The sequence below is a fragment of the Cryptomeria japonica genome, chromosome 2, assembly GCF_030272615.1.
Source record: "Cryptomeria japonica chromosome 2, Sugi_1.0, whole genome shotgun sequence".
In the NCBI taxonomy this organism is placed as follows: Eukaryota; Viridiplantae; Streptophyta; class Pinopsida; order Cupressales; family Cupressaceae; genus Cryptomeria; species Cryptomeria japonica.
Window position 1 is genome coordinate 162,104,644 of NC_081406.1, and position 72,089 is coordinate 162,176,732.

Consider the following 72,089-nt stretch of genomic DNA (forward strand, 5'->3'; position numbering starts at 1 on the left):
CATACATTTTTTGGAAAATATAATTATTTAAGCTTTAAGAGGTCCCATTTGAAGTAATTAATTGAAGAGAGTTAGATCAAAGGCTCTTAGATCAAAATTTCTTGGATAGAACCTCTCTACTTCTAAATCATACTTGCAATGGAGTCTCCTTTGCATCTATCAAATGTTGATAAAAAACCAATTTTACATTAGCTTTTGAGGGGTCAAATGAATTCATTTAGAAGTTCTGTTTTCTCGAGGATTTAGTCCTTATTATAAGCTTTCCAAATAGTATAATTTTTAATATATTTAAGTTTATTAATATATTTTTATTTTATTTTTTATGAATGTAGGTTTTTCACCGAACATGAACTTCTTTGTTCAATGCATTGGGAAAAATAACAAACTAATTCAAAAAAATTCTTAAAAATATCTATGCCCTAGGTATTGATGTCTTCTTTCTAACAAAAAAAATAAAACTTAATTTTGATATATATGGAGCAATTTATGTGTTCAAACGTACACCTATATCTAAATTATAATTAGTTGGACTTCAAAACTTAATAAAATAAAAAATATTCAACATATCACTATCAAACCAACTGCATGCCCTGGGTATTGATGTTACAAACCAAAATTTAAAAGAGATAAGTTTTTATCATTTATAGAAAAAAATTGATACGTTTCGGGATGCACATCACTCTTCAAAAATGTTGTTTCCTGTAAAAAACTACTTTTGAAGGAGATGAAAAAATCAATAAAATTTTATTCAAAAAAATTTGAAAAAAATATATTTAGAATCTACAAAAAGGATGTTACAAATCACTAGTTTACATCATCTTCAAATTCTTAACGATTTAAAAGTTATAGGTGTCGGAAAGTGAAGGTTTTTTGCAAAATGTTCATCTAAGTGTCAAAGTTGGTCAAAAAGTGGGAACTAGTATTGTGAGTTCACCCATAAGAAGATACAAGACATACATTTGAAGATTCCATAATCACTCAAACATTTATAGGAATTTCTCATATCAAGAGTTATCACTTCATGAAAAGCCATGGGGAAAGTATCAATGCCAAATTCAATGCAAATCATACATAATATAATGCCCACACACAATTATTATACATGAATGAGAATAATACATAGATACATATACTTAACATCATAATAGCACCTCAAGAGATCATATACACAATGCTCAACAATGCCATTACTCAAGGAGCAACTTGAAAGTCTCCATATCATGAACTCAATCCTAGAATAATCCCAATCTATAAGTACAAATTAAATTCTCAATTAAATCTCATAGAAGAATATTATGAAATAAAATTCATCTCACTCAAGGAAAATTAGACCTAAGAACCAATCTGATTTGGAGAAACAACTCAAACAAGGTTGCAAAGAAGGCTAAAACCCCAAATCAGCTCACTGTCAACCAATTGCATGAAACTAGGAACACATACTTAATACTTTTAGCAATTGCATAATGATTATTTCAATAATTTTTTATAAATTACATGAATTGAAGATGAAATTGTGTAATTCTAGGTGTAGATGTATAATTCAACCCCAGAAAACCAACTAGGGCATCAAGTTCGACAAAAATAAAACATGGGAGGCCAAAATGGAGACCAACCCATTTGAAAAATACCTAATGAAACCCAAAGAATACAAACAAAACACCCTTACATGAATCCAACAAAATATTGCGTAACATTTTCTCTTCAAAGACCCATTTTTATCAAAATTCCAGCAAGCACTTAACTGAAACAACCAAGCAATCACAAGGAGACTAAATCAATGGCATAACATAGTTTCAAATCACTCTACAATATTTTTAAAACTACTAAAAGTGTCCAATTTGGAAACAAAAGAATACTGAAGGCCCCTACCTCAACCTTGGAGTGAAACGTTCAAATCCAAAGCAAAATCCACGCTCACTACCAATGGTCATAAGATTCGAACAATGTGAATTATTCTCCAATCTAAATCTTTCAAGAGCACACCCACAAAATTCTACTCCAATAAACTCAAGATCTCAACAATTCCAAAATGGCCATGCAGGGTTTTGAAAGGTAAGAATATGAAAATAAACTAAGTGTCAAGGATAATGAGTTCCATTACAAAATATATACTCCCTTGTTTTGAGAAGAGATAAATAAAGATTATTTAAAAAGAAAATTAAAATCATAGGAAACTAAAGTCCCAAAATCCCCAAATATACAAAATCAATCAAATATCTTTAATTCAATACATAAACATGACATAATACAGATTTTGATATTCATTTACCTCCATGATATAAAATTACCATTATTAGGGCATGCAATAAATGACAATCTATTCCAATTGACTGACTATGCACAAACAATTATTATAAGACAACTCAACATGATGAATGGGTTTCTGAAAGCTACCAATTGTGATAGTGAGGGCTCAAAATAATAAAATAATTTAAATAGTAAAATCAAGGGAATTGTCCTAATCAAGAGGCAGTGGGTTTAGCTTGGAGTATTTGGCCAATGTGAAATCTCTTGTTAACCATCATCAGGGATATTGGCATGCTTAGACCTATGGATCCAAGTGGAGTCAATGCCCTGTACTTGTAGTCACTAAAACATTCACACGTCAAGTGTCTAGCTCGTGCATATATAAATAGTTAAAATAACTCAAATCATTCATGGGGATTTTAACATTGTATGTGTTCTTGTATATTCAAATGATACAATATCATCCCTTTCACATTTAATTATCAATTAAACTCTATAATAATAATTTTATCTAATTAATTGCATTAAATAGCATCATGAATAATATTTCACTACATCAATGAGCATATAAATATTCCTCGGATGGGGTCAACATCATAGAATCATTAGTAACATAATATCTTATCAAATCAAAATAACATAAAATATTATTCATTAGTTTTAATCTACTAGTCTAGCTAACATCATTTATCTCATTCTAATCATTACTCAAATCAACATTTATATCCAGATCTCTCATATGGCGATTCAGAATCACAACATTGGTATATCTTAATCATCAAGAATTATAGGTCTAAATTATATCATAGAAACAACCCAATGAGTCAAGTACCTCAAATCAATCATGCAACAATTCACACAACTAGGCACAAGAAAAAAGCACACATCTCAATACAACAACATAATCAAATCACCATGAAGCAATCCAACACATCACTAATTTCTAGAATGATCATGAACATTTATTAAAAATGAGTAGAAGATAAACACTCAAGATCACATACACTAAAATAATGAAGATTTAAAAGCAAGATTAAGCACCACAAAAATATCCACATCCAAACTACAAAAAACACAATCCATAGGCACGAAGTCGGGTCTCCATAAAGAAGTATGAAATGAAGAAAAGCAGACAATAGGGGCATTACAGATCTTTGATTTGTAGGTTTTTCCATTTTTGGTTGATGCTTCTTCACTTGCACCAATGGATCTTAGATCACCAGACTCCTATGCTGGAAGATCAGATTTAAATTTACCCTTGTGATCATGGGTATTTTTTTTCTATGGCTCTCTTAACGATCAAGAAGTTGTTCTTGTTGTGGGGGATTGGAAATGGTATTCTCATCCTCTCTCAATTCATTCGTGGATGTTGTCCTTTAATTATTTAAAGGATTCTATTGATTTTTTCCCTATTTGGATAATATTAACTTATCTTCATCTATAGTTCTAGTGTAAATTTATGCTTATGAGATTATTGAAAATGTTTTGAGCTATTTCCTAAAAGTGCACTCGGATACTATCAATTATTCTACTACTTACTTTTCTTCTATTCTTGTAGATATTGAGATGTCAAAGGCTCTATATGGTGAGATTTTCCTTTAGGTGAATGAGTTCCCCTAGTCTCAAATGATTGACTATTAGGGTATTATTTTCATTGTAGGAAATGTTTCACTATCAGGCATTTGGATTCTACTTGTTTTCTTAGATCTTATATAATTTCTTCATCAATTTTATGGACAAATTCTCTCATTAACCATCCCATGATATTCCTTAATGACTCAATTAATAGTTTAGATGATGATTCTATAGACATGGTACCTCCTACTTTAGTAGTTCCCCATGTCTAGGATTTTATATCCTCTTCTTCTATCTCAGTGACTCACCATAGCTTTTATATGGTTCTTCTCTTCTTTTTGTTGTTCCTAATGCTCAGTATTAGGCCAAAGAGGTTTCTCCCTCTTTTCCTTATTCTCATATGGGTGGAGTATCTTTAATTCAGTATAAAGTTGCATCTTCTCTTCCTTCTAAGATTTGAGTTATGAATGATGGTGCTTCCTAAAATTTTATGCAATGTAGGAAGAAATTTCATTCTTTAAAGGTCTCACCTTCTTGGGTGGTTCCTTTGGGAGAAATATTAGGTTTCAACCTAGATTTCAATTGATTTTCTAGGGATGCCTTGTTGTTTCAAGTTTTCTTCCTCTTTGTTTTGTTTTTGTTATTATTTGTGTTGTTCTTATAGGCTAGTTGTCCTAACTATGAGTTGAGGTGCTTGGTTTGATCCTTTATTAGTTCTGCTTTAGTCCTAGTTACTGCTATGGTATCCCTCTTATTTTGTACCATGGTTTGGGCAGGGTATCAAAAACCCATTTTATCTTAATAAATACCTTCCTTCTTTGTGCTCTGCTTGTAAAGGCTTGATTTTGGTATCCTTCCTAGTATGCAAAAGCTATTATTATCTAGGGATCCTTGGTTATCAAAAATATTTTGAAGTTATAAAAATCTATCAAACCTTGTCTTAGATGGATGGGAGATGAATTTTGCAATAGGTTATCCATCAACAAATAATCCATTTGGTGGTCTCTAATCTTGGTTTCCTTGCTTTCGTACTCTTTTGTTTTTTAAACATAAAGCGTAGACTCTTCTCAACCTTGTTCATAGAGCCACTGAGAATATTTTAAAATGGCCAAAGTTTAATTTTAAATTTAACATCACCAATGAAGATGAAGAGACATTTTAATAATTTATTAGTTTTATTTCTTGCCAAATTTGACCCAAAATTGGAGTTCAATCTCTCAAACCCTAGTGAAAATATCAGAAATGGTACATGGACAACCCTTTTCTAAGTTATAAGACTTGAGAAGGTTATTTATAGTTTCTTATATATTCGAATATGGTTGAAAAACTTAACCACCATTAGAAACATTATTCTTCTCATAGAATTTAGCATCATCAATTTTAATGCATTTTATTTACTATGTTGGAACCTAAATTGGCTCATTTTTCCTAGTGCATTCTTTATCAAGGTCTTTTAATGGAAAACTTGCTCATGCACATTGGAAAACCTCTCCCACATTATCCTTTTTGCATAAATTTATAAAGTTTAAAGAATTTTTTTTTCATTTTTCTCTCATATTCTAAAAGTAGGTATGTGCAGGATCATGGTGTGCCAAAACAGGCCCTTAAGTGGCAATGAAATTTCAAAAAATCAGAGTTATGCAACTTGACATGAAAATTTGAATAAGTTGTGAACATTAATTTTAAAATATGTAAGAAGAGAATATATAGAAAATTGAATGTAGTTTCTAAGCTACTAGTTGTTTTTTGAAAAAAAAATCCTATTTGATGAAAATTTCAAATTTCAATGGAGTAGTACTAAAATTTTAGGAAAAAGATAAGAAGTAGATGTATGTCTGACCACCCTAATCACAATCAAATCATAATATATTTTTTATAATATTTATAATATAAGTATTAAACTCATGTCTGGATGTGACACATATTTTTTTATAATTTTTTATAAACTAAATAATTATTTATGAATTTTTTACTACATCTTTTCAGAAATTCAGAAACTCCTACGTCTGACCACCTTAACTTGGTCAAAACCTTATGAAATTTTATTTTTTTTAATTTTTCCCTGTAGTAGACAAATCATAGGATGCGATGCATGTTTCGGATTCAAAAAATGTTTACCGTTTGAAAGTTATGAGTGTTTTTCAATAAGTCTATCAATCAGGACAATTGTCAAAATTCAATTAGAAAATAAATAATAATTATTTATTAAAGTCGAAATAATACAAGCCTTATATTGTTGGAAGGCTGAGAATGTCCTTAAAAAACCCTTTTCATTTTATCAATTTTGGCTACGAAAAAAGTCACCAGCCACTAGTGTAAAGTCTGGAAAATCAAGGAATACTGAAAAACATGTTTTTTCAGTTGACTTTCCAGACTTGTCACTTCCAAGCCAAATCCCAAAGCATCCCCGAGCCAAAATTTGAAATTTGAAAATTGTAAAACAAAAATTGAATATCCGATTTTAATAAGTAAATTCACTAACTAAATTTGCACATAATTAATCTATTGTTTATTAATATATTAATATATAATATTTTAATATATTAATTTATAAATAAATTAGTATATGAATACTAGGGAGAGAGAGAGAGAGAGAGAGAGAGAGAGACCATATAACATTGTGGGTCCTATGGTGTCCATAGGGGTCATATTGTGTCCTACAACCCCTTAGGACACCATATGACCCCTTAAGACACCAAATTGTGTCGTTAGGGGTCATATGGTGTCTTAAGGGTTTGTAGGACACAATATGACCCCTAAGGACAACATACAACCTCTTATGACACCATATTGGGTCGTTATGGGTCTTATGGTGTCCATAGGGGTCATATTATGTCCTACGACCCCTTAGGACATCATATGACCCCCTAAGACACCAAATTGTGTCGTTAGGAGTCATATGGTGTCCTAAGGGGTCGTAGGACACAATATGACCCCTAAGGACAACATACAACCTCTTATGACACCATATTGGGTCGTTATGGGTCCTATGGTGTCCATAGGGGTCATATTGTGTCCTACAATCCCTTAGGACACCATATGACCCCTTAAGACACCAAATTGTGTCATTAGAGGTCATATGGTGTCCTAAGGGGTCATAGGACACAATATGACCCCTAAGGACAACATACAACCTCTTATGACACCATATTGGGTCGTTATGGGTCCTATGGTGTCTTAAGGGGTCATATTATATCCTACGACCCCTTAGGACACTATATGACCCCTAACGACACAATTGGTGTCTTAAGGGGTCATATGGTGTCCTACGAGGTCATATTGTGTCCTACGACCCCTTAGGACACCATATGACTCCTTAAGACACCAAATTGTGTTGTTATGGGTTATATGGTGTCCTAAGTCGTCATGGGACACCATATGACCCCTAAGGACACCATATGACCCCTTATGAGACCATATGGTGTCGTTAGGGGTCATATGATGTCCTAAAGGGTCGTATTATGTCCTACAACCCCTTAGGACACCATATGACCCCTTAAGACACCAAATTGCATCGTTTGGGGTCATATGGGGTCATGTTATACCATATGACCCCTAAGGAGAATATACGACCTCTTATGACACCATATTCAGTCGTTATGGTTCATATGGTGTCCTAAGGGGTCATATGTTGTCCCATGACCCCTTAGGACACTATATGACCCCTAACAACATAATTTGGTGTCATATGGTGTCCTAAGGGGTCATATTGTGTCCTACGACCCCTTTGGACACCATATGACCCCTTAAGACACCAAATTGTGTCGTTATGGGTCAGATGGTGTCCTAAGAGGTCATGGGCTAAGGACAACATACGACCCCTTATGACACCATATGGTGTCTTTAGGGGTCATATGGTGTCCTAAGGGGTCATATTGTATCCTATGACCCCTTAGGACACCATATGACCCCTTAAGACACAAAATTATGTCGTTAGGGGTCATATGATGTCCTAAGGGGTCGTAGGACACCATATGACCCCTAAGGACAACATACAACATCTTATGACACCATATTGGGTCATTATGGGTCCTATGGTGTCCATAGTGGTCATATTGTGTCCTACAACCCCTTAGGACACCATATGACCCCTTAAGACACAAAATTGTGTCGTTAGGGGTCATATGGTCTCCTAAGGGGTCGTAGGACACAATATGACCCCTAAGGACAACATAAGACCCCTTATGACACCATATTGGGTCGTTATGGGTCCTATGGTGTCCTAAGGGGTCATATTATGTCCTACGACCCCTTAGGACACTATATGACCCCTAACGACACAATTTGGTGTCTTAACGGGTCATATGGTGTCTTAAGGGGTCATATTGTGTCCTATGACCCCTTAAGACACTAAAATATGTCGTTATGAGTCATATGGTGTTTTAAGGGGTCATGGGACACCATATGACCCATAAAGATAGCATACGACCCCTTATGACATCATATGGTGTCATTAAGGATCATATGGTGTCCTAAGGGGTCATATTCTATGCTACAACCCCTTAGGACACCATTTGGCCCCTTAAGACACCATATTGGGTCGTTATGGGTCCTATGGTGTCCTAAGGGGTCATATTATGTCGTATGAACCCTTAGGACACCATACGACCCCTTAAGACACCAAATTGTGTCGTTATGGGTCATATGGTGTCCTAAGGGGTCATGGGACACCATATGACCCCTAAGGACAACATGCGACCCCTTATGGTCACTCTCTCTCTCTCTCTCCCCCCTAATCTCTCCATCTCTCTCTCTCTCTCCCCTAATCTCTCCATCTCTCTCTCTCTCTTTCTCTCTCTCTCTCTCTCTCTCTCTCTCTCTCTCTCTCTCTCTCTCTCTCTCTCTCTCTCTCCCCACTCCCCACTCCCCCCTCTCTCCCCTAATCTCTCTCTCTCCCCTCTCCCCTAATCTCTCTCTCTCTCTCTCTCTCTCTCTCTCTCTCTCTCTCTCTCTCTCTCTCTCTCTCTCTCTCTCTCTCTCTCTCTCTCTCCCCCACTCCCCACTCCCCCCCTCTCTCCCCTAATCTCTCTCTCTCCCCTCTCCCCTAATCTCTCTCTCTCTCTCTCTCTCTCTCTCTCTCTCTCTCTCTCTCTCTCTCTCTCTCTCTCTCTCTCTCTCTCTCTCTCTCTCTCTCTCTCTCTCTCTCTCTCTCTCATCTCTCTCTCCCTTTCCTATAATATCTCTCTCTCTCTATAAAATATGAGTAATAAAATAGGATATCAGATTTTATCGGATATCCGATTTCTATCATTGCCATTAATGTGGCAACAGTAAAAAAAAGGCGGCAATGGGAAAAAAATTTGGGACCCACAAATTTATACATTAAAATTGGATATCCGATATAATCTAATATCCGATTTTATCAAATATCCAATTTTTATCAATAAAAAAGAGCCTTGTGGGCCATTTTATGGATTCCAATGGCCCACAATCTTTACATTCTATTTTCTGTCGACGATCACTGGTGAACAAAAAAAAAATGAAATCTGATTTGTATGCATTGTTTATTGACCCAAGAACCAATCAACCTCTACAAGGCTCTTCCAGGAGGCTACCTATCCATTGGTGCCATCACCAAGGGATAAGGGATAATTTTTGGGATAGGTGGTGGATGGTTTTTAACTATCCTCCATATAGTAACAATGAGGTTCCGCAATACTTTTTGAGGAAACTCTATTGTGAATTTAACTATCCTCCATGCAATAACATAGGGTCTGAGGTCCAGGGTAGAGGTGGGGGCTCTGCACAGGATAGAGTAGGGGCACAACATACTCAAAATTTTGTACCAAGACCCCTAGGTAAACCAAAGATTGCACATATCCATATCCCTTTTGTTGTAAATGAGGGTGTTGAGGTAGAGACCTTAGAGTCCATTAGCTCACTGACTCAAATTCTTATATATCACATGAGAAATCTAGCACAAGGTGATGTGGTTGAGTCTTCTGGGAATCGAGTTCGACCTCACTTATGTCAAAATTGTGGGTCTCGTTTTGTTTATGATCATGAAGATGATTCAAATGCACGTGGCCAGGACACATCTACAACAGATCAAATTGTCATGATAGATGATCTATTGAATCAACCATTTGACATTGATAGTCTGGTAAATTTGAACAAGCTCAAATTCAAATTATTAAATTTTATTTTGAAACATAATATTAAGTAAATTACTAGAATGATTTTATTTTGAAATCTAATATTAACTAACATACTAGAGTGATTATAATAAAATTTTAGGGTCAGAGTGTTCACCCTCAGTCTAGTGGCCCTCCGCCTTTTGATTGCACGATGATGTCAAATCCATAGGTTTGTAACTAGTAAAGAAATTATAAATATAATGCATGTGATTAGTTTAACCTTATGTGAGTGGTAATCTTATAACTCACATTAGATGTTGATTAGGTTAATGTTGGGCCTTCAACATCAACACCTACTAGTCAAGGTAATCATCTAACTTTCACTCAAGTAACCTTGTCTATTTTTATTCATTAATGGTTTGTAAAATAAAGTCAGTTAAATTTTGGCAATTGAATAACATTGTTTCATTTTCAAATGTTGACATCAGATGCACCAAATATTCACTCCACAATGGAGCATGGTGTTCTCTAGCAGTAGTATCTTTGATGCCTTTGACAATAGTATGAGTCAGATTCGTAAATTTCACAATCAGAATGTTAAATGATAGACCTCTGTACATTACGAAATTAGCAACATAAGATTGTTCTGAAGGCCTTTAGCCACATTGATCAACAGATGATGCTATCAAAAATAGGAAGACAAATTAATGGCAATCTCAACCTTATAGCCAAAATCTAGATTTAATACACATATCCCTGATGCATGATAAAGACACAAAAAACCATAGTTTAATCCAGATTTGCAAACACAGAAATCATGAGTAGCAACACAGATTGAGAAATTTATGACAGATCTTCAAAAAGTTGTGTGTCATCATTTGATCTCTCTTTGCAAAATTTGAACTTGGTTTTTTCTTTTTTTCCATGAATCTCACTCTACTAAAAAGAATACCACCCCTTCGTTTTCCTTACCAAGAGTCTACCTGGTCTTTTCCCTTCAAGAGATCACCTTTTTCATTATTCCAAAACCAATTGAAAAAATGGTTTTCAAATACTTTGTTTCTTGGCTTTTCACATATGGGTCGACTCTTTGCATTTTTCTCTTTTCATGTTTAGACCGACTCTGTCTCATTCATGCTCAACATGATATTTCATCAAAGAGGACTCACTTTGTCCTACCAACCTATTCCTGTGGAAAATTTAAATGCTTTTTGGGTTATTCAAGCTTGCACTATCCAGGGGATTCTTATGCTTCACCCATGATCATCAAAGAGGAAAGTTCACTTGAGTATGACCGTCTATCAGATCTTGTACAGCCAAGACATGTTTTTGCAGTTGTTGCGCTACAAGAGAATGAAGAGAGAACATAATATTGGTTGGCACGATGTGTACAGGGAAAACAGAAGCTAACACAACTAGTGACAGATGATGACGAGTTCATATATCCGACAGGTTCAGTTGTTGTTATGGGAACTTGGTTGCAAGACACAAAACCATTCTAATGTATTCACACCTTATTATAGCTACAAATGTCAAGTTGTTGAAGCATCAAGAAAAACTGAAGACCAAAGAGCTATGGATAGTGAGTACTGTTGATCATGAAGCAATACTGGATAGTCTTAAGCAAAGAGATGACCCTTCAAGCATACTTGAGTAGTAGGTCTTTAATGGTGCCTTATTTTTTTATCATGCATTTCATTTCAAACAATGATCATTAAACCTTAATGTTCAAGTTTGTTACATGTATATTAAGGATGTGTTCAAAATGTAGGTCTATTGATGATCGTTCGCAGGTGCCACAGATTTCGAGTTAGGGCCCGTCAAAGTTTGACAACTTTTAGCACTTACGGTGCTCAAGGGATGACGTTGGTAGGGTATGACCACAAGTGTTTGATCGAGTTGGGGGGGCAAAATAGGAGCATGTATAAGGTAAAAATACCTAACTGGACATCTCGAAGCTGACAGTTCATTATCACGACGAGCAAAACAAGAAATTGGTCATGCAACAACATTCGATTGATTGAGACTGGCGATTTTTTTGACAATCGAAAAATGTTGCCCTAATAAAACCATAGGGAAACTTGAAAAAATGAGATAGGCTTTTGTAGGGGCCCCTCTCGTGGCCCCGTAGGTTCAAATGGATCATTCACAAGTGCTACAGATTTTGAGTTAAGGCCCATCAAAGTTTGATAATTTTTAGCACTTAGGGTGTTCAAGAGACAATGTTGGTAGGGTAAGACCCTGAGTGTTCAACTGAGTGGGGGAGCAAAATAGGAGGATGCATAGGGTAATAATGAATTGTATCAATTATTATTCATTAAATGAATTGTATTATATTGTTTATTAAATGAATTGTATTATTCATGAATTGTATTGTATTGTTCATTAAATGAATTGTATTGTTCATTATACAAATAACACTTACAATGAAATGAAATGAATTGTATTATGCATTAAATAACCATTATTAACCATTATTAGTTATTGGAATGAAGATTAAAGATTTCCATTATAACACCATGCACAGATGAGCAACAATTTATATGATCAAATATCAACTTTTGTATATATGAAAATGTCAAATGATTACAAGTGTATGTCCATACACAAATATGGCATAAATGCCAAGTCAAACAAAATGTATGTCTATATACGTGAATGTATGTCCATATACAAAATATACATGCCAACTAGACATGTAAGCATCCCAAAACTATCTATAACATCCTAAGATGTTGATGGATCATCAAAATCGATCCTCTTCGCCACACTACTCGGCTCTGAAGGATCCTGCATAAGAAAAAACAAACCACGATTAAGATTAGTTATATTATATAACTCACATTCGAAAAGTTAACATAAAAATGAACTATAATTGAACTATTCTTGTTTACCTCATCTCCATGTTTTCTCTTTGGATTTGCAGGACCCTTGATGTATGTCTTCGGTAGAGGAGGTATGTTTTCAATATTTTCATACACACCCTACATATGTTCACAAAACTTGACATTGATACAAGTTAGCATATAATTGTCACTGATAATAACAAATTATATCTACTAAACATAAAATAAAATAAACACACATGTACTCGAGGCATCTCTTATTCTTCTTCATCTTCAGGTATACTGGGTGTAGTCAACAAGGATGTGAAGCCAAGAATTCTCTATACATATATATAACAAGTATATGAAACTATCAATCTATGTCTAGACATGTATAATCACTATAAGTTATTTAAACTATTCATTCAATCATATTTGCATTCAATTACCTTTCCCTTGTCTCCAACTACACTACCATATCCTAAATCACACCACCCCGCACTCGTGCTACTTATGCCCTACAAGAGTAAAATAAGATATACATGCAAGCTACTACATAATCTAATTAATACCAATATAAATGATGAGCATGTATGCACAACAAAATACAAATGAATAGGTGCAATAATATATGTACCATCAAGCTATCAAGGCCAAATGAATTGGCCATCAAGGTGCCCTCCAAAATCAGTGTCAACTCCTCCTCAGTCATCAACTATTAAATAGACCATGTAAATAAAAATTAGTACTTAATATTATCTAGATTATAAATATTCATTTAAAATATAGCATGAACTATGAAAATACAAATCTTACCACTACATCATCAATGTATGATGATGATGCCTCCTCACCTCTGGCATGCGAGGACTCCCCAGGGTATCCTCCAGTCTGTGTCATAACATTTGGTGCATCATGCACCTCATGCACCTCATAATCTGCACTATCCGCAGGAGGATGAACAGGTTGTCCAACTTGACCCAAGCATACGTGCCCACACATGACACAACTATGAGGCACGCAAATGTGTGGAGCCGAGGATGACGTGTTAGTGCCACTTGATGCACTGCTACCATCAAAAGTAGGCTGAGCTACTGACCCAGCCTAAGAAATCAAAAGGCTACTCAAAGAGTGATTAGCTGATATGGTTTGTGATGTCGCCTCACTAATGATATCTGGATGTTGCACTAGAGGTGGGGGATCAATAGGATGAGGGGGACATATGGGCCCTAGACTACTCTGACTGCCTTGGAGGTCTATTTTGGGGCATACCTCAACCCACACCTTTAAAAGGTTGGATGTCAAAGTAGTTCACATGTTTTCTTAAAACAAACTCAGCATACAATTTTTTTATGAAGTAGAAGGGCACATCAAGATTGTTGTTGGGTGGTTTGTCAAAAACCATCAACCAACAATCCCAAAAGTTTTTCACAATACCATCATTTGTCCACCATTTAATAGAAAGTTTTATTTTTGGGGGGTTCTACGGGTTGACCAGTGCGGGGATTCACAAACAATGAGGCGATAGTGGCTTTGGATATCTCGAGATCCTTGATCTCCTTATAGGACAAGCCATCCACATATTGTTCCCTCATAGAATCTCGCCACAAAAGGGTGGCATTGTGCTCCTCAGTCATTGTTTCCATACTCTTTATGATCGACGTGAGAGGATCAAGCATTGGGTTTAGGCGAGGGATCCTACGATATACATCTGTAATCCCCCTCAATTCGTTCAAATTTTGTGCAATTAAATCCTAAATTGAGGGGGTTTTCGCAAAGGAGGGTTTGGTTGTTGCGGTTTTTGTTGATCAATGTTTTCACTATTATCCCCCATTTTTTACCTAATTGAATGTAAACAATTGAATTTAGTTAACAAATTTAAATAATTTTGTATTTGATTTTTAAAAACCTAGTTTTCATGAAAAAAACCATATTTTCAATGAAAAAACAAATAAACATTTAAAAAAAATACAAAAATTGAATGAAAATGATTGAAAACAATAAAAATCTTACCTTTCAATGTATTTTTTAGCAATTTTTGGGCGAAAAATCGGATATTGGATCCAACCGGATATCGGATTCCCAAAAATCGTGCAGCCCATGGGTCAAAAATAACTCATGGGCTGTCACAGTCCAAATATATTGTCTTAGAAAATCGGATATCCAATTTTTATACTTAAATTAATTTAATATAACATTATATTATATAATATAATAATATATTATATAATACGTATTATATAATATATTATTATATTATATAATTTATTTTTTAATTTAAAATTACAAATAAAAATTGGATATCCAATTTTATCCGATATCCGATTTGCTTACCTATGTTTACCATGCCAAGGCGAACTGACACTCAGGCCATGCAAAAAGTCAACACGCATTTTCGCGTTTTTAGTCGAGTGGAGAAGGCTATTTTTTTCACATCGCCACTTTTTGGCCCCCCATGATCCTGCACTAACCCAAGCCTAAGGTTTAATCTATGGCATTTTCAAGTCATTCTATCCTTCCCTATTATCCTAGTATACGAATTTTCTAGTGGTTTGACCTTGTCTTCCACACAATTACACCCATCTTTAGCATGCTATTCAAGTAGAGATCCTTTTTATATATGAAAAAATTAAAATTTGGCTTTTTTTCAATTGTAATTTAGATGTTCATTTCTCTATTTACACCAAGGCTATGATTTTCTCTAATTTTTTCATGCATATTCAAGTGTGGGCTAGAAAAGTTGCACTTAAGGTTGCCCATCTTTAGGAGTTGCTAAACCACTATGAAAATGCTCCTTGTAGTCTTGACAAGATTCCTTTGGACTCTCCCTCTCTTTCAAGGGTTTGTTGGTGTGGTTATAATTAGTGTACCAAGAGAGCCCATAAATCTCAATCTCATAGGGGCCAACCTCATAATATTCATGGCTCTACTACTCATGGCTAGTCACAATCCACAAAGTAGTATTTTAGGTAGACTTCTACCTCTTTTTTAGGGGCATGAAGAGGCTGGTTGGTCTAGTTTTAATCATTTTCCTCCCTTATAACTTGTCATTTTCTTAGTTTGCACGCAACAACCTATCAAAAACACTCTTGAGGAAGGTGCGCTTATTGGTTGGGAACTCATGGATGACACTAGCCCTAATGTTGTTTGGAACAAAAATCTTGATGCTAAAGATCTATCTAACATATTGACATTATCTCAATTATTTAATTATATTTAAATTATATATATTTTAAACTTGGTCCCATTAGATTATGTATATGTACCCTTTTATCATCCTAATTTTTTTTAATGAATATTAGACTATTTTTATTTTAATACAAAATGAAATATTAATATGCATAGAAAAACATGAACACCCACTTAAATTTTTAAACTTAAAAGTAAAATCCACTTATAAAAATGAGTTAAGTAAAACCTTCACATCTTGTTTTTCTCCAAAACATTGTATACTAGCTTATATATATTTAATAAAATATGTAGAATAGGTTGAAACATATCCTTCTTAAGGTGCCTCTTCTAAATCAATTGATCACTTGGTTTATAATAAAATATTTTTCATATATTTTTTGTATATTAAATTTAAATAAAAAATTAAACACCTCCATATATCGGGGTAATTTATATAGCGTAAAATTCAATATATATATATATATATGTTAGTAGGAACCACAACACAACATAGACAAATTTAAATATCAATATATAATTATATTAATATTAAATCTATTATAAACATGTTATAACGTCATTCTTAATATTAGTATTATATTAATATTGTTAGGTTTGCTATAAACATCAAATTTTATCTATATAAATTGCCTTTTGGTGAAAACATAATTGCCACCTCATCTTTTCAACTATTTTTATGCACATCAAATTTATTGAATAAATGGCTTTAGGAGGATGATAGGAACACTTCTTTTTCCATAATTTTGTCCAGGCTCATCAAAACAAGAGTTATATTAGCTCTTTGGTTAACTCAGAAGGAATTCAGTTGTCCTCTCTGCAAGCTTCGTCTTGAGAGGCTTCACTATACTATTCTAATCTCTTTACAGAGGACTCATTGCCTACTAAAGTTGAGGAGAATATGATCTTGGCTTGTATCCCATCTTTAGTCACCAATGATATGAATGAATCCCCCATACATCTGATCTCTTTGTCTAAATTAGAAGAGGTTGTTCTTGGAATGCATACGGGAAAAGCTCCTAGCCCAGATGGGTTTCCCATAGAATTTTTATAGGAATTCTAGGATGTCATTAATTTGGATTTGTTGGAGGTGGTTTGTGGATCTCATGGTAGAAAACAAATTCTTTGTGCTTTGAATTCTACTTTTCTTGTTCTTGCCCCTAAGAAGGAAGGTGCTAATAAGTTGGATTTCTTCAAGCCTATTTCTCTCTGTAACATTATGTACAAAATATTACTAAACTGATTGCAGAGAGGCTCAAATTTTGCCTTCCATCTTTGATCTCAGAGGAGCAAGGGGGCTTTGTGGCAAGAAAACAAATTTTGGATGGGGTGGTGGTTGCCTCTCAAGCAATTCACTCGATGGTGACTTCCAAGGAGAAATCTATGTTCATCAAATTGGATATGGCCAAAGCTTATGATAGAGTTAAGTGGCGCATCTTGCATAATATTCTCTTAGCCTTTGGGTTTAGTCTAGAATGGGTCAGTTGGATGATGAGTTGTGTTATGTCTACATCCTTCTCTGTTATTATTAATGGTGAGCCATTTGAGTTATTTGGAGCTTCCAGAGGTCTTCATCAAGGGGATCCTTTGTCCCCCTATTTTTTCATTATTATGGCTGAGGAATTGGGCAGATTTATTTAGTCTCAAGTTTCTCATGGTTTGATTCAAGATTTGAGTTGGGGTCATGGGTTTCCTAAACTTTCTCATCTCCAGTTTGTAGATGATACTGCTCTTATGGGCGTTGCTCGTCTTCATGAGGCTGAATCTTTCAGGCAAGCTCTAGACATATATTTGGCTACCTTGGGTCATAAAATCAATGAGCACTCTTCTATCTTTTTTTTCAACACTCCAAATCATATTCAAAGGAGGATATTCTAAGGTTTTCTATTGGCTATCTTCCCTTTCTCTACTCGGGTATTCCTCTTTTTGTGGGTAGGCATCTTAATCCTTTCTGGAAAGACATGCTTGATAAGGTGCATCGAAAAGTTAATCATTGGACACACCAATGGTTATCTATTGTTGCTAGGATGACTCTTCTTCAATCAATGATTTAGGCTCTCCCTATTAACAGGAGTTTTGTTCAAATGACTCCTATGTATAGCCTTAAGGAATTTGATGCTCTCTTGCATCAATTCCTTCAGAGTGGTAATTTGCGAGCCTTTAAGTGGAGCTTAGTTAAGTGGGAGTCCATGTGTCAACCAAAAAATGATGGGGGACTTGGTCTCCATTTAGCTATCTTGAATGGGCAAGCTCTTTCTGCCAAACTTTATTGGCATTGGTGTACCAGTTAGCATCAAGTTTGGGCTCGAATTCTCACACACAAGTATCTTAATGGTTCTAACTTCTTGGATGTTATGTGTTATCGCTTGGAAGGTAGGGGTTCCATGATTTGGCACTCTCTAAAGACTAGGGCTCCATTGATTAAGGGTGGGTTGTTTTGGATTTGTAATAAGGGCTCTGAGGCACTGTTTTGGCTAGATTCTTGGCATGGTAACCAGCCTATCCTTTCTATGTATCCTCACCTCCAACCCCTTGCGAGATTTTTACCATTGTTGGTTGGGACAAGGTGGGGTACTTTAAGACTACTCAAAATTTTGGGTAGGTTGTTGGTTATAGATTGAAGGCCTCCTTTGAATGGGCACTAGGTGGAATAGAGGAGAACCAGAAAGAGATGACTCAAATCCTTACTTCTTGCGAGTGCAATTGCTTGTCAGGATAGGATGTTCTAGCTTGGGGCAGTGATTCATATGGTATGTATTTGGCTTCTATAGGGTATTTGGAGTTTGATGGACAATTTTTTGGTGGCATAGAGACTCTTTAATGGAAATAGGTGTGGAACAGGTTTTCTTTTCCCAAATGCAACTTTTTCATGTGGTCGATAGCTCCAAATTGTTGTCTTACTTGGTATAATTTGTGTAAGCGTGGCTTCCAGGGACCCCTCAATTTATGTTTTGTGTCGAAATAGTGAGTGTGTTTCTCATCTTTTTTTCCAATTCCCTTTCTCCATGAAGATCTGGCGCTTATGGTGGGAAGTTTGGAAATAGGCCTGTTGGCATGTTTCCTCTTTAGCTGAATTTTGGGCTTGTTGGGGTAAGACCTCTGTTAAGACTCCCTTCCTTCAAATTGCTTGGGCTCTTGGCCCCATCTTTATCATCTGGTATCTTTGATTGGAGAGGAATCAAAGAATTTTTCATGATGTTGGGATGGTTTTTCAACACTTGTGGTTGAAAGTTATTCATTCTCTTGGTGAGACTGTCTCAGTCAAATGTGACTTGGCTAGAGGTGTGGATCCTAGAGAGGTTGATATTTGTTATCACCTCAATCTTCCTCTTCAAGGAGTTGTTCCAATGAGGGATGATTAGGTCATGTGCAACAAATGCAAACATCCTTTGTGAAAGATAAATCGAGAGAGTCACTGGACCCCTCCTCCTGATGGAGTTTTTAAAAGTAACACTGATGGCTCATCTCATGGGAATCCTAGTCATGCTGGTATTGGTGGAGTTGGGCGTGATAGCTTTGGAGATGTTCAATTTACTTTTTTGATTTATAAGGGTTGTCATACTAATAACTTCATGGAGGCTTTGGACATTTTATATGCTATGGAACATAGCTGTGTTTTGGGTTGTAATAAGATCGTTTGCGAATCGGATTCTCAGATGATGGTGACTTTGTTGAATGGCTAGCAAGTTGATGATGTTGGATGCCAGTTAGCTTTGGTTATTAGACAAATCCTATGGTTGTGTAGTTTTTTTGAAATTTGTTACTTTTCATCACATTCCTAGAGAAAGGAATGGATTTGTAGATTGTTTGGCCAAAAGGGCTTCTAACTATCTGCAAGGCTAGAATATTATGGATAGTGGACAATTAGCACTGGATTTGTATCATTTGTTGGACTACTTAATGGAAAATGATAGAGTTGTGTAATGCTCTATCTTTGTTGGACTTTTGGCCCTTTTTTCTCTGTACCTCCTTTATGTTTTAATAAATTTTTACCCCTCTTTTAGTTAAAAATACTTTTGCTGCCATTGTAGGAAGCCTCTCTGCTTAACAAGAACTAAGATTCAAATCAAACTTTACAAACTTTCAAATCCTGATTAATGAAATTATACCAAAGAGCTAACCCTCATAAACTAGAAGTAAAACCAGTTTAGAATCATATAGATTTGCTTGGACCTTTGAAACAACAACTAAAACAAGTAGAATCCTCCTCGCTACGCGTTATTATCATTCGACCCTGGGATTCCTGCTACTTCACAAGTTCTAACGCTTCCAAGAAGTTTGAATCAATGAAATATCGTGTCCATCGAAAACTAGTGCTTTTAAAACCTCTATGACGGCTGGTTGCCCAAATTGTAGATGACTGGAGAGTTCTCTGAAAATAATTCGAAAATCAAGGAAGTGTCCTTCATGCTATCCATCACCTCATACTGAAAAACCAATCACACCATATCGGTTCAATATTCGTTACTCTACGATATCCATTTACCTTATAAACATTAAACGAGGTTGTAACGTGTAATTCCAGTATTCTGAATTGCAAGAGGACCTCTTACATAATATTACTGAATCGTCCTAATATGGTGCTAAGAAAAAGCATTCTAGGATAACCATGTTTTTTCTGGATTACCTTTCTATGGAAATGGAAATACGCATTAGAATTGTAATGTTTTGATCTTGTCGCATGCCAAGGTCCAATTTCTTTTTCAAAAACTATTATCAACTATCTATATTAATTAGAATTTCAAATAAACTGTCCAAACATATCAATGAATCATACAAACTAATTCTCTTGAATCACTATTCATATTGATAAGTCACATCATATCTAATTGATCTCCTTGAATGATTATTATCTAAATCTATTAAATTATTGATCATTATCAATCATATGAATTAGAAGTCACATCATATCTAATTAATCTCCTTGAATGATTATTATCTAAATCTATTAAATTATTGATCATTATCAATCATATGAATTAGGTTGAATTTAACATGAATGAAATGATTAGATATGTGGATACCCATTAACTCCATCTATATACAAAATTTGATAGGATTAAGATGTATGTGCAAATAATCACTAATTGATTTGATCACTTGATAAGTGACAAGTAGAGGGTATATTTAATATTTTTTTCTAAATTAAAATGTTGCTTGTAAGGGACATGGAGAATATTTTACATACCTTCTTACAATATAAAACTCTAATAAAAAGCTACAATGTCAAATTAAAACTATTATGTTTGACAAAGAGACAATCTAAACATACGTGTAAAATCTCATTGAATTTTCTAGGCTCAATTCACCAGACCAATGGTATTTACAATTTAAAATTATTAGTACTTATTATATGAGCCTTCTTTGTCTATAGATCTATAGATAGTGGTAAATGGTCAACCGATAAGAATAGATAAAACACATAAGTGAATCATGACCACTAATAGTAGGTTAATGTTTATATGCAACATCAAAGGCACAAGCTAAAATAATGCACTAACATTCATTTGAACTTTCATTAACTAGTTCATAATATATTAACAATAAAAAAAGCAAGCCAAGCTAATAGATGATGAGCTTATAAATAGTGTATGTAATGGAAGAAGGGAAAATAAGTACTATTCGACAATCATAATCATAATATCTTTAGATAAGTGGTCAACATTTAGAAGTCATACTTTAAAATTTAGATTTTTAAGTTCCGTTTCATTAGCATTATCTATTATGAGATAAATTGTTACACAAGAAGTTTGCTACTTATATAAAGACATCTATTTATTTAATTAATTTTATCAAAAATAAAATAAAAAATCATATTTTTTTATTTTGAACATAAAATGAATCTTGAGCATAAACCAATTTAGTAAATGAATATAACATAGATCATTTCCACACTTTTATATTATAGATAGGAATATTCACTTAAAGACATACAAATAGTCTAACAAGAATTTGACATGGGAAAACTTTACCTTAAAAAATTGTCAAATTTATAAATGATATATTAGAAATTAAAACTAACAGAAATGCATATTTAGATATATTAAATTTATAAATGAAAAGTCAATTTTATAACACCTAAGATCCCAAAAATAAACAAATAAATAAAATATCACTTCAATTTTTGTTATTTCCTGTTGAATTTTGTGTTTAAAAAAGGTACCATCCCGCTTTGAATTTCGTAAACCATATGTTTACTACTAAATAGAGAGAATACTTAACGAAAAGACTGTAAACTTAGTAACGCTGAAATTTAATATATTATTCATACAATTATTTCAAAGCGGTGGAATACAACTATATTGCAGCCCGCAAACATTATTAATGGTAGCTCTGTAATTTCATATTCGACTATACTTATACTGACTAAAAACAAAACATAGTATATAGATTAACCATGTTGTGGATCGCGTCCTGTATTAGGCTTGGGATGGCGAGGATCGCGAGGACTCCGCAGTTTTCTCTGCATTTAAAAGGGAAAACATTTGACATTAAACATTAAACGTTCATTTCTTTCAAAGGGGTGGCTCTTCATTATTGCATGCTAAATTCTCTAAAATTTCTCTGAAATAAATGCATTAACAACCTATGCAATTGCATTTTCCAGTTTCAATGTTCTACTAGCAATTAACAGTTAGCTAATTGAGGGGAAACAACTTTTGACAATCAAAAAGTTAGATAGTAATTTTTTTTAATCTAAATTTTGTTTGGTAAAATATCGATCCATATTTTGAATCAGATTAAATGATTCATCATCATCAAAAAATTTAGATTCTGATTCAATACATTCCATCAAATAAACATACACAATTTTAACCCAAAAGAATTTGCTATCTAATTAGATAATTTTAAAAAGAGGTGAATTACCTCATGCTTTCCATCGCCAACTGCGCCATATTCTTCTATATTGAAAACAGTGGCAGCGGAATCATCAGAATTAACAACTGTTTTTAATTTCAAATACTGGTCGTTATCACTGTCTAAAATGCTTTGTGCAGATTGAGCTTCTTCTGCTGCTGCTGCGCTTAATGTGATTAGCAAGGCCAAAATGGGCATGGCAAGAATAAATTTCATGGCCATTTTGAATCAACAAAACAAACGATTTCTTCAGAATGAGTTGGAAAAGCAGTCTTGTTTGTGAGTGGAAAATCGCTATGCATTTTATACAGCCTCCCGATGAATATTTCCAACTTAATCCAGAAAAAAATCGTACGTAAGCTATACTGAATTCCACGAGTGTTCTCTGTTAGCACAATATGAGGAGGACTGGGTAATAGACATTAGCCCTTCCTAACACTGTAATTGCACGTTACAATTTTCTCAAATTCCTCGGAGGTAAATAAATATAATTAACTAACTAATTGTCGACCGATATGCCACGTTTGCATTTTCAATATGAGGTGGCTGAATTTAGTATGACACTTGATGTTAGACGTGTAAGATTAAATTATCTTCAGCTCATAAAATATGATCAGATATTGATTATTAAATACCATTAATTGTTATATATACTATTGTGTTTTTAAACTCTTTGAATGTTTCTCATATTTCAATTAGTTGTATGTTGTGAAGTGTATGAGAAAGATGTCAATAACGGGTTTTGAAGTGTATATGAAAGATGTCTATACTAGCAATTGCACACCAATGTGCAATGTATATATATATGTTCAATAGGAAAATATTGGAAAAAATAAGAAAGAGGGTAATTAGGAGAATAGTTGCTTTATGAAATAGGTAGATTGAAATTTAAGTACTTTTGCTTTGTTCATAACTTTTAGAAGTTGAACAATTTTTCATATAGAGATAATTTTTTTTAGTAGTAAAATCAAGTAATTGGAGTGAAGGAACAAAATACTGAAATGTTAGATTTTGTATTATTTACAAGGCTGAAAATCTCATTATTTACTAATTGTGTTTTGAAAAAATATTTACAAAGTGGAGAATTTAATTAGAAACATTATGGAATTGAACATATGGTCTACATTTGAAAAATAGTTGGAACCTGTAAAGAAAATGCACTTTAAACATTGAAAGAGGATTTGCAAAAAACATTTGCATAACTTCTTCATTTATAGGTTTAGCTCAAATTGTATTACAATCCCTATAATAGGATACATAGTTCCACAGTTGATATCATACTCTATAGAAGAACAGTGGGCAAAACAAGAATTGTCAATTTGAATTTGTATAAGTTGAATGAGTTTAATAATTTATCATATATAGATGAAAAGCATAGCCATTGTTTTGAACATGTTTCATAGTTTTAGAAAACACCTGAAATTTGTCAAATAGAGTAGTTTAATTGAATCACATTATATAGAATAATATTATGCAAAAGAAAAATTGTCAACTTGAATTTGTATAACTTGAGTGAGTTTAATAATTTACCATTCAAAGATCAAAATTAGAAGCATTGTTTTGAACATGTCTCGGACATTTACAAAACACTTGAAATTTGTCAAATACAGTACTTTAATTTGAGCAATGTGGTAAATTTAAATGGTATGCATAATATAGGTATTGAACTAAGAATAGAAGGAACAAACCTCATATCCTTGGATGGATAGTAGATTGTGCATCTGATAATGTTTTCAATCGTGCCTCCTCTTCTTTGCATCGAGTGACATGTGGACTTTGTTGCATTCGTGCATACCTTTCGAATGTGAAGGCAGGGTGAATGCGAAGACTTGTAAGATCATGAACTCTTGAAATAGCTGTGAATGTCAACCCTTGGCGGTCAATGTTGTCAATGTCAATTGTTGCTCTTTGAAGTGTGAGTCCTTGTGATTTGTGTATTGTTAAGTCACATGCCATTTTTAGTGGTATTTGTCATCAAAAACCATGACTTATTGGTCCTATAGGGATATTTTTTGGGTTATTGTGATCCCAAGTTGGGCCTGTGTAATTTTGGAATTGAACAACAACAAATAAGGGTAGTTGAGGTGGGTTTCCACCATCATTGTATACAATTTATTTGACTTGTCTGAGTGCACCATTGACAAGTCTTGTTTCCACCCATAGATTTGTACACAACATAACCTCTTGGCCAATACATAGCAAGATCTTAGATTGTAGTTGTTCATCATCTGGATTTGAGCATGTTAATCCCATCATTTTTCCTACAATGGATAGGGCAATAGGATTTGCCAAAGACAGCAATATGAGTTTATTATGCAATGACACCATTTCATTTGTTGCAAAAAGATGTTTGGATGGTAAAAAAATAGATTATTCTGCAGAGGTGAGTGATGAAATTGACCGAGACATTAGAAGTTGCTAGTCTACAATTGTAGGTTCTGTATTTTATAAATTTGAGAGTTCATGAAAAGCAATTTGTGCAGGTTGCTCTCCAATTTGACAAAATATTTTATCCAATGTTATAATTGTTGTGAAGCTAGGCCATAGTGTCCCTCCATAAGAAGTTGCAGCATACATTGGAATGTCCTTGACAGGTGGTAGTTGGCCCAAGTCACCAAATAGTATGATTGAGCATCCTCCAAATTGGATTTGGTTATGGGTAAGGAATGCCTCACGTAACCTCATATCCATGCATTGTATTAACCTTCAACCAATGAAGCTCATTTCATCTATTAGAATATAATGAATGAAGTACATTCTTTCTTGGAAGTTTGCAATTGTTTGTCCTTGAAGGGGGACCATTTCTTTGATTGGAATTCGAAGGACAGAATGAATCGTTGATGCTTGTATGTTGAATGCTACAACACCTGTTGGTGCAAAGAGTAGTAATGGTGACTGTCCATTTGGTCTCGATCTCATCATTGTAAACTTTATGTTCGTTATCATGTGAGACTTTCTTATGCCTGTAGTTCCTTGAACAATAATCTTTAGTGGTGGCTTTAAAGTATTGTCTTGTAGATGTAAATAACTAAATCATATGCCTTTTGTTACTGTATAGACATGTCATATGGGGCCTACTAATTGATGACATGGTAGGCTTGAAACGTTGGTCGATTGGAGTGTATGAAATTAGTAGCTACAACTTTTTATTGTGTGGGTACGTGGTTTTTTTCTCAATCATGGTTCAAGTCAATTTCACATTGTCCAAGCATATCAAGTTCATCCAACTGAACAGGAAGCCCTGGGTATAAAGTTGAAAGGGCCTACCATTCATTAAGGACGTCTTGTTGCATTTGTTCAGGCTCTCTTGAAGGAGTGATAGCATCACTTTCTTCCATTGTTGTTGAGGTTGTTCGATGTACATGCCATGGATGGTAGCTGTTGGAGAACCTCTCTGATTGTGCTTTTATTTCATCATCTGAAGAGCCAAAATCCATCTGGATGTTACGAAATGGATGGTACAGTATGAGTTCACTCCAACAAAATGCTTGAAAATATTTGTCCTCCTTTGAAGGGATGGATGTGAATCTAGGGGATACTCGAACTATTACTGGAGTGGTTCGCTCTTTCCATTGATCACATTTTCGAGATCCACTGAATGACCATTTTTTAGTTACGTCAATAAGACACATTCTCTCTAGATGTATAGGCCTTTCCATGTAAGTTGCAATATATCTTGCATAAGTGGTTGTTCCTGTGGGGGAGACTGAAACACGTTGGAAGTTTTTTTGGTTCACATTTAAAGAAACAAATATATCGATGGAATATTTGGTTTCTCAATTTCAATGCTTGTGGGTTCCATGCACAGACGTATCTTTCAATGTAGTGAAGAGCATTTTGTACTGACAAAATGTGATTCCACTATATTTTGGCAATGGCAGGTGCTTCTTGTAGCCAAATGAAACCATGGGTATATGAAGAGCCTCTATGTTTCCACTCGTACCTACAAAATTAGATGTTTAGACTCAAAAATAGTAAGAGTTAAATTTAAAATAAAAAGTTTGGCAGAGTTATACCTGTACCAGTAGTCAGTTGCACTGAGAAGCTTTTCCAAGACCTCGACACGAAGTGCTATGAATCTATGATGCATGTAGAATGCAGTAAGGTGGGGATTTTGAAATATATTTTGTAACCTACACTTGGAAGTCGCATATGGATTTGTTGGTGTGGTGGATGGCATGATTTTATGTAAGTTTGGCCATTTTGTATTTACTGCACTAAGTGTGAAAAATAGTGTTGGGCAACCAATCTGAATGGCCATATCAATAATTTCCCTTCTTCATTGGTTCTAGAATGCTTTTGTACCATGGATTGATGAGCTAAAATGCATTAGCTGATCAACAATCTTTTCATCAAGCAAGTCCTTTACTCTTTCTAAAGGGAACCAATTGTTGCAGGCAGTTCATCATGTAGTTTCTTTTGAACAAAAACATATGTTGTGGCTTGGCTTTGATGCCGCATAACTATATTCAATATGGAGTACCTAAACCTTGGGTGTTGGTCAGACCTGTTGTCATGGTATCGCAAAAGATTGAGAGCATACTAATATAACTTAACTTCTTTGAGACGCAATTGTTTGAATGCAGTTGTACCCTTTGGGAACAAAGTGGGGAATGACATCACAAATAATCCTTCAGTGTTGTATTCATTTATGGGAGATGGGGAGATGGGTGGCCATTGCAATATAGGAGGTGGTCTTCCTTCTCCTAGTTACAATAAAGAGCATACTTCTTCCAACTCTCTGCATGTCGGTGGAAGGTTCGCCACAAATGAAGTAGTTGTTTGCAAATTCTCTTCCAATGGATCATCTTCTATACTATTTTCTTGCATCAAGCTCATATCAATGGGATCTGGATTTGAAGTTGTTGCATATAGAAGGTTAGATATGTTTGTAGGGTTAAGGGGTAAGGTTATTAATGCTGAGACATCTACTTGTACATCTTTGTAGTATGGGTCATACGAGATCTTATATTGCAATCCATCATAAACACGTCTTCTACTCACATAGAAGTTGTATTGTTGTTGACAACTGGTTTCCTTGTTTACTATTATTATGTCCAATCCATCTATACATATAGGCAAGTGGGATACAATTGTTGAAATATCTCGAGGAAAATAAATAGTGTGCCCACTATATTTTAGTTGTCCCCCTCTTGCATAAGTAACTTGAAGGATAGGGCTAACCTTTGATATCAACATCTCCTTGATTTGAGTTAGTATTTGCAAACAATGTTGTTGTTCACCAAGGTCCATGTTGTTCCATTCTAAGAAGTGATGTCCATTTTTTTGTGATGTGCATCTATAACAAGTATTAATTCCATTTTATTGTCTAGTTTTAATTCCTGGATATCTTTCCATGCAAACTAGACATGTTGAAAACTTTAAAAGTTTGTCCAACTTTGAACAAAAATTTTTTCTAGCATTGCAATAATTTTGAGAGAAAATTGGGGGTGTATGCATATGACCTATTGGGATAGGTTGACTTGTATGTTCAATTTGAGGCACATGTGTTTGTAGATGTGTTGGATATTGGGAAGAAGAAAATGTCGATGTAGAGGCTTTCTCAACAACAATGTGTGGGATCTCTCGTCTTCTTTTGTTAATAATAATTTTCCTTGCATGGTACCTTGCACGTTGCATTTCATTTTGATGAGCACATTTCTCTTGCACTGTATCAATCTGTATGTCCATGGCATGGTCTATTGACTACCAAAGGAATGTGGTCTATCTATGGATAAATTTTTTTTTAATATAAATATATAACAATACCAATATAATACAAAATGAAGAGATATATCTATTTCCAAGAGTAGTTGACTAATATAAACACAGAAAAAGAATTGCAAAATAATTTGAAATAACATGTAAAACCATTCATAAAGATGCTTATGACATAAATTGTGAGGAGAAAAAACAAAAAAACATTTTTATCATATTAACATAGCATATGTTCATATACGTGTTTATTGGAGGTCAAATATCTTGACCAAGGGACATAAATGTACTCGCATGGAGGACAATTCTATGCAATAAAGGGCATAAAGTTATGAAAGATACAACTCAACAAAGGAAAAGGAAATCCTTGAAAAGGGAGAAGATTCAAACATTATTCTTTCCCCCCAAGAATGGAGATATAATAAGAAAGACTATTATGTTGCTATCAAAGTATGATTCTACATGAATTTGTACCACTAAAAACAACAAAGATCCTCTGAAAGGTAAGCTACCAATGTCACAAAGTGATGAGCAACAAAATAGGCAAAGGGATTACTATTCATCTATCATTTTAATAATACCATTATCAATAAGATTTTGAATTTAATTTTGGAAATTAGGACATTTATTTGTAAGATGGCCATGAATTTGATGATATGTGAAAGAATTATTGTCTTGACTATGTTTAAATATTCTTCTTTTCTTTGTAAAATAAAGGGAGATTAATTGAGCTTTAAGAAGATCATCCATAGCTATTTGAGGTAATGAGTGAGGATATCATATGCCTTCTCTAGTGCATAGTGAGGGAGGATCCATAGGTACCTTTTTCTTATTCTAACTTTCCAAGCCTTGTCCATTATAGCCTTGTCAGATTTAGGTATCACTCTTACTACAAATCAACTATTATTATCTCAAGTGCCTTTGTAATAAAAAATATTTGAAAAGAATAAGAAGTTATTGAACCTTGTCTTAGAAGGGTGGGAGATTATTTTGGCAATGAGTTATCCAGCAATCAAAAATCCATTTGGTGGTCTCCCATCTTAGTTTCCTTGGACTCGTGTTCTCCTATTTAAGCATACAGTGTAGACTCTTCTAGACCTTGTTCATAAAGCTAGTAAGCATTTTTCACAAGTTTAAATTCGAGATTGAAAATGAAGACGAGGAGATCTTTCAAACATCTTTTATTTCTATTCCTTGCCAAATATTATATAAAATTAGGGCTTGTTCTCTCAAACCTTAGCGAAAAGATCAGAAATGATGCACAAACACCTCTTTATGATATTGCTATCACGATTCAACTATGTTGTTTTTTAGTCAAGCTCATTGACCCATGCTTCATGTGTAGTGGTTAACAAGAACCCATCTCAAGTACACTTGGCACTCATTGGCTCTAGGTGATTCTCATAGAGGTGAAGCATTGAGACTTCTTGGGAGGTCACTCATCATAATACTACTTCAATTCAAGCAATCTCTACCATGGAGTTTCTCCCAAGGTTAAAACCAACTTAGCTTGCTATGCAATTTGACTTATAAGCCTTAGGAATGCTATTTGTGGCTTTTTCCATATTTAACTATGGTTGAATAGCTCAACCATCATTGGTAGCTTTAGTCTCTCCTAACACTTAGAACCATCAATTTAATGCATTTGATCTACTATGTTGGAACCTTAATTAGTTAATTTTTCCTAGTATATTATCTATCATGGTCTTTCAATGGAAAATAAACTCATGAACATGGGCATCCCTTTCCCTCATTTTCATTTTGGTGGACAATTAGAGGACCTCAAGCATCCATTTTTGTTTTTCTCCCATACTGAAGAAGCCTAAAGTTGAATCCATGACCTTTTCAAGCCTTTCTATCATTCCCGATTCTCTTGACATGTGATTATGTTGCTAGGTTGGCCTTGTCTCCCACATAATTACACCCACCTTTGGGTAAGTTCACAATAATGGTTCCCACTTTCACCCACGAAGAAAAAACGAGGTGGGAGGAAAACAAATTCAGAGGTGGTTCGAGTGAAGTGGGGGTGTTCGAACGAACTACCCTTTGGGGTTCGAGCGAACCCCCCACTTCGCTCAAACCCCCTCTTTCGAGCAAAGCACCTTTAATGCTTGTTTATGTCATTTTTCAATTAAATTGGGGGGGTTCTCTTGAACCCCCCTTCATTCAAACCCCCCTAAAATCGGGGGCTTCGCTCGAATCCCCCTTTTTTTGAACCCCCTTTTTAACACTTCTCTGAAGCTTTCTACATTTTTTTGCAAGTTTTTGGCCTTCAAACCTCTAGTTGAAGGCTCAAATGGAATGATCTTGACAACCCAATTTGTAGTATGATAGTCCTTGAAGCAAGCTCTCCAATGACGATAATTTAATTACATATTGAGTTTATTATGAACTTGTTTTTTTAATTTTACCAAATATAGGTTTTTCACCGAACATGAATTTCTCCATTCAACACACTGGGAAAAATAGTAAACTACTTCAAAAAAAATATGAAAAATATCTATGCCCTAGGTATTGATGTCTTATTTCTAACAAAAAATAATAAATGAATTTCAATAAATATAGAACAAGTTATATGTTCAAACGTACACCTATGTCTAAAATATAATTAGTCGGACTTCAAAACTTAATAAAATGAAAACTATTCAACATATAACTATCAAACCAACTGCAAGCCCTGGATATTGATGTTACAAACTAAAATTCGAAAGAATTGAGTTTTTATCATTCATAGAAAAAAATTATGCATTTCGAGAGGCACATCACTCTTAAAAAATGTAGTTTGCTATTAAAAACTAATTTTTGAGGGAGATGGAAAAATTAAAAAAAAATCCTTCAAAAAAATTTTTAAAAAATATATATAAAATCTATAGAAAAAATGTTACAAGTCACTAATTTACATCATCTTCAACTTCATAATAGTTTAAAAGTTATAGTTGTCGGAATTTGAAGATTATTTTAAACTTGTTCATCTCAGTGTCAAAAGTGGCAAAAAAGTGGAAACCATTATTGTGATTTCACCCATATTTTTGAGTGGAGATCCTATTTTGTATGTATCTCAATCAAAATTTGGCTTTTTTCTTCAATTTCAATGTAGATGTTCATTTCTCTATTTACAAAAAGCATATGATTTTCTCTACTATTTTCATGTATATTCAAGTACAAGCTAACAAATTTGCACTTAAGCTTGTTGCAATATGCCCTTCTGGATTGTCATTGATGTCAACCCATCTTGACTAGAGGTTGTGCAATACTCCTACATGTTCAGTTAATGAACATATTTTGTATAGTCAGCTTCTGGATATTCATGCTTTATCTTTAGTGGCCCAAAAGATAGGATAAATACATATTGATAGTTTTCTGGTGTATATGGTAATCACTTTTTGGTTCGGATTAAGGAATAATGTACATAGAGGTTGAAGCCGACAGCATACATGTTTTTGTGTTCCGCATTGACAGAATTGGGTGGTTTTGGTATGTTGGTAATATACACATTACATCTCCTTCTAAACGACTTCATAGTATATGAGTTTTGATTTGGATGGTATAAGAAGGTCAAAAATGCCTTGTAGTTAAAATAGAAAAAAAAATGTGTATGCGGATGTGAGAAAAGAGAATGGAATAAAGGTGGTATAGATTTGGAGTAGATCAAAGATTCGAAGACCTAGTAGATGAACCAAAGAGTGCTTTAACTGGAACTTCTATTAGCATTATGTAGATGCTCTTTGTATAGTTCGAATCATATTACATATTGTACTAAATAGTTTTTTATGTATCTTGCGTTGAAGAAGTGATCTTTACCTATAATTCATCTTTTGTATCTTGCCTAAGGTTGTGCACCTTAGTCTACAAGTCCGAAGTAGTAAGCTCTTTGGCTGGTGACCACATTTATTGTAAATAGTGAATATACATATTGTGAGTTTAATTCTCACTATGGTTTTTCCCAATTTGAGTTTTCCACATAAAAATCTGGTGTTATTGTGTGGATTTCTTTGCGGTTACTACTTTTACTTTCAATGGATGAATGTTGTATCACTTTAATTTGGTAAAAAAAAATATGTTGATTCACCCGCCCTTTCAACATTCCAATAAGTGTTCAACAAAGCTTTCCCATCTTTGGGAGTTGGTAAACCACAAGGGAAATGCCCCTATACTATTTCCATGGTGACTCTGGACTCTTCCTCTCTTTCAAGAGGTTTTTGGTGTGGTTACAACCAATGTATCAAGAGAGACCATAGATCTCAATCCCAAGGGGGGTAGCCTTATAATTCTCTTGGCTCTAATACTTGTGGCTAGTCCCAACCTACTAGGTACTATTTTAGGTAGCCTTCTACCTCTTTTTAGGGGTATGGGGAGGTCAGTTGACCTAATTTTGACAAGTTTCCTCATCAACAACTTGTTATTTCTTTATTTTGCACCCAACAACCTAGTTCAAAGAAACTCATAAGGAAGGTGTGTTTACGAGTTGTAAGCCCATGGATGACACTAATGTTGACATTATATCAATTGCTTAATTATATATTTTTATGTTTATAAATTGAACTCAATCCCACTAGAATTCATGAACTTACCCTTCTACCAGCCTAATTTTTTTCAGTAAATATATATTATATTTTTTTCATTTTAATACAAAAGAAAGTAAGAATATTCTTTAAAATATGAACGACTACTTAAAATTCTTTAAAAAAAATTAAATTTAAAATTAAAATCCACTTGTGGGAATGAGCTAAGTAAAAAATTTATATTATGTTTTTCTCTAAAACATTCCATACAAAAACTAAGGCTCAACCCACACGAAGACAAAAAGTCAAAGTTTGCATTGGAACTTGTAAATCCTAATTGACGAAATTATACCAAAGAGGTAACCGTCGTAAACTAGAACTAAAACCAGTTTAAAATCGTATAGATATTCTTGGAGCCTTTCAAGCAAAAAACTAAAAGAAGTATAATCCTCCTCGATACGTGTTATTATCATTCGACCCTGGGATTCCTGCTACTTCACAAGTTCTAAACGGTTCCAACAAGTTTAAATCGATGAAATATCGTGTCCATCGAAAACTAATGCTTTAAAAGTTCTATGACGGCTGGTCGCCTGGACTGTAGATGACTGCAGAACTTCTCCGAAAAATACTCTAAAATCAAGTGTCCTTGATATTATCCATCACCTCATACTGAAAAAACAATCACGGCATATCAATTCATCTATTCATTACCCTATGATATTCATGTATCTTATAAGCACTAAACGAGATTGTAACGTGTAATTCCAGAGTTGGATTTGCAAGAGGAACTGTCACAGAATCGTCCTGATATGGTGCTAAGAAAAAGCATTCGTGGAATTCAAGATCCTGCACGTACCATTTTTTTCTGGATTGCCTCTCTATCGAAATGGAAATACCCATAGGCGACATGTATAAAATGAACAGTGATTTCCCACTCACAAACATGTTTTCTTCTCAATAGTTGAGTTCGAGACAAGTATAGAAAGAATTTTCTTTTATTAAAATGGCCATGAAATTAATTGCTCCAATGGCCTTTCTGGCCATGCAATTGATTATAATGGCGGCAGCAGAAGATCAATCTGCCCAAATTATGTTGGACAGTGTTGTCGAAAAATATCTTAGATCGAATCGGAGTTTAAGAAAAGTTGAGCATTCTCGTCATGATGCTATCAACATCTTCAATGTGGAAAAATATGGCGCAGTAGGCGATGGAAAGCATGATTGCACTGAGGTCATTCATCATATTTTAAATTCAATTTTTTATATGATACGTTAAGAGATATTTATATGAAATAAACAGACTATTGAATATGGTACCAATCTAGTTAATTCTTAATTCATTTATGGGCACTACTCAATGGAATAGAAATTTATTGATTTATAATTGATTTTTATTGACAGGCATTTTCAACAGCATGGCAAGCTGCATGCAAAAAGCCATCAGCAATGTTGCTTGTGCCAGGCAACAAGAAATTTGTTGTAAACAATTTGTTCTTCAATGGGCCATGTCAACCTCACTTTACTTTTAAGGTTTGTAATTTTAAAAACCAAGATTTATTATACTTCTAGTAATTGATTTTATTTCATATTAATTTGTTGAATTGATGATTTGTTACATTTGCAGGTAGATGGGATAATAGCTGCGTACCAAAATCCAGCGAGCTGGAAGAATAATAGAATATGGTTGCAGTTTGCTAAACTTACAGGTTTTACTCTAATGGGTAAAGGTGTAATTGATGGGCAAGGAAAACAATGGTGGGCTGGCCAATGTAAATGGGTCAATGGACGAGTAAGTGATAAACTTTCTATTCTTAAATTTTTGTACCATATTCTCTAAAACAATTGTCTTGATTTTGAGATTTGACTCGTACTGTTTTCATTCTCTGCAGGAAATTTGCAACGATCGTGATAGACCAACAGTAAGCATTTATTGAACATTTGTTGGATCGTTGATTATGGTTTTTGTATGCTAAATATTTATGATAATTATATGCAGGCCATTAAATTCGATTTCTCCACGGGTCTGATAATCCAAGGACTGAGACTAATGAACAGCCCCGAATTTCATTTAGTTTTTGGGAATTGTGAGGGAGTAAAAATCATCGGCATTAGTATTACGGCACCGAGAGACAGTCCTAACACTGATGGAATTGATATCTTTGCATCTAAAAACTTTCACTTACAAAAGAACACGATAGGAACAGGTAATCCTTTCTCTGAATAAACTCTAACTTATAATCTCTGTCATAATGTTTGATTACATTAAATCTTGTTGGATGATCTGAATTACTAAATACATGGCATTATGAGTTGTACAGGGGATGACTGCGTCGCTATAGGCACAGGGTCTTCTAATATTGTGATTGAGGATCTGATTTGCGGTCCAGGCCATGGAATAAGGTAAGCTTTCTTCAAATGAAAACCTTCTTTCAAATCAAAATCAATCTTTTTGTTTTTTCATTTTTTGGTTCTTTTTATAGAATGTTGATTAAATGGTGGTGGTGTTGTCCTCTGCATCAACATTCAAACTCTCATTTGATCATTATGATTGCAAATTTATTCTGATACTAATTTAATGTGCTAGTGGATTTGAACCTCAATTCTAATATTTACCTAACATTTTTAACTAAAATCTACATTTATCTCCTTACCTTGCAGTATAAGAAGTCTTGCAAGAGAAACATTTGATCATTATGATTGCAAATTTATTTTTATACTAATTTAATGTGTCCATAGATTTGAACCTCAATTCTAATATTTACCTGACTAAATCTACATTTATCTCCTTGCCTTGCAGTATAGGAAGTCTTGGGAGGGAAAACTCTAGAGCAGAGGTTTCATACGTGCACGTAAATGGGGCTAAATTCATAGACACACAAAATGGATTAAGAATCAAAACATGGCAGGTAAATTCTTAATTAAATTAAGTTTATAGGAAAAATTCAAATGTGTCTTCTTAAATTTTATGATAGGTCTATATAATGAGACAATTGTAATTCATCAATTCTTTGATCATTTGATAAAAACTTCATATAATTTATTAAATCAATAGAACAATTTTTTACTCTTACTGCAATTTTGTAACAGGGTGGTTCAGGCATGGCAAGCCATATAATATATGAGAATGTTGAAATGATAAATTCGGAGAACCCCATATTAATAAATCAATTCTACTGCACTTCGGCTTCTGCTTGCCAAAACCAGGTATTTCCAAACATTCAGATAAACTTTCTAAAGCTATATTTTTTATATGGGTTATTTGTAAAGCAAAACGTCTTGTTTGTATTTAAAGAGGTCTGCGGTTCAAATCCAAGATGTGACATACAAGAACATACGTGGGACATCAGCAACAGCAGCAGCAATTCAACTTAAGTGCAGTGACAGTATGCCCTGCAAAGATATAAAGCTAAGTGATATATCTTTGAAGCTTACCTCAGGGAAAATTGCTTCCTGCCTTAATGATAATGCAAATGGATATTTCAGTGGACACGTCATCCCTGCATGCAAGAATTTAAGTCCAAGTGAGTATATTTCTAAAACATGTTTATTTTAAAATAAGTAGAGCAGTTTTATTGTGTGTTGCTGTATTTGTTTCTTTGAGGAAATATTTGACTGTGAATATGATGATATAGGTGCTAAGCGAAAAGAATCTAAATCCCATAAACACCCAAAAACTGTCATGGTATGTTGATAAATTTATAGTCTAATCATTTATTTTCTATATCTTGTTAATTTTAATTGAAATTTAAAATTATTTTCTAAAATGATTTTGAATGTAATATATCGTTTTTGTTTTTGTTAAGGTTGAAAATATGGGAGCATATGACAAGGGTAACAGAACACGCATATTGTTGGGGTCGAGGCCTCCGAATTGTACAAACAAATGTCATGGTTGCAGTCCATGTAAGGCCAAGTTAGTTATTGTTCATCGTATTATGCCGCAGGAGTATTATCCTCAGAGGTGGATGTGCAGCTGTCATGGCAAAATCTACCATCCATAATGAGATACATTGAAACTGTATGTGCTAGTGAATATTCTTGTGGTACAATATTAGAACTGATATTGAAAATAAATCATAAATGTTTCTAAGGCATTTATAATAGATTATATTAATGGTTCAGCCTGGTGTAATCGAGCTTTTGATTGTGAGAGATCTACAAATAGTTTTTGTGGGCTATTATTTTAAGTATATTCTTGTATGAATTATATATTACTTCCTCGTGTTATTATAAATAAATTTTTAAATTGTAATTTTTAAGTTAATATCAAACAGGTGGCTGATGAACTTTCCACGAATAAAAGTGGAGGAATAGAAAAGGAAAAATATCTTTTTACAACATTAGTTTTTCAAGGTATATTGTTGAGAGTTTGGATTTGACTTGTATACAATTTTTTATCAATGTTTTGAATCATATACTATGATTCATCATGAGGATGGAAGAGAAAATATCCATTTTATAGAATTTTGTATTATAAAATTTATTTAATAATGAATTGTGGATATTCTAATAAAGAATTTTTTTTTAAATTACAAATATTTTATTCATTAGTTTATTAAATATTTTCATTCAAGTTGATTATTTTACGATAAAATTATTATTTAATTTCTTTGTGATTTAAAATAAAATAAAAAATTTAAAATATGTAATATGTAAAATAAGTTATTATATAATAAGTTCCTTTTAATTTATTTTTTGGACTCAAACAAATTAGTTCATTGTCTACCATATCATATGGCTAATTTTGGAATTTAAATGATTAAAAAATGACACAATAAAAAAATGAAAATGATAGTAAAAAATTATAAATGTTTGGTTTTTAAGATTTTAATATTGTTTATAAAAAAATTGAAAATAAAAATATAATAAAAATACATAATGCAATAAATTATGTACTTCAAATTAGTACAATTGCTTCATCTTTTGAGAATATGGATATAACATACTAACATAAAACTTTGATTCATCTAAAAATTTAACATTTTATCAATTCCAACAAATTAACAATCAACTATTAAATTAAAATATTAACTAATTTATCATATAATACTTTTTATGATAATACTCTAAACATAATATAAAAGATATTATTCGTCTAACATCAAAATTACACCATACCAACAACTTAGAATTCGCTATAAAGTCATGCTTTTACCCAACCTAGACCGTGACCTTGTATTATCTTTCACACCTCCATCATAAAGTTGAATTTAAAGGCCGAATTTAAATGACTTAAAATAGTCTTAAATTAACTTAATGAATTGTACAAGCCCCGTAATCCCTGTTAACTTACTTTTGGTTTCAACAACTCTTTATATACTACTGGTAAAACGTCCACGGTGCCCTTTAAATTCTTCAGAAAACTGGAACTGCTTGTAGAAATTCCAATGGGAAACATTCCTTTTTATCTTCTGCATTTTGTCTTTATTTGTGTTTCATTTCAGTCCAGTTTTATTATCGCTTGCAATCACGAATATGGGAAGAGAAATATAACTTCATGTTCAGATCTTCATCTCGTTAAATTCTTTAATGTGCAAGCATACGGTGCAGTAGGCAACGGATTAGAAGATGATACACTGGTAGTTTATTTCTATCCTCTTGTTTTACTTCAAATCTTTAAATGTTAGTTATTGTGGACTTCAAACATTTTTTCATTTAGGAAAAATATTTCCATCATTCGGGAAACACTGCTTTGTAATGTTAATGGTGGTCCCTAGAATGCCTAAATTTACAGAGTACATTGCGCAGTTGTTCAGTGATAAAATTGTAGGTGTGTTTTAGTGATCTATTTAACTTTCTTTACAGACTTGCTACATGCCTGATATAAAAAAACAAAAATTATTTCAAAAATAATTTATTTGCAGTTTGCGCAGCGCAAAATATATTTTAGAAAAATCTTTCTCGTCAGATTGATATGAATGACTCTGTTTCTGTACCTAAAATAATATATTTGGAAGCAGTTTTTCTCTCAAAGGAGTTTATCTGTTCACGGTAGAATTATACCTCGATGCGAAAAGATTTTACACAAACTTCTTGTTTTCGTTTGCTCTCTACATGTGCATTATTTAGCAAACTTATTGATATTGTTGTGATTAAACCTCGATTTGAACGACTTTTAGTGTAAATTCAGAACTTCTTTACGCAGAAACAAAAACAAATATTAACCATAACCGCGTTTGTGCAAAATCCTTGTAAAATCGAATTGATGTCTTCGTTAACTTTGGCTTAGCGTGATTTTCAGTGAAGGTTTTTCTAGTTGCAGTATAATTTTTCTTTGCTTTTGTCAAACTAAGGTACAACCAGAGAGCACATTAATGTTGAAGAATAAGACTCGAAAATTTATTGTGATTTCGGTTTCTTTATCCTACGTGTACAATTAAAATCAGTTGGACTTAATTGTTCTGTTTACTTCTGGCACTGTATCTCTAAGCCTATGCGGTTAATGTTCAGTATTTTATAAAATGCACTCGTAAAATCTTAGTGATTTATTTCAAATTGCGACTACCGATGTTTCGTTACTGTGTACTCAACGGTTGACCTGACAGTGGTTTCTTTTTCAATAATTTATAAAGTTTGTCGAATTCTTTGACTAAGCCTTTCATTTGCTTCTTGTCTTTATGGTAGTCGCTATTATTTGACTAAACAGGAAAAATAGATTTGAAACAGTGTACGATTTTTTAAGTAAATAAATCTGCTTTTGCAGGCATTCTCACGGGCATGGGCTGCCGCTTGTGAATCTCCTTCCACAACATTGCTTGTGCCTGGCCCTAAAACATTTCTTTTGAAGCATTCAATTTTCACTGGTCCGTGTCAGCCAGGTTTTAATTTTCAGGTCTGTATTGGCCTACTCTAATCACTAATGCTGCATTTTTAAAGTTAAATGAAATAAATTTAACTATTAAATGACTTTTACAGATAGACGGAACAATAGTTGCACCAAAATATCCTGTACAATCGACGAATTCAAGAGTATGGCTTGAATTTAAGCGACTTAAACATTTTAGTCTGACCGGAAGGGGCATGATTCTTGGACAAGGAAGTGGATGGTGGTATTTAGCTTGCAGGGTGGTAAATTACAAGGTAAATGATATCAATCTTCTTCCTTTCTCATCTTTTCAAAAAATATCTGCAAAATTCAAGTATTCTAAGGATTATTCGGTTCTTATTTATCCAGCGACGTTTAATATCTATCTATTAATTCCATATTCAAACAATTCAGTCATTTGTTTCCATTAATTAGATTAAGTAGGGACATCCGGAACACTGTTGTTCATAGCTGGAGGTTGATCCACTAGAGAGATTCAAAATGTTATACTGCATCCATCTTTTATTCTTCGATATATATCCAGTAGGAAGATCTTAAAGCACAAAATCTTTTACCAGTTTAATCCAGAAGAATCCAGCATAGACTTACACTGCAAAGAACCAAACTTGAATCAAAGATTTTGAATGGTCTTTAATCTGTTATTTGTAAATTTTTCTCGAGGTATTATCTCTATTACTGAAAATCGTACTGTTTGGTTTTCATTGCAGCGGTTCTGTAGAAGGTTGCCAACGGTAAGTAGCTACATTACAATGAATTTTAAGTATCCACATCCTTTCCAATAAGTTATACTGTTGATTTTTCGCTAACAATGCGTGTAATTCTTTGAATATGAAGGCCATTCAATTCGAATATAGCAGAGGGATTATAATTTCAGGAATTACGATTATAGAAAGTCCTCGCTCTCATTTGAATTTTCTTGGATGTCACAATGTCGAAGTCCTCTCAGTTAGAATTTTGGCACCCGAAAACAGTCCAAATACAGATGGAATTCATATAGAATTTTCCACAAATGTTTTAGTACGCGACTGCGTTATCGGCTCAGGTAAAGCGTAGTAAAAACTTGTAGATCTGTTATTAATTCAAAATAAAAGATCATGTACTAGCTCTTTAGTTTAAGCTGCTGCCAACAATTTCCAAATTAAAAACTTCAAATGAACTCATATTTTTGGCTTTTCAGCTTTCCTGAATTTTCTTTCTTGAGAAATTTGTTTCTCTGCTTAGTTGATTGTAGTTATATTTTCAATTTTTTCCTTTCTTTCCTTATTCTTTTCCCACTTTCACAGAGTGCGCAAGAACTCAAATATAAAATTAAACTATCTCCTCTATCACTAAAGATTTTATTATAGCCCATAATCCTGAAGTTACCAGGGACACAGAATTACTAATGAAATCAAATGGAACAGGGGATGACTGTATCTCAGTCGGTAAAGGATCTTCCAACATCACAATACAAGATCTTACATGCGGACCAGGTCATGGAATAAGGTGCAATAATCTGTCTCTAGAAATCCACTCACTCAAAGAGCTTACAATAAATGCCTTGATATTGGAAATTCATCTATTTATGTATCAAGTCATTAGACTATTTACCGTGCAGTGTGGGAAGCCTTGGTAAAAGGCATTCAACGGACGAGGTTTCCAACGTATTGATAGACGGCGCCAAATTGATATCAACTCAAAATGGATTAAGAATCAAAACATGGCAGGTACTAAACAGCTTAACCCATCAAAAATTAAAAGAAATTTGTATAAACATGGAAAATTCACCGTCCGCATACATTACTGAATGCATAAATTTGAATATTTGCCACTGTAATAATAACAGGGAGGTACAGGCCTGGCAAGCAATATTGTATTTTCCAATGTTCAAATGGTAGACACAGCCAATCCAATAATAATCGATCAATACTATTGTGATTCACCAATGCCCTGCCCCAATCAGGTTGTATACTCTGGTCCCCTGTTTAATTATTTTAAATATTTTGAAACCTCCTGTCGCTTTTATTCACTAAACTCTATTGTTGACTTAACAGACGTCTGCAGTTCGAGTCACAAACGTAACATTCAAAGACATTATAGGAACTTCTGCAACAAAAGTAGCAGTGCGTCTTTCCTGCAGCAAAAGCATACCATGTACAGGCATAATTCTGAGTGACATATCTTTGAAGCTGACCTCAGGTGGGCAGCCTGAATCTTATTGTGAAAATGCCAAGGGAACAACATGGGGAACCGTAAACCCTCCAAGCTGCCTTCTCTAAATTTGTTTACCTGCTGAAGATTAAATCTCGTGCAGATAACAATGAACGAAAAGATAGATTGCATAAACATGAAAAATGTGTTTTCAGAAGAAAATGAAGATCCTTAGTATGAATCTAGAATCAGAAACTTTGTACAGTGGTAGATAACAAAATTACTGAAAAAATAACAAAATGCAGAGAAGCAAGTATACTGCAGCCATTTCATGTTTAGCATATAATTGAAAGCGGACTTTAAAAAAATTAAGAGAGGTTATGCATAACCTGCAATTTGATCGTCACCATACTGTTACGTTTGTAATCTTTGTGCGAACTTCGGGATGAGGTAGGAATTACTCAAAGATTTATCGTTGGAAAATCCCTAAAACTGATTTTTTAATTTTTTTCGTTTAAATGACTATATTTTTTAAACACATCAAATGCAATTTGAGAATTTAGAAAAAGTTAATTTGATTGAACTTAGAAAAACTAATTAGAATATTGTTATGGTGGAAAAAGAATATCAAGAAATGAGAATATCAAGAAATGGATTTCATAATGGGGGTCTACAAATTATTTATTGAATGTAATGGTTTATATTAATCATGTTATACAAGTTTGATGTTTTATTATTTTATTGTTTTATTGTTTTATTGTTTTATTGATGAGTTTCTTATTTTATCATACATTTATATGGAGTTGTTATCTTATTTTGCTAGTTCAATTTCAAGTCATATTCAAGATGTTCATAATGTTCCCTTTCATGCATATGATAATAACTTAAATCTCCCTTTCATTCATAGCTATGATTTACTCTCTCCCAAATTTGGTCCCACCAATGAGGGCATATTGGTGCAAGAAGAGATTATGAACATTTATTTCAAAGATCTTCCTCCTAAGGATGAAATTTTGGAGAATGATGTTCATCTTTCTCCTAAAATTTACCTCCCCATTAGGATCATTTGGTGCAAGAGAGTGATATTGTAGCTATCTTTCCTAGTGATACCATACCCTCTTTTCATTTCAATGACTTCCCCACAAGAGATGAAGCATTAATGAGTTATGTTTTTCCTTCTCCTAAAGTTTGTCTTACCCATAAAGATACTATGGAGCAAGAGGATGAAAATGTTAACACTTTCCTTTATGTTCTCTATCCTAAAGATGATTCCTTGGAGAATAAAAAGCTTGATCAAGTCAATACTATCCATTTTTTTAGTCATGTTAAAAGAGACCTCTTGCTATATCTTAAGAGTTGCAAAATACATATGTTAAAAAGGTGATATGGAAAGGAAACTAGCACAAAAATATGATATTGAAGTTCCTCACATATATTTAAGAATAATAACAAAAGGCGAGATCCCAATGTTCTTCTCACTTCTCTTCCTTCACCCCCTCATCTTAAGAAAAATGTTGATAAGGAACCTAATCTTGTGGAGAAACTCCATGATATCTTAGCTAATATTTCCCTTTGGAATTTGATTAAAACTTCACCTTCATACCTTAAGTTGATCTAAGAAGCCTTACAAAAGGTGGTTCCTCATCCTTCTTCTAAACCAAATGATATTACATATAAACTAGGATTATTCTTCTATTCATCCTAATCATTTTGTGTTTGTGGCTTGGATAATGTTCCTAGAGAGTCACTTGGTTTAGTCATATTACCTATAAAAGTAGAACTTGACTTTACCTACTCCTAGTCATGTCATGCCCAACGATCTTAATTATAACCTTCTTCTAGGTAGACCATGGATTCATGCTATGAAAGCAGGACTCCCTTCTACTCTTGATCACACAATCAAATTCATATCTAACAATGAACTTCACACAATCAACATTGATCCTAATTCTTATGATTTTGTTCATGATGAAGTAGGATGCATTTATCCCTTTAATACTATGATTCCTTCAAGAACACAATCTCCTATCAATGACACTTTTAGAAAATAATATGAAATGTCTTATGTCAAAATATAATATACTTATTATAAAAAACTTAATATAAATAAATTGAATAAAGAATAAATTAAAATATAATAATAAATATTTTGATAAATAATATACGTATATCCTACATAGTAAAAAATAATAATGCAATTATATAAATCCAAAATCATGCATACCTACAATCATACAAGCAGAAGAAATTTTTTTGTTCTTCAATTCCATTGTACCTAAGTAAATTTTATGTTTAGAGAAAAATTTACACATACGTGTTGCACTCAGTATCAGGTATTTTAATTTCAAAGTATGATAATTTATATAGAATACAAATTATATTTTTTTAAAAATATGTCATGTTTGTGATAATAAATAATTATTTTCTATTCATTATATTTGTACCTAAGTAAATTTTATGTTTAGAGAAAAATTTACACATACGTGTTGCACTCAGTATCAGGTATTTTAATTTCAAAGTATGATAATTTATATAGAATACAAATTATATTTTTTTTTAAATATGTCATGTTTGTGATGATAAATAATTATTTTCTATTCATTATATTTAAGTTATTCTTGAATTTCAATTGTAGCCTATGAGAAACTTTTCTTTTTTTTTGAGAAATCATAAAATAGAAAAGTATTTTATTTTCATTATATTTATTTTGTTCTTGAATTTCAGTTGTCGTGTGTGACAAACTTTGATTTTTTGAGAAATCATAAAATAAAATAGTATTTTTTGTTCATTACATTTAAGTTAATCTTGAATTTCAATTGTAGCCTATGAGAAAATTTGTTTTTTGAGAAATCATAAAATAGAAAAGTATTTTGTGTTCATTATATTTATGTTATTCTTGAATTTCAGTTGTCGTCTGTGAGAAACTTCTATTTTTTGAGAAATCATAAAATAGAATAGTATTTTTTGTTCATTACATTTAAGTTATTCTTGAATTTCAATTGTAGCATATGAGAAACTTTTGTTTTTAGAGAAAATCATTAAATAAAAAAGCATATTCAACATAAGGATTATAAATAACATGAGAAAATCTATAATCATTTACATTGAATGCAAATTATAATGAAATCGTAGTGTAGTTGAGCAGAAGAACCTGGAATCAGGCCTGGAATTGATAGGCTATATGGCTGTTTTTTTCACTTTTAGACTGTATATGACAACTTAAAAGGAATTTGACAGGCTATATGGCTATTTTTTTCACTTTTAGACTGTATATGACAACTTAAAAATTACTGGACCGTGTACATTGACATGCTATTTTTTTCTAAAAACGTATATATGACACTTCAAATTATTAATAAACCGTAAAATATTATAATAAGTAATATATATAACATCTTAATTTATAATATTGATATATATAATTTAAGAATGTTTATTATAAAAATATAAATTTATTTTTAAAAAGTAAGATATATTTGTTCTAATTTTATAATATTTTAATATGAATTTTCAAAATAATTTCTATTTTCTTATATGAATTTAGAAACTTAGTCAATTTATTTTTTAAATATTTTTAAGGAGATTGTCTCAAATATCAATTTAGAAACTTGTTATAACTAAAATACTAAAACATAGTTGTTTCTAATTTTTAAACTATTTTAATATGAATTTTTAAAGTTGTTTCTATTTTCTATTATAAATATGTATTATTCTATTATTCTTTTTATTTATCAATAAAATATAAGTTTGTAATTGTACTTCATTTTTTTCATTATTGATGAATTTGGGGAGATCTCAAATATTATAAAATGTAGTTATTGTGAGAAAGATGACACAAAGATTTTTTTTTGACAATCAATTATTTTTTTTAAACGTCAAATCAAAGGTATTGAAATTACGAAACCATCATAAAAAATTGATATGACAGGTAGGGGTGGCCATCAAATTTCAAGCCTTCTTGGAATACACTTCATAGTGGAGTGGAAGAGATCAAGCAGATTAGGCAAAAGAACCTTAGAAATTTCTTCATTCTTGAATACCATTGTAGTCTGAGCAATTTTTTTGTTTAGAGAAAAATTCACGCATATCTATAGTAAGCATCAAGTATTTTAATCTCAACATATTATCATTTTGTTAGGATAACCGATGAACAACTGAGAGGGGGGGGTGAATCAATTGTTAACAGATTATAACTTTTAATCCTCTTAATAACCTTAAACAAATCAAGTACCAGTAAAGCACATACAGATGCCGAAAGGAACAGATACCGATAAACAATACAACTTAACAATTAAACAGATAATCAATGCAAAGCAACCATACCACATAACACCATTATTTGTACTTTGAAAACCCAGAAAGGGAAAAACCGTGGTGGGAAGCCTACCCACAGTTAGATGATACTTCTGTAGAAAGTATGTGTTACAATGAGGGGCCTGCACATGCAGGAAGGTACCCTGCCTAGAGCATACTGCTCATTACAAAAAGAGTCTCACTAACTACAGGAAGGCTACAATCTTCTCAAGATTAATGGACAACAATCCAATAGAGTGAACTTCCAGAAATAGCATCTAACATGCTTGATTACAATCCTGGTTAAGCTCAATGTCAGAGGACTAAATCCTCTTTTGAATCTAATTCGATCACCAATGATCGACCAACTCCTCTGCCTGAATGATATTACAATATTCGCACATTACATTCCTTGACCATGACCTATTCCATAACCATGATATTCTACAAAGAGTTTATACCTCTTATTTATACAAACCCTAAGGCCTAAACCAATTAGGTCAGCCACCTAAAAGATATTACAATATAAATCCATATTACAATGATATGACATGTCAGCTTAAGACCAAAACAATAATAATCAATCCATAAATCATTCCTAAACATCCCGGTAACATGTAGAGTTCACGTTAGCATGATATCGGTCCATAACCTAGATAAGTACCGGACCTATTCTGGGTCCACCACACCAAAGCAAGTTCTTCAAGCAGTTGAAGCATGATAAAAGAACATCTTTAGCATCTTGAAATTTATGAAGAAACTGCACCAACACCAATTATGCATCTTGTCAAGATTCCTCAGTGAAAGCTTTGTCGGTTAAACCTTAAACCAGTGTCGGTAAGGGTTTGCCAGAATGTATGACAGCAACTGATTACCAAGTTAATACCAACTGACCAAAACATGCTCCAGAAGCACATACCACATGTAACCAATCACATTCCATAGATCCAAACATGTCGGAAGTGTCCAACAAATAGTCTCTTCTGCCGGTAACACTAGATCTTTTACCAATAACCAAAACTTGTCTATTAGTAACCAACCATATTAGCTAGTGTTTACATCAATGACAGAACATCAATGCAACACATAATCAATTCATCCATAATGCCAACACATTTATATTGAATACAAATTAATAAATTGTATTTTAAATAAGAATAAAGTGTTTGTAATAATAAATAGTTTTTTTTTTCATTATATTTAATTTTTTCTTGAATTTCAATTGTAGCTTATGAGAAACTTTTGTTTTCTTCTATTTTCTGAGAAATCATATAACAAAAAAGTATATTCAACAAAAGGATTATAAAATAACATGAGAAAATATTGAGATCATTTATATTGAATGCAAATTATAATGAAATTGTAGTATAGTGGAGAAAAAGAACCTAGAATACACTTCGTAGTGGAGCATAAGAGATCAAGCATATCAAGTAGAAGATCCTTAGAAATTGCTCCGTTCTTGAATTTTGTTGTACCCTGAGCAAATTTTTTGTTTAGAAAAAATTTCATGCATACCTGTAGTAAGTATCAAGTATTTTAATTGATAAAGGAAGAACAGAAGAGCAAATAATTGAAAATGAGGAAAAATTGGATAAAGAAGGAGAAGTAGACACCCAAGACATCCTAGGGGAGGATTATATTAGCCAATATGATCATGGGAGAAAAGAGCTAGAAGAGGAAAATTAGGAGAAGATGGACAATGTCAATGAAGTAGAAATCCAATGCACTCCAGGGAAGGAAAGTGATAACACAAATGACAAATGGAATAAGGAAGTAGTAGGAGTTGATGATGAGATAATGGAAGAAAATGAAGAATCCAAATCAGATCAAGAAGATGGATTTAAGGAGGAACAAATGAAGATTATGGAGGAACGAGGTATAGTACAAACCCAACCTAAGCTAAAAAGGCCCTCTGTAGAACTAAAGAAAAAAAGGGCAACCAAAACAAATAAGGTCAAACTAGTACTAGCAGCAAGTGCCAAGGGAGAAATGAAATTGAGAAACAAGAAGGACATTGCCCTTCCTAAGGAGCCATGTAGATCATAACCTAGAATGTTAGGGGCTTCAATGCCCCTTGCAAGTGGCGCTTACTCTTTAGTCAAATTGACTTAAGTAAAGGAGATTCAGTGTTACTACAAGAGACCAAGTGAGATAAAGAAGAAGCTCAAAATAGAATGCAAATGTGGAAGCAGTGGGAAGGAGTTTTTGTGGATTCAATAGGCGCCTCGGGAGGGTTGGGAGTGGTTTGGAATACTTTAACAGTTAAGTGGTTGTTGATCATATAGAGCCAAAATTAGATGGTGGTCAATTACAAAATTTTGAGTCAAAACAAAGAGGTGGGTATGTGCAGGATCATGGTGGGCCAAAACGGGCCCTTAAGTGGCAATGAAATTTCAAAAAAAAGAGTTAGGCAACTTGACATAAAAATTTGAATAATTTATTAACATTATTTTAAAAATATTTAAGAACAAAATTTGTAGCAAACTGAATGTAGTTTCTAAGCTACTAGTTTTTTCTATAAAAAAATGTATTTGACTAAATTTTAAAATTTCAAATATGCAGTAGTACTAAAATTTCAAGAAAAGGATAAGAAGTAGGTGTATGTCTAACAACCATAACCACAATCAAATCATAATTTTTTTATAATACTTTAAATATAAGTAGTACAGACTCGTGTCCGAATGTAACACATAAATTTTTATAATTTTTTTTGAAGTAAATAATTAATTATGAATTTTTTACTACAACTTTTCAGAAATATAAAAACTCATATGTCTGACCACCTTAACTTGGTCAAAACTTTATGAAATTCAAATTTTTTTATCCTATAGTAGGCGAAGCATAGAATGTGACGCATGTTTCGGATTCAAAAAATGTGATACTATTTGAAAGTAATTGTATATTTTTCAATCAGCGTATCAATCAGGACTTTAGTCAGAATTCAATTAGAAAATGAATAATAATTATTTATTAAAGTCAAAATAAGGCAAACCTTATATTGTTAGAAACCTGAGAATGTCCTTAAAAATCCCTTTTCATTCAATCAATTTCGGCTTTAAAAAAGTCATCAACCACCAAGGCGAAGTCTGGAAAAGCAAGGAAAACTCAAAAACATTTTTTTTGTGTTGACTTTCTTGGCTTGGCATGTCCTAGCTAAATCCCAAACAAAACATGGAGGGGAAAAAATTATGTTAAAAAACATGGATATCTATTATTAACGAATATCCGTTTCTTGACGTCATTATTGTGATGTCATATTTTCTAAATCAAATATCTATTCAAAACATATATCCATTTTGGAAACCAAATCGGATATCCTTTCAAAATGGATATTTGTTATGAGAAAAAATTTAAAAAACACATTTTAGTAAAATGGGCATAACTTTTACGTTTCATATCAAAATTTTGATTTTTTACAGGCATAGGAAAGGTGATTCAGAGCTATATGATATGGAATAGGTGGTGTTTCTATGTTTTGTATTAAAAATTAATTATAATTAATTTAAATTCATACTTCATTTTTAAAACATCAAAAGCTCACAAAATTTTCATATGAACTCCCTCTTTCATGATTTTTTTGTAACAATCATCTCAAAATACTTGAAACACTATTTAATAAGTAATTAATAATAGAAAATTTAAGAACTTTACTGAGTTTAATAAACTCTGGTAAACCATGTTATCTCTCTTTGTTCCTTTCTCTACCTCTCTCTTCTAAGATCTAAACTTGTCACTCCACCGGCTGTTTGTTGCTTCATCTCTCTCTTTTGTCCATATTTATGCATCTCTCTCTAGACCTTTTCTCTCTAACTATCATTGAATCCCTTATTCCTTCTCTTTTTTAAGCTCTACACTTTATTTCTACCTCTTAATCACTTCCTGGGTAAGTGCACAAAGATGGTGTGCAAAAAAGTGGACACACATCTAAAAAAACTTGTGAAAATAGGCACCACAATCACGGTACTAAAAATTCAAATCACCCCGTACGTGCTAAGGTTCGTTGTCCCCATCCATAAAGGGACAAGAGTGCATATGGGGTTCTTTTATAAAAAAGACCGTGTGCGCACTCCTTTAAGACTTAGCACCGCATACATGTTGCTTTAGGACTTAGCACTGCGTACATGTTTTAAGTCCTAAAATAGCGTGTACGTAGTACTTGTCAATAAAAAAAATTGGCACACTATGTTTTACTTTTCACACGGCCATGAGTTGGAAATTGGGGTTTTTTACTGCTAAACTGTGCACGGGCTCGCTCATTTATCACCCAAACACCATGGATCAAGGTTGGTTTTGCTTTAATTTTGTTTTTTTTCACATTTGTTCAATTTTTTTACATTTTGAATTTAAATTCGTTTATTTTGATTAGGTTTTTTATTTTTTGTTACACAAACCAGATTCTCAAAATCCACAACAAGAACAACAAGATGCACCTCCTGAAAACCTCGAATAAAACCTACATAATACACCTCCATCTCCTCCTTTTGACCATACACCTAATACACAAGAGGGATTGCTTAATCAGTTAGGGCAAAACACAGCTAAAATAAATAGACTGATTAATAAATTGAAAACATTTGAGCTTGAGCATTATAAATCCCTTGCCACTAGCCTAGAAACATTAGCTAGTGGTGCCACTATAGTTTCCATTCAAATTACAAAATGGGGAAACTATAGGGATAGGTGTCACCAATTTTATGCTAGTGGGTTATCATATGAGGGAGTGAAAAACAAAAACATTAGTAAACAACAAATATGTGCCCTTTTTGTTGATCCTAAAACTGGTTAGTTGTTACCTCTTAATGCAAAGAGGTTTCCCATACATTAGTGTACCAATGTGCAGATGAAGAATCTTTTTTGGAAGAGATGGTGGATGGTCTTTGATGAACCACCTTGTAATAATTTTGAGGTTCCATTGTATTTTTTGAGGAAAGTATACAGTGAGTTTGCCCTCAATGTGATGCCTAATTATTTTGACATGAGAGAATTCCATGGTAGAGGTGGCAGCTCTACCCAAGATAGACTTGGAGATCGTAGGAGAGTAGCCCAGGAGAGTCGTCGCCCCCTAGAACCCAAACCCAAGGTGCATTTGATTGTCCCAGTAGACCTAAAAGAGTCAATGGAGCTATAAACTCTTCAGGTGGCTATAGCATTGACTGATGTGATCAACACCCTCTTCTACCGGATGATGAGCCATTAGTTGTTGCAGGTGGCGCTAGTGAGCCCATTCAGCATGTGTGTGCCACTTGCTCAGGGATATGCATAGGGATGAACAACGAGGCTATTGTAGATGGATCCACATCCCATTTGTGCATGATTTGCGGAAGTAGATGTCAAACCCGCATAACTAAGGATGTGGCACTGACGAATAAGTTGATCGACATGTTGTTTGGCAATCATCCGCAGACACGGGTGTGTTGATTTGAATTCATAGCATTTTATTTATCATTCACTTGAAATTTGTAATTGTAAATGTATTTTCATTTATATATCAATTTAAATTGATACAAATAATATGCATTTTAGGATGTAGCAACGGTATCTGATATTCCTCCTGTACTTACTGCAGCAGCAACTTCGACATCTGAGGTATAAATTTTGTAACATGTTAAATAGAATAGTACACTTTAAATTAAAAAAAAATACAATATATACTAACTCTCTTTAATGCTTAACAAATTTTTGTTTGTAGGCATTGTCAGGAGACCAAAAGTCCCAGATTGATGATGTCACGCCCTCATTTGGCCTACAAGGCTATATGGTATCATATTTTGTACACCTTATTTTATGTATTCTTTTGATGGAATAGGCAAGTCATTTCATTTTAGATTTATTAAATTATGTTTAATATCATTTGTACTAATATCTCACGTTAATTTTTTTTTTTAGGGTACCCCCACCCCCCCCTATGTCTAGGCCTTGTCCTCAACAAATGAAACACTCGAGGATGCCAAAACATGGGAAGAAGGTAATTGAACACATTTTTAGTTGTACAATTGTTTGAAAAGGTTGAAATTGTCTTAGTTGGGATTTATAGATTGATTAGTGTTTTTTGTCTGTTTTATATGTACAACGCCCATTGAGCTATGTAGATATGTTGAATGCACCTACTACACCTGATGATTATACGCAGGTATACATGCGAACTCGTGATAAATTATACAGGTATACATGTAGATCAAGTGAGGGCGGAGGTATGTATCTCTACTTTATTTTCTTAATTTGATGATTATACGCAGGTATACATGCGAACTCGTGATAAATTATAATGCTATCATTTTTTCATACAGGAAATATCCATAGCTTCTTCATCAATGATGATCCCTCCTCCATGTACTGAAGAAGCATCTCAGGAACTGGTACACTTTTGTTTGATATATTACATTAATTATTTTTAACCTACAATACTTATCATTATATTAATTTTATTTAATCTTTGGTCATTTTTCGTACAGGTAATAGCGACAGCGGCTCCATCAATGGTGAGCGCTCGTTGGTCTATTCGAGAAGCATCTCAAGCTTCAGTACACTTCTGTTCTCTATATTATAGGTTTTTAGTGTTTTTGATGTATATATTAGTACATTGTATTAATTGTACATTTAATCTACAATAGTCCCCTTCGTGGTTCGGCCATAGCTTGGAGCCTTTGAAGTTTGTGTATGAGAAAACTCCTAAGACTAACAAGGAGAAGAGAGCGAAGACATTAGATCCAAGATCAACCGATGAGGTAATCTACATTTCAATTGAAAAGAAATTATAGTTAAATTCATAGTTATATTGATAATTGTGAACTATTTTCTATAAAAGGATTCTAACTTGGCTTTTGAATTGTGGTTTTGCAGCCACATATAGAGCCGTGTATTGCATTAAAGAGGCTCGATTTTGATGATCCACCACATGTATAGGATCATATAGTGTTAGTTGTGATCATTGAATGACCAATACATGTATATATATTCTACATTTTTATTGTATATCGATTTAGACATGGCATATTGCATATTTTTGTAATACTTGTATTGACTTGGCATACATGCCTTTTTTGATATATAAATGTTGATATTTGATCCAATAAGTGTGTTGAGTTCATTATTGTGTATTCGTTGTATTTGGTGGCTGCCCTTTTATAAAGTTAAATGATTATTTTCCTATGTAATCAACAATATGAATATAAACAACAAAAATTTATGATATAAAACATTGCGATCGTTGAATATGATTTGATAAACTTTCTAAAATGTTGAATTAACCCTACAAAACCCCTTGTATTGAGTTCATTATTATGTATTCGTTGTATTTGGTGGCTGCCCTTTTATAAAGTTAAATGAGTATTTGTCTATGTAAGCAACAATATGAATATAAACAACAAAAATCTATGATATAAAACATTGCAATCGTAGAATATGATTTGATAAACTTTCATTTATATTTGTCAGATTTGATCCATGGTAATGATCAGTGGATTCTTTTGATTCATTTCATTTATATTTGTCAATGTGTGTGGTCTGAGAGCACCCTCGTGCTCGCAATGGTCAAATTTTGGTTCTCGTCTTGTTTTACCATTGTTTTATCTAAATAAGGTAATTTGGGACCATTAATGATCATTTGAAGCCATTTGTGAAATTTTGGGGTCATTTGGATAAAAGATGTAAAAGTTGCTCAGTTGTTGTCAAAGTTGCCAAAGTTGTCAAAGTTTGGGCTCATTTGGATAAAAGATGTAAAATTTTCTCAGTTGTTGTCAAAGTTGCTCACTTGTTGTCAAAGTTGCTCAATTGTTGTCAAAGTTGTCAGAGTTGTCGAAGTTGTCAAAATTGCAAGATAGGCTAGAATTTATTTTGTTCATTGTGTGCACAAACCAACATCACAATCATATTTGGATGGGCAGGTTTATGCTAGTCATGCTCCTGTCACTCCTCCCAAAGCATCAGAATGTCAAGAGCCATACCCTACCAATGCGATCTCTCAAGTGCCCTGAGTCCAAAAAATTATCAAACTTTGACAGATTGTTTCTCCCAATCCAAGATATATATGATCGATCTATTTGAACCTATAGTGTCACGTGAGGCTCGTCTACAATGACCTATCTTGGTTTCTAACGAATCGAAGCCATTTTCAAATGGTAGCGGTTTTTCACCTGCTACAAAAACCATCAATGGCATGCAGTACAAAGTTGCAAGATAGACTAGAATTGATTTTGTTTGTCGTGTGCACAAACCAACATCACGAGCACATCTGGGTGGGTATTTTTACGCTAGGCATGCTTTTGTTGTTCCTCTCAAAGCGTCGAAATGTCGAGAGCCATACCCTATCAACGCAATCTCTCAACTGCCCTGAGTCAAAAAAATTATCCAACTTTGGCAGACTGTTTCTCCCAATCCATGATACATACGATTGATCTATTTGAACCTGTAGTGTCATGTGAGGCTCCTCTACAATGAACTATCTCTATTTCTGATGACTTGAAGCCATTTTCAAATAGTAGCATTTTTTCATCTGCTGCAAAAACCGTTAGTGGCATGTAATGCAAAGTTGCAAGATAGGCTAGAATTGATTTCGTTCATCGTGGGCACAAACCAACATCATGAGCATGTCTGAGTGGGAATTTTTATGCTAGGAATTCTCTTTTTGTGTCTCCCAAAGCATCAAAACGTCAAGAGCCATACCCTACAGGCGTGATCTCTCAAGTGCCCTGAGTCCAAAAAATTGTCAAACTTTGACGGCTTGTTTCACCCAAATTTGGATACATATGATCAATATGTTTGAACCTGTAGTGTTACGTGAGGCTCTTATACAATGACCTATCTCAGTTTCTGACGACTCAGAGCCATTTTCAAATGGTAGCATTTTTCACCTGCTACAAAAATCGTCGGTGGCATGCAATGCAAAGTTGCAAGATAGGCTAGAATTGATTTCGTTCATTGTGGGCACAAACCAACATCATGAGCATGTCTAGGTGGGTATTTTTATGCTAGGAATGCTCTTGTTGTGCCTCCCAAAGCATCGAAACATCGAGAGCCATACCCTACTTGTGCGATCTCTCAAGTGCCCTAAGTCCAAAAAAATCTCAAACTTTGACGGACTATTTCTCCCAACCCAAGATACATATGATCAATCCATTTGAACTTTTAGTGTCATGTGAGGCTCCTCTACAATGACCTATCTCAGGTTCTAGCAACTCCTAGCCATTTTCAAATGGTAGCGTTTTTTTATCTACTGCAAAAACCATCAGTGGCATGCAATACAAAGTTGCAAGATAGGCTAGATTTGATCTCGTTCATCGTGGGCACAAACCAACATCACGAGCACGTCCGAGTGGGAAATTTTATGCTAGGCATTCTCCTGTTGTGCCTCCCAAAGCACCAAAACGTCGAGAGCCATACCCTACTAGCGCGATGTAGAAGTTTCTTGACAACTTTTTTGACAATAATGACATTTTTTGCTCAAATTGTATCTAGACTCAATACATGAATCCCATGGCCCAATAATGTCTCAAATAATTGACCTTATCACATCACATAAACTCAAATCATAGTCACAAAACATAGCCACAAAAAAAGTCACAAAACATTGTCACATATTATTCAAAATTTTGCCTCTAAATATGGAGAAATCAGCTTTTGGATATTTAAATATACAGAAAAATGTGTTACAAATCATCTCATGGGATTTTATACAAAATTTGGCATTTAAATATGTGTGATTCAGCTCATCGCCATTTTAATATACAAAATTTGGTATCTAAATATGTACAAATCAGCTCATGGCTATTTAAATATACAAAATTATGCCCCTAAACATGTACAAATCAACTCATGGCCATTTAAAATTACAAAATTATGCCCCTAAACATGTACAAATCAGCTCATGTGCATTAATATATACAAAAAATGAATATAGAACAATTCACCGACGATATATACAAAATTGTCAAAATCATTCTACTTTGAACTATAGAATCAATCAAGTGAGCCTTCAGGATCAGCTCTAACCCATATTGTGTCAAGTATTGCCTCGTGGTCAGATTCATGAACTTTCCATAAAATCTTGTTATGAGGTCTACCATGATACTTCATCAAATGAATATTTGTTGTAACAACAAGGTTAGAGAAATGAAGAATATGTATGTGTGTTTCAAAGTCCTTGAACAACCAAACATCAGAATTCTTGATAGGGTATCTCCTAAGCCATGTTCTTGTCAAGACAACAAACCCTATTGGGTACTTAATACCCTCTACATCAATGATTGTGGTTGTCAATTTTCTTTTAGGCTCAACATAGCAACACACAAAGTAATTTGTTAATTTGTTCCTTCTTCATTGTTCTCTTTTGCAACAACTGCATACATGTGACCTGCATTTTATAAAGTGATAATTAATACCAAAAATAAAGTGTGATGTACAACAAAAAGAATACTTACAAAAAAATTAACTCAAAAAATCACCTAAATCCACTAGGTCGGATACATGGTCAAAATCCACTGATGTCTCCATTTGGCTCAATTGTAGTGCTTTGGGGATTTGATATGTATCAAAGGGAACCAATGGTCTACAAGACCATTTGTCAACCCACTCTTGTGATTCATATTCATCCCACAAAAAATACATGCATGAAGAGAAAAAACATACCATCTGTCTCGTATAAATTACTAGTGAACTTGCATTTGAACTCATAAATGAGTGCATGCCACTTGATCTTGCAACTATACAACAATCTAGATAGTTTTTAATGTTAGATTCAGTGATCAACCAAAACTATCTACAAACCATTGGTGTACCTGGATTACCTGGACCCATCATAGAGTTACACCATCGCACAATTGTTTCTGCATCTATCAACTTAGCACCACCTTTGTACTTCAATTCTTCTCTAGCTAGGGCTCTTCTTACACATGCTCTCGCACCATCATTATCTCCCTTACCATGTCCAGCCTCAGTGAAATTCCAAAAATTTTGTACACTACTTGTCATATGCATCCTTGTCAACTAATAAAACATCCTTGCATTCTTGAATTGTGTGGTGCAATTATCTTACCATATTAAGTGTCAGTTGTATTGTATGTTTCTTTCCTTTAAATTATCATAGAAAACTTTAAAGCATCCTTGTACAAACTCTGATGAATGAGTATGATCATCACTTATGTAGAAATGATACTCTCTTACAACCTTTCTATCCTCCTCTGTGCTATCATTTGCATGCATGAATGTTATGTGTACAAAAATAGAAACTTGTGTAGAATGATAATACATAGATTGCACTTCATTTTGAGGTTGTAGCTATTGAAATGTGGTGACTGATCAGCAAAGTACTGTACACTCAGCACGTATCCTTGCTGAGGTCCTGGGCAGGGGTTCGGGGGCGGGAGCCCCCGAGAAAAAAAATTTTGCCATTTTTCGTTGATGAAAACCGACATTGTAATAAAACCCTAAAAAGGTCGACTTTGTTTGTTGCCCTAAAAATGCATGTTATAAGCCGCTGGGAGGCTTAAGGCATTGTAAGGTTGATGTACTATTTTTGCTGGATAATAAGAAAGATTGGACGACTGTGTATGGTGGACGTAACCCATTCTGGGTGAACCATGTTAAATCTTTGTGTTATCTGTGTCCTATTTTATTCCTTTATCTTTTGTATTTAAATCTGCATATAATTGTTAGTTCATATTTGCTTCAGATCTGCTTGAAACTCTAACAATTGGTATCAGAGCGAGGTTTTCTATAAATTGGCAGAACTTTCAGATTTGAGTGGGAGCAATGGAGGATTCCAAATTCAAGGTCGAAAAGTTTAACGACCAGAATTATCAGTTATGGAAAATGCAAATGGAGGATTACCTATATCAAAAGGATTTGTGGCGGCCATTGGAAGGAAAGGCAAAGAAACCGACCACAATGTCAGATGAAGAGTGGGACATTTTAGATAGAAAGGCACTGGGATCCATTCGATTGTGCCTTGCACCGTTTGTAGCATTCAATATAACAGAAGCAAAAACAATTGTAGATTTGATGGCAACATTGGCTAAGTTGTATGAGAAACCCTCGGCTTCGAATAAGGTATTTCTTATGAAGCGTTTGTTTAATTTGAAAATGAGTGAGGGAGGATCTGTAGCGGAGCACTTAAATGAATTTAATACAATTACCAGTCAATTGTCTTTGGTAAAAATTACCTTTGCAGAAGAGGTTAGGGCTCTCTTGATTTTATGTTCTTTACTAGAAAGCTGGAATAGCTTGGTTATGGCTATAAGTAACTTTGTCTCTGGTAAAAATACTTTGGTATTTGACGATATTGTTGGTGTTATCCTAAGCGAGGAAATGCGAAGGAAAAGCACAGGTGAGACTCCAACATCATCGGTTAGTGTTTTGAATGTGGAGAACAGAGGAATATCAAAGGAAAGAGGAAAAGGCCCTGGGAATGAGAAGTCACGAGGGAAGTCAAAGAAAGGATGCTCTCAATCTAGAGGAACGAAAGATTGCTGGTACTGCGGAAAGCCTGGTCATCTAAAGAAAGACTGTTGGTCTCGAAAAAACAAAGAAGGAGACAAAAATGAAAATGACAGTAAGGAAGCTAATATTGCAAGTAATACTTTACAAGATGCTTTAATCTTATGTTTGGATAATGTTAATGATTCCTGGGTAATAGATTCTGGGGCTTCATTTCATGCTACACCCCATAGAAAATATTTTCTAGGTTATGTTCAAGGCGATTTTGGACAGGTATATTTGGGTGATGATGAGCCTTGTCAAATTGTTGGAAAAGGAAAGATAAAGATCAAGTTGCAGAATGGAAATGACTGGTTTCTGCAGGAGGTAAGACATGTTCCTAATTTAAGAAGAAATTTAATTTCTGCAGGGTAACTAGGTAGTGAAGGTTGCATAGTTACCTTCTTAGACAGTATGTGGAAGGTCACTAAAGGATCATTAGTAGTAGCTAAAGGTATGAAGGTAGGCACATTATATCTATGTACAGGTAACACTTACTCTACCCTAGCTGCTACAGATAAAGTTACTGCAGGGACAACAACAATAAATGTTGCAAGAACAGATTCGGTAATGTGGTACCATAGGCTTGGGCACATGAGTGAGAAAGGGATGAAAATCCTTCACTCCAAAAATCTATTGCCAGGACTAAAGAAGATTGATTTAGAGTTCTGTGAAAACTGTGTTTATGGTAAACAGAAAAGAGTTAGATTTCTCAAGGTTGGGAAAGAGAAGAAGAGTGAGAAGTTAGAGCTCGTACATTTAGATGTATGGGGACCGGCTCAAGTATCATCTCTTGGTGGCTCTTGTTATTATGCTATTTTTATTGATGACTCAACTAGAAAAACACGGGTATATTTCCTAAAACAAAAATCAAATCATTTTGAAACTTTTAAGAAATGGACAGCTTTGGTTGAGAATGAGACAAAAAAAAAGTTGAAGTGTCTCAGATCGGATAATGGAGGTGAGTATTACAGCAAAGCATTTAAAGATTATTGTTCCTTAAATAGGATTCAAAAGTAGAAGACATTTCCAGGAACTCCACAGGAAAATGGTGTGTTGGAGAGAATGAATAGGACTATCATGGAATGCGCGAGGAGCATGAGATTGCATGCTGGATTGCCCTTACATTTTTGGGTAGATGTTGTACATACTACTGTCTATTTGATAAATAGAGGACCTTCAACTCCTTTGGATGGTGATATTCCAGAGGAGGCATGGACTAGTAAAAAAGGTAAATTATTCTTTTCTAAAAACTTTTGGTTGTGAAGCTTTTGTCCATGTTGATAAAGAAAACAGAACCAAGCTTGATGCTAAATCTCAGAAATGTACCTTCATTGGATATGGGATAGATGAATATGGCTATCGGTTATGGGATTTTGAAAATAAGAAAATAATTAGAAGTAGAGATGTTATATTCAATGAGAAGGTTATGTATAAAGAACAGATGCAGGAAAAGAAGCATGAACAAGGCAAACAAGAATATGTGGTGTTGGATGAGATTTCTGAAAATGAGATGCCACAGGTACCTGATGCTCAGCAACAACATATTGTCCCACAAACTCCTGCAAGTGTTAGACGTTCTACGAGGATAAGTAGACCCCCTAAAATATTTTCTCCTTCTTTGTATTCTATTTTATTAACGGATTCTAGTGAACCAGAAGAATATGAAGAAGCAATGCAGGTAGATGTCAAACAACAGTGGGAGCTAGGCATGAAAGAGGAGATGGACTCCTTGATGAAAAATAAGACTTGGGACTTAGTCCCTTTACCTGCAGAAAAAAGAGCCTTGCCTAACAAATGGGTTTATCGGCTAAAGGAGGAAGGAGGTCAGAAAAGATATAAGGCCAGACTTGTGGTAAAAGGTTTTGCACAAAAAAAGGGTATAGATTATGATGAAATATTTTCTCCAGTTGTAAAAATGACTTCAATTAGAACCGTACTTAGTCTTGTGGCTGCAGATGATTTACATCTTGAACAATTAGATGTCAAAACAGCTTTTCTCCATGGAGATTTGGAGGAGGAAATTTACATGTTGCAACCACAGGGATATGAGGTCAAAGGTAAGGAGAACTTGGTGTGCAGGTTGAAGAAAAGTTTGTATGGCCTAAAGCAAGCACCCCGACAATGGTATTTAAAATTTGATAGTTTCATGGCTGAACATGGTTATCATAGATGTCATTTTGATAATTGTGTATATTTTAAGAGATTTGATAATGGCAGTTATATTATCCTATTGCTTTATGTTGATGACATGCTTGTTGTTGGGTCTAACATGCAACATATAAATGATCTTAAACAGAAATTAGCCAGGTCATTTGCTATGAAGGATTTGGGTGCAGCTAAGCAAATTCTCGGTATGAGGATTACATGGGACAGGAAAAATAGAACCTTGAATTTGTCCAAAGTGAGTATATAAAGAAGGTGTTGAAAAGATTTAACATGCAGGATGCAAAAGCAGTTAGTACACCTTTGGCTAGTCATTTCAAATTGACTAAGGAGATGTGCCCAAAGGCACAGGAAGAGGTTAATAAAATGTCTAACATCCCGTATTCATCAGCTATTGGCAGTCTAATGTATGCAATGGTATGCACAAGACTAGATATTGCACATGCAGTGGGAGTTGTGAGCAGGTTTATGAGTAATCCGGGTATGGAACATTGGAATGCTATGAAATGGATTCTTTGGTATTTGAAAGGAACTACTACGAAAGCATTATGTTTCAAAGGATCTAATGCTGCTCTAAGTGGATTTGTTGACTCTGACCTGGTGAGTGATATTGATTCACGGAGGAGTACTACAGGGTATGTTTTTACTATAGGGGGAACTGCAGTCAGTTGGATTTCTAGGCTGTAAAAGGTTGTTGCACTTTCAACCACTAAAGCTGAGTATGTTGCTGCTACAAAAGCCAGCAAGGAGATGATTTGGTTGCAATATTTTCTGGAGGAATTGGGTCAGACAGAAGAGGATAGCCCATTGTATACTGATAGCCAGAGTGCCATTCATCTTGCGAAAAACTCTGTTTTTCATTCAAGGACAAAGCACATTCAGCTCAGGTACCACTTCATCCGGACTGTTTTGGAGGAGGGTCAGTTACGGCTTGAGAAGATTCACACAAGTGAGAATCCTGTCGATATGTTCACAAAGGCAGTTCCACAAGAGAAATTGATTTCTTCATCGGTTTCTATTGGTCTTGTTGATTGATAATTGTGGAATTTATACCAGTCGAGTCCTAGTGTGTTTATCTAGCAGACGTTGCATGTACAGTGGTGTCATGTAGTATCAGTCTCCAAGTGGGAGATTGTTCAGTGTGGAGCCTGATCAGTCTCCAAGTGGGAGATTGTTGAAATGTGGTGACTGATCAGCAAAGTACTGTACACTCAGCACATATCCTCAACGGGGTCTGGGGCCGGGCCAGGCCCCGGGCAAGGGTTCGGGGGTGGCAACTCCCAAGAAAAGCAAGGGTTCGGGGGCGGGAGCCCCCGAGAAATTTTTTTTTGCCATTTTTTGTTGATGAAAACTAACATTGTAATAAAACCCTAAAAAGGCCGACTTTGTTTGTTGCCCTAAAAACGCATGTTATAAGCGGCTGGGAGGCTTAAGGCATTGTAAGGTTGATGTACTATTTTTGTTGGATAATAAGAAAGATTGGACGACTGTGTATGGTGGACGTAACCCATTCTGGGTGAACCACGTTAAATCTCTGTGTTATCTGTGTCCTGTTTTATTCCTTTATCTTTTGTATTTAAATCTGCATATAATTGTTAGTTCATATTTGCTTTGGATCTTCTTGAAACCCTAACAGTAGTGTATAATTTTCAGCAAAATAAATGATAGAGATGATGGTGCCAAGAGGAAATGTGTCCTTACATAACTTGAATTCCTCATCTAACCATCAAGCTCTATGTGTATGCATTATGTACTCTTAAACTAGTTTCTCTTCAAACATTTTCATAAATTCAGCTACACATATATCATTTTTCACTAACTCACATCTCTTCAAATCATTTCCATCTTTAACTCCTATAAAGTGGAAAATCGCGATCGAAGCCTAAGTGTTCCCCCCACCACTCCAAGGAGAGAGAAAGGAGGTCACTAGGGTTGACGGTTTTCACTTAGGGGAGACTTTACATTCAAAAGAGGGGTTGAAACCCACAAGATCCAATCCCACACAATGCAAGATTGGATTCTAAATGAGTTTCAAGGGTTGTGACAGCAAGGCTACCATCTTTTGTAAAGAATGTAGATAGAAGGATTGAGCTAGGAATGCATGTAAAGTGAGAAAGATTCACGTATAAACAGAGATAGGAATATGGGATGAAGTTGCGGACCTGGAATTAGTAGTAAAATGTCGAGATGACGTTGTCCTGCAAATTTGAGCGAAAGTTGACTGGACGATGGCGCCCGGCATGCATACGGTCCTCTGAAAAATCCGCAAAACGAAGGGGGATCTGTTCGTCTCTGCACAAGGATTCCAGATCTTCAATTATAGCCACGTACCTGCAACCTACACACAGAAAAGAGAGGACGATTGGGGGGTTAGGGATTAGGGGTTTGCCCTTAGGTCAAACCCCGGTTTTGGAATTAACCAAGAAATGAGAAATGTTGTAAATGTAAATGATTGTAATGTAATAAAGTACCAATACCTTGTTGTAAGAATGTTTGTATTCTTACATGCGAAGGTGTAATTGTTGTTGTATGTTGTATGTTGTATGTTGTATGTGATCTCCTTTTCAATGGTTGAATCCTTGTCTTGAATGCAACACTTAGCCTTGAATTGAGACTTAGAATGATCAATTGCTTGAAGGAATGCTTGAATGCTTGAATGCTTGAATGTTTGAATATCATTTCCACGTCTTGTACACATATGTCCTTCCCTTCTCAAAATGGGAGAGGAAATGTAGTTTATATACTTGTCAATTAGGGTTGATAGACTAATTTTTCCGACCTTAGGCCGACCAGGAAACATTATTTCCCGAATTGCAAACATAAAGACCCGAGGCCCAAAAGAGACCGGGCCCAAAATAGGGCGAGGGACCAGGGCACTGGGCACCATGGTCCTAGGGGACCAGGGCACTGGGCGCCATGGTCCCACCTCCCAGGACAGCAGGGTGCAAGGAGGGATCATGCCAAGGTGCTGAAAAATGTAGTTTTTGATGTCATAAACAAGTTTCGAGGTCTCCATTCAGGTTCAGTGTTGCATCGCCATCGTGAAGACCCAAATGCAGTCGAAATTGTAAGTGTCACAATTTTAGGACGTTACATTTAGCCCCCACTTTAGCGGGAGTATAAGCGTACGCACATACTTCCGGTAAAGTACAAGGAAACAACATTGAAAGACTTTCACCACGTCAAGGAGGCAAGACACACCAAACCCCCAGTGGACTAAGGATCTTATGACTTCGATTGACAAAGTAAAAGGGAAGATCACGAGGGAGAACCATGACTGTCAGTAGTAAGGTTCCCTCACTATGAGTCATGCAAGAGAAATACCAAAAATTTTCAAGGCAAAGCTAAGTTCGCCAAGAAGTTTTCAAGTATCTTGAAGAAATATGGACAGAGTGTATGCCCCCCTACGTTAAAGCGATCGCACACGCCTCAACGGGGGTGATTGCTTTAAGGTAGTGATACACATAAGAAATGAGAAGGGAAAGGAGCACGTTATCACAAAGATTTAGCCCCCAAGTGTGAGATAACCCCAAGGATAATAGACACAAAATGCAAAGCACGAGGTGACTTCACTTTCCTCGGGGTCAGTATGTTGTATGATAATTCATGTATATCATATGTATGTATGCATAATTGTTCTTCATTCCCCAATCAAGGAAGGTCACCTAGAAGAAGGGAACACGTGTACATGAGAGAGACCAAAAGAGATCTCAATGCTTTGCATCATCCTCAAGTAGACAACACTAAGGACAACAAATAGAAGAATGAGAATAACACATAGAAGAAGTAACAAAAGAGAGGAGGAGAGAGTCTGCTATGCTAATGAAACTAGTCCAGCACGTCATCCACCCCCCAATCTTGCTGATCACTATTTCAGGAAGGCAGGAAACACGCTAGAGGAGGAACATTCAACACAGCAGATGGAGCTATCACAAGATCCAAACAAGGGCTATGTTCATGTTCCAAGCCACGTTGTTCTTGTCTAGGAGCAGGATAAGTGCCTTAGAAAATTCGTTAGATAGATGGTTATCAATATCAACAAATTCATATTCACTATCAGAAGCAAGAGAAATAACATTTTCATCATGAATAACATTTTCATCTATATCATCATCAAGATTTATAAAAATAGGATCTTTAACTCGCACAAGATCAAAACCACCATGCATCTTATGTTTAGGAGATTTTGGAGAAAATGGAATAATGCTTGTTGAAGGTGTTTTTGGGGATTGCAAAGTTTGAGAAGCAGCTGCCTGAGCTCTAAGACGATGCTTTCGTCAGTGTTCATGCACAGAACGATTTCGTCTAGTCTTAGTAGGAAGTGGAGAAGATTGAGGAGGAGGAATGTTCTCATCCTTATCACTTGGGTGTTTAGGTTGTGGTCTCTTAGGCTAGATAATAGGAGAAGAGGAAGGTCTCTTCTCTCCATAAGAGGAAGGAGGAGGAACTGCTCCATATAAAGGAGGAATATTTGGTTCAGGAAGGAAACCAAGTCCATCATGATGAGGAGGTATAGGCCTACTTTTAGAAATTTTATTAGACATAGACATAGTCACATCCATAGGAATGGGTTGGGAATCTTCTTGAGGAAAGACATTAGTTTTATCTTTCAAAGGAAGGACTTCCTTCTCAAGAATGATAGGAATATCAAGTTTGGGTGTTCTAGGTTCACTTAGAGATAGGATCATATCTATTTTCCACTTTTGATAAGATTTGAAAAGATGATCACTTCGCAGTGGAAGAGATTGGAATTGTTTAGGCGAAAAATAATCAATAAGAAGGCTAGAAGTTCTTTCAGCTGGTTTAAAGAGACTATGATTGACAGTAACAACTTCACCATTATGGGGAAATTTCAAACACTTGTGAATAGGAGAAGCAATAGCTTTCATGGAAGATAGCCAAGGATGGCCTAGCTTCACACGAAATTGTTCGGATGAAGGAATAATAGCAAAGCTCACATCAAGGGATTTGTTATGGACCTCAATAGGTAATGTAATAGAACCAATTGTAGGAGAAGAAAATGCATCAAATAATTTCACAATCACATCTGTTTTGTCATAGATCACTTGATTCAATTGCAAAGTAAAAAGAAATTCCTCAGTAATAACATTAACCATGCAAGCGAGATCAATAAGCACTCCACGGAAAGGTGTACTCTTGACTTTTGCAACTATGTATAAAGGACCATCAGGTGCCCTAATAGTTTCACTAGAATCAAATGTGATGGAAGGTTCTTTAGGGTTTTCTTGCTGCTCTACAAAGTTAATCACATTCGGAGTCATAGACACAAGACCATCAGATGAGAAAGAGGAATCATTAGTCTCAATCGCATTAGAGGTATGAGAAGGTAATGGATCAGTAAAAATCTTAAGATTTTGGTTAGGAGGAGCTACAGATGTATTGCCTTTATCATTCACTCCTGAAACAGAGATAGTATTATTATCAATCAAATCTTGAATTTTACCCTTTAAAGCAAAACATTTTTCAGTATCATGCCCAGGTTGACGATGAAATTGACAAAAAGATTTGTTATCAAAATAGGGTGAATTAATCTTTGTAGGATCGATTTGCTTTATAGGAGGGAGAGTAAGCACATTTTGTTCTAATAACTTATTCATAATACTATGCAATGATTCATTCAAAGGAGTAAACTTTCTTTCTTTCTTGAAAAACTTAGAAATAGGAGGCACACCTGATGCTGCATTCACATTGTTGTTGATGATGTTTTCATTGGATTTAACGGACTCTCTGTTCGGTTTAAACTTTCCAAATGGTTGTTGACTACTATCACCCTTATCACTCGAAGCCATAGGATTTGCTTGTTCCATTTGACTCACAGTCAGTTGATAATTGTGAAGAGTTGCACACAACTGTTGGAAAGAAGTAAACTCAGAAAATAGAAGTTTTTCTCAAATATCTTTTTGTAAATTAGAAATAAAGATTCTTTGAATATCATTGTCAGGCACTAGAAAAGAAATTTGAGCATACAAATGCTTATATCTACCAATGAAATCAGTCACTTTTTCTTTAACACCTTGTTTACAATGCATTAAATCAATCAAAGTAACTTTAGGACTTATATTGTTTTGAAATTGTTGAATAAAAGCATTTGCAAGTTGTTCGAAAGAAGTAATAGAATAAGAAGGCAACGAGCAATACCATTGTAGGGCTTTATCTCTTAATGTCCTAGTAAACAGTTTTGCAAGCAACCTTTGGTCATAAGCAAAATTGGTACATATTGTTTGAAAAGTCTTAACATGTGTTAAAGGATCACCTTTACCATTATAAAGCTCCAAATTTGGGATTTCAACATGTTTAGGAGGGATAGCTCGAACAATGTCAAGAGAAAGTGGGCTCACAACATCAAATGTGGGCACACTAAACTTAGATTGATTCATAGAGGCAATTTGTTGCTGTAAAGAAGAGACAGTTTGTGCAAGATTGTTAATGGTCGCTTCAGTCGAAGAGTTCATATTAGACGTGTTAGATTGTGATGGAGGTATTATGTTATTGAAAGAAGGTATTGATTGAGAGTAAGGTGGTGGGACACTATGATAGTTAGTCATAGGAGATGATTGGAAAAGAGGAGCACTACAAGGAGGAATGGAATGGTTGAATGAATTGCCCCTTGCTCAATGTTCATTTGTGGAGATGTAATAGGGACACTCATTGAAGGAATGAATGAAGAAGTTGGATTGAATGAAGGAAGAGGGTTAATTGAAGAGGAAGGATTGCCCCCATGACTAGTGATCATAGGCGGAATATCTTGTATAGAAGTAGTCATTATGTCTGATGTAAAGGTAGGTATGCTAGCAATAGAGGTTGTTAAAGGAACAGAATGATTGACTTGAGTGGGAGATTGTGTATAACCTAAAGTTTCAGCACAACTCTTCATAGGCATCACATTTGAATCCACAATGTGTGCAATACCACGCAAAATATCAATTCCATTCTTATCACTCTGAACCATACGTTTTAGACCCTCAATTAATGAAAGAGCTTGACTATCGGGATACTCTTGAGACATCCATTGCTGAAAATCATCAAATTGGTTATCCAATTTCGAAAGTTGTTCTACAGAAACCTCATGGAGAGCTTCTTCATCATTAGGAGGATTAGAGGAATTACCCGTGTCCTCGTTAAAAAGGCTATTCAAATTAGGTTCCATCTCCTCGATAATTAAACCTTGGAAAGACTTAATTCTAAGGCTTCGTCTAATGGGAATAGTGTAAGTAGGGCTTATTGTTGTAAAACTCATGCACTAGAGAGGGAGAGAAGATTTTGAATTTAGAGGTAGCAAATTTCAATAAAATCAGCCAATCTCCTAGATTTAAGCTGTTAAATACAATCAGGACAATCTCCCAAAATTTTGAAAAAAATGTCCGGGACCGTGGCGAACGGAGTGCACACGGTCCTCGCAACTTTTTTCAAAATTTTCAGGGATGAAAGTTATGATGATTTTAAAGCTAATCTGAAAAAATTGAGTGATTTTACGATCTACAGATAGGCCAAATTAAAGTTGCAATCTCAAAATTGAACCCTACCAAGATTGTTGAAAAATGCAAAATTTGAATTTTGAAAAAAAAGAGGGAAACTGAAATTTTGAATTTTATGATTTTAGAGGGAATACTGAGAGCAATGCAAGCTTTGAAATTTAAAAGTTAACTCAATTTCACGCAAAATTCAATTTTGAAAGTGGAAATCAAAGTAGTTGCAATTAAACACTTAATTTCAAAAGTCACAAATTGCAAGAATTTGAATAAAGCACTGAAATGTAAAGCGGAAAATCGCGATCGAACCCTAAGTGTTCCCCCCACCACTCCAAGGAGAGAGAAAGGAGGTCACTAGGGTCGACGGTTTTCACTTAGGGGAGACTTTACATTCAAAAGAGGGGTTGAAACCCACAAGATCCAATCCCACACAATGCAAGATTGGATTCTAAATGAGTTTCAAGGGTTGTGACAGCAAGGCTACCCTCTTTTGTAAAGAATGTAGATAGAAGGATTGAGCTAGGAATGCATGTAAAGTGAGAAAGATTCACTTATAAATAGAGATAGGAATATGAGATGAAGCTGCGGACCTGGAATTAGCAGTAAAATGTTGAGACGACGCTGTCCTGCAAATTTGAGCGAAAGTTGACGAGACGATGGCGCCCGGCGTGCACACGGTCCTCCGAAAAATCCGCGAAACGAAGGGGGATCTGTTCGTCTCTGCACAAGGATTCCAGATCTTCAATTACAGCCACGTACCTGCAACCTACACACAGAAAAGAGAGGATGATTGGGGGGTTAGGGATTAGGGGTTTGCCCTTAGGTCAAACCCCAGTTTTGGAATTAACCAAGAAATGAGAAATGTTGTAAATGTAAATGATTGTAATGTAATAAAGTACCAATACCTTGTTGTAAGAATGTTTGTATTCTTACATGTGAAGGTGTAATTGTTGTTGTATGTTGTATGTTGTATGTTGTATGTTGTATGTGATCTCCTCTTCAATGGTTGAATCCTTGTCTTGAATGCAACACTTAGCCTTGAATGGAGACTTAGAATGATCAATTGCTTGAAGGAATGCTTGAATGCTTGAATGTTTGAATATCGTTTCCGCGTCTTGTACACATATGTCCTTCCCTTCTCAAAATGGGAGAGGAAATGTAGTTTATATACTTGTCAATTAGGGCTGATAGACTGATTTTTTTGACCTTAGGCCGACCAAGAAACATTATTTCCCGAATTGCAAACATAAAGACCCGAGGCCCAAAAGAGACCGGGCCCAAAATAGGGCCAGGGACCAGGGCGCTGGGCACCATGGTCCCACCTCCCAGGACAGCAGGGTGCAAGGAGGGATCATGCCAAGGTGCTGAAAAATGCAGTTTTTGATGTCATAAACAAGTTTCGAGGTCTCCATTCAGGTTCAGTGTTGCATCGCCATCGTGAAAACCCAAATGCAGTCGAAATTGCAAGTGTCACAATTTTAGGACATTACAACTCCATATGTGACTGTCTTGTATTTTCCAAAAGAAACTAGTTTTGTACCAATTTCATGTGTGCTCTCCAAATGTACACATCTTGGTAAACGTTGCAAACCACCACATATAGAACAAGAACCTTCCAAACAAGGCATCTTATAATAAATGCAACCATCATATCTATTACATAGCACACTTGAAATAAATTATCTTGCCAACTTAGGAGATGCTTGTATATTGCAATCCTGCAAAACATCGTTAGTGTGCAAAGTAGAACAAATATGATGAAAAATAGCATAGTGCATGGAAAATTCAATATGCATCCTACAACAACACATGGTGCATACATGATTAATCTTAATATAAATAGGTTTTTCCATTTCAAAAAAAAATTGAGACCTAGAAGGTATGCACCTAATGGAATTGAAGAAGAGACATTATGTTCATTTTCTAAATCGAATTGAGATGTTGAGGATGGCATACCTTCTTGTCCCATTGTTCGTATGTTACGTAATTTCTTCATACGTTGCATTTGTCTTTCATTTTCAGTCTCTCATTGTTCCTTCGTTCCTCGCTTGTTCTTTCATACGGTCTCTTCTTCAATTGGATTAGGTTCATACAGTAAATCAAATGTCTCTTCTTCAATTCCATTAGGTGCATTATGTTCATTTGCTAAATCAAATTGAGATATTGAGGATGGCATACCTTCTTGTCCCATTGTTCGTATGTCACATAATTTCTTCATACGTTGCCTTTGTCTTTCATTTTTCAGTCTCTCGTTGTTCCATCATTCCTCACTTGTTCTTTCCCATGGTTGATATTGGTTGTCCTAAATAGAATCATATTACATATATATGTAAACAAAAGTTCATAAACAATCAAATAACCATAAATATGCATCTTATCATTTTTTTTTAATCAAAACTATTAAACAATCATAATAACATTGACAAAACTAATAAGAACAACAATTCAATCATTAGAAATCATGCAAAAACAAAAAAATCACTTACTTCTATGTATAAAACAGTCATACAAGCCCAGACACAGTTTTAGTGGGGCCTTCAATGACCTCAAAAACTTCTTTGGAGGCAGTTAGGCAGCTAAAAGTATATGTCTTGGTACCACGTACACAGTCTTTTTAGAACCTCGTACGCATATGTATAAAACAATCATACAAGCCCAGACACAGTTGTAGTGGGGCCTTCAATGACCTCAAAAACTTCTTTGGAGGTGGTTAGGCAACTAAAAGTATATGTCTCATTACCATGTACATAGTCTTTTTAGAACCCTGTGCACACTATTAGACCCAAAAATGTTTGCAGACCAACGTTATTATTTTTGGTACCCTGTGCACGCTTTAAATGTATAAATACCACGTACATGTTGTTAGGCCTTAAAAATGTTTAGGGGGAGAGAGAGAGAGAGAGAGAGAGAGAGAGAGAGAGAGAGAGAGAGAGAGAGAGAGAGAGAGAGAGAGAGAGAGAGAGAGAGAAGTTTAATTGCAATACAACAATATAAAGTAAGGGAGATAAAGGGGGTAGGTGGAGAGAAAGAGTGGGGAGAGAGAGAGAGAGAGAGAGAGAGAGAGAGAGAGAGAGAGAGAGAGAGAGTGGAAAAGGGAGGGAGGGTGGGAGAGAGAGAGAGAGAGAGAGAGAGGATGGAAAAAGGAGAGGAGAGCAAGAGAGAGAGAGAGAGGTTTAATTGCAATACAACAATATAAAGTAAGGGAGATAAAGGGGGTAGGTGGAGAGAAAGAGTGGGGAGAGAGAGAGAGAGAGAGAGAGGTAAGGGAGATAAAGGGGGTAGGGAGAGAGAAAGAGTGGGGAGGGAGAAGAAGACAGAGAGGGATGGAGTAAGGAGGAAGGCATAGAGGGAGAGAGAGGGAAAGAAAAGGGAGGGAGGGAGATGGGGGAGAGGAAGACATGTCACATGATGTCATTTGGGGTCATGTGGGGTCCTAATTGAGCCACACATGTGTTACAACACCATTTGACCCCTTGAGATATCATACATGGTTCGAAGAGGTAATTAGATGTTATATGGGGTCTTGAGAGAAAGAGAGAAAGAGAGAGGAATACAATACAGTACAATAAGATATCAAAAGATAATATACATCAATATACGTACATACACATAAAATATCAAAAGGTAATACACATACATACACGCATATGTGTGAGTAAATATACATAATATATTATATATTATTATATAATATATAATTTATATTATATACATATATATAATATATA

At 34.5% G+C, this 72,089-nt stretch overlaps 3 protein-coding genes across 3 annotated transcripts; 2 read left to right on the forward strand and 1 right to left on the reverse strand.

Annotated features, from left to right (window-relative positions):
* Positions 1 to 22,130: 22,130 nt before the first annotated feature.
* LOC131042594 (polygalacturonase) lies at positions 22,131 to 23,046 on the reverse strand. Its single transcript, XM_057975905.2, has 2 exons — positions 22,781 to 23,046; positions 22,131 to 22,376 (listed from the first exon to the last, which is right to left on the reverse strand). The coding sequence occupies exons 1-2, from the start codon at positions 22,991 to 22,993 to the stop codon at positions 22,305 to 22,307; spliced, it is 285 nt and encodes a 94-aa protein (XP_057831888.2). The 5' UTR covers positions 22,994 to 23,046; the 3' UTR covers positions 22,131 to 22,304.
* Positions 23,047 to 33,930: 10,884 nt separating this feature from the next.
* LOC131042583 (polygalacturonase-like) lies at positions 33,931 to 37,109 on the forward strand. The gene is made up of 11 exons (XM_057975897.2): positions 33,931 to 34,219; positions 34,390 to 34,518; positions 34,613 to 34,777; positions 34,878 to 34,907; positions 34,985 to 35,192; positions 35,307 to 35,388; positions 35,786 to 35,894; positions 36,076 to 36,192; positions 36,281 to 36,509; positions 36,621 to 36,670; positions 36,792 to 37,109. The coding sequence occupies exons 1-11, from the start codon at positions 33,992 to 33,994 to the stop codon at positions 36,987 to 36,989; spliced, it is 1,545 nt and encodes a 514-aa protein (XP_057831880.2). The 5' UTR covers positions 33,931 to 33,991; the 3' UTR covers positions 36,990 to 37,109.
* A 1,139-nt stretch (positions 37,110 to 38,248) lies between these two features.
* On the forward strand, positions 38,249 to 42,350 carry LOC131042587 (polygalacturonase-like). Its single transcript, XM_057975899.2, has 9 exons — positions 38,249 to 38,567; positions 39,692 to 39,820; positions 39,904 to 40,068; positions 40,522 to 40,545; positions 40,649 to 40,856; positions 41,218 to 41,299; positions 41,412 to 41,520; positions 41,640 to 41,756; positions 41,848 to 42,350. The coding sequence occupies exons 1-9, from the start codon at positions 38,376 to 38,378 to the stop codon at positions 42,070 to 42,072; spliced, it is 1,251 nt and encodes a 416-aa protein (XP_057831882.2). The 5' UTR covers positions 38,249 to 38,375; the 3' UTR covers positions 42,073 to 42,350.
* The last annotated feature ends 29,739 nt before the right edge of the window (positions 42,351 to 72,089 follow it).

Bases quoted from the DNA above. Each gene is read 5' to 3' on its own strand.
- LOC131042583 (XM_057975897.2), top strand. From the start codon at position 33,992: ATGGCCATGAAATTAATTGCTCCAATGGCCTTTCTGGCCATGCAATTG. The intron at 34,908-34,984 runs GTAAGCATTTAT...AATTATATGCAG, and splicing joins ACGATCGTGATAGACCAACA to GCCATTAAATTCGATTTCTC. The intron at 36,193-36,280 runs GTATTTCCAAAC...TTGTATTTAAAG, and splicing joins CTTCTGCTTGCCAAAACCAG to AGGTCTGCGGTTCAAATCCA.
- LOC131042594 (XM_057975905.2), bottom strand. From the start codon at position 22,993: ATGGCCATGAAATTTATTCTTGCCATGCCCATTTTGGCCTTGCTAATC. The intron at 22,377-22,780 runs GTAATTCACCTC...TTTTAAATGCAG, and splicing joins TTGGCGATGGAAAGCATGAG to AGAAAACTGCGGAGTCCTCG.
- LOC131042587 (XM_057975899.2), top strand. From the start codon at position 38,376: ATGGGAAACATTCCTTTTTATCTTCTGCATTTTGTCTTTATTTGTGTT. The intron at 40,546-40,648 runs GTAAGTAGCTAC...TTGAATATGAAG, and splicing joins TCTGTAGAAGGTTGCCAACG to GCCATTCAATTCGAATATAG. The intron at 40,857-41,217 runs GTAAAGCGTAGT...CAAATGGAACAG, and splicing joins CGACTGCGTTATCGGCTCAG to GGGATGACTGTATCTCAGTC.